This window comes from Hevea brasiliensis, chromosome 14 (genome assembly GCF_030052815.1).
Source record: "Hevea brasiliensis isolate MT/VB/25A 57/8 chromosome 14, ASM3005281v1, whole genome shotgun sequence".
Classification (NCBI taxonomy): Eukaryota; Viridiplantae; Streptophyta; class Magnoliopsida; order Malpighiales; family Euphorbiaceae; genus Hevea; species Hevea brasiliensis.
The window spans coordinates 23,607,458-23,678,981 of NC_079506.1; the positions used below are offsets into that span (position 1 = coordinate 23,607,458).

General features: G+C 32.2%; 7 protein-coding genes across 9 annotated transcripts; 6 read left to right on the forward strand and 1 right to left on the reverse strand.

Annotated features, from left to right (window-relative positions):
- Positions 1-6,880: 6,880 nt before the first annotated feature.
- On the forward strand, positions 6,881-12,534 carry LOC110648690 (DNA polymerase kappa). The gene is made up of 14 exons (XM_021803016.2): positions 6,881-7,040; positions 7,222-7,394; positions 7,623-7,796; positions 7,953-8,076; positions 8,159-8,259; positions 8,343-8,429; positions 9,058-9,153; positions 9,295-9,415; positions 9,693-9,821; positions 10,055-10,146; positions 10,949-11,060; positions 11,203-11,534; positions 11,626-11,960; positions 12,260-12,534. The coding sequence occupies exons 1-14, from the start codon at positions 6,956-6,958 to the stop codon at positions 12,378-12,380; spliced, it is 2,082 nt and encodes a 693-aa protein (XP_021658708.2). The 5' UTR covers positions 6,881-6,955; the 3' UTR covers positions 12,381-12,534.
- Positions 12,535-16,818: 4,284 nt separating this feature from the next.
- Positions 16,819-18,617, forward strand: LOC110648694 (uncharacterized). The gene is made up of 2 exons (XM_021803021.2): positions 16,819-17,526; positions 18,047-18,617. The coding sequence occupies exons 1-2, from the start codon at positions 17,035-17,037 to the stop codon at positions 18,215-18,217; spliced, it is 663 nt and encodes a 220-aa protein (XP_021658713.2). The 5' UTR covers positions 16,819-17,034; the 3' UTR covers positions 18,218-18,617.
- Positions 18,618-27,411: 8,794 nt separating this feature from the next.
- LOC110648692 (uncharacterized) lies at positions 27,412-31,823 on the forward strand. The gene is made up of 4 exons (XM_021803019.2): positions 27,412-27,743; positions 28,885-29,152; positions 30,220-30,280; positions 31,018-31,823. Exons 1-4 carry the CDS (start codon positions 27,670-27,672, stop codon positions 31,596-31,598), a joined length of 984 nt encoding a protein of 327 aa, XP_021658711.2. The 5' UTR covers positions 27,412-27,669; the 3' UTR covers positions 31,599-31,823.
- Positions 31,824-32,212: 389 nt separating this feature from the next.
- Positions 32,213-36,099, reverse strand: LOC110648691 (uncharacterized). Of its 2 annotated transcripts, XM_021803017.2 has the most exons (8): positions 35,878-36,099; positions 35,562-35,724; positions 34,964-35,074; positions 34,697-34,831; positions 34,071-34,175; positions 33,194-33,363; positions 33,005-33,104; positions 32,213-32,640 (listed from the first exon to the last, which is right to left on the reverse strand). In XM_021803017.2, exons 1-8 carry the CDS (start codon positions 35,979-35,981, stop codon positions 32,407-32,409), a joined length of 1,122 nt encoding a protein of 373 aa, XP_021658709.2. In that variant the 5' UTR covers positions 35,982-36,099; the 3' UTR covers positions 32,213-32,406. The 2 variants fall into 2 exon arrangements, with proteins under 2 accessions (XP_021658709.2, XP_021658710.2); XM_021803018.2 differs by lacking the exon at positions 34,071-34,175.
- A 1,863-nt stretch (positions 36,100-37,962) lies between these two features.
- Positions 37,963-40,768, forward strand: LOC110648693 (DNA-directed RNA polymerases II, IV and V subunit 12). Its single transcript, XM_021803020.2, has 3 exons — positions 37,963-38,123; positions 38,239-38,331; positions 40,481-40,768. Exons 1-3 carry the CDS (start codon positions 38,084-38,086, stop codon positions 40,501-40,503), a joined length of 156 nt encoding a protein of 51 aa, XP_021658712.1. The 5' UTR covers positions 37,963-38,083; the 3' UTR covers positions 40,504-40,768.
- A 1,683-nt stretch (positions 40,769-42,451) lies between these two features.
- On the forward strand, positions 42,452-46,013 carry LOC110648688 (uncharacterized). Its single transcript, XM_058134460.1, has 4 exons — positions 42,452-44,411; positions 44,523-44,774; positions 44,855-44,962; positions 45,048-46,013. Exons 1-4 carry the CDS (start codon positions 43,266-43,268, stop codon positions 45,741-45,743), a joined length of 2,202 nt encoding a protein of 733 aa, XP_057990443.1. The 5' UTR covers positions 42,452-43,265; the 3' UTR covers positions 45,744-46,013.
- An 8,713-nt stretch (positions 46,014-54,726) lies between these two features.
- Positions 54,727-58,446, forward strand: LOC131173292 (zinc finger CCCH domain-containing protein 48-like). Of its 2 annotated transcripts, XM_058135401.1 has the most exons (8): positions 54,727-54,874; positions 55,422-56,010; positions 56,181-56,366; positions 56,454-56,555; positions 56,848-56,997; positions 57,540-57,719; positions 57,948-58,045; positions 58,141-58,446. In XM_058135401.1, the coding sequence occupies exons 2-8, from the start codon at positions 55,423-55,425 to the stop codon at positions 58,289-58,291; spliced, it is 1,455 nt and encodes a 484-aa protein (XP_057991384.1). In that variant the 5' UTR covers positions 54,727-54,874; position 55,422; the 3' UTR covers positions 58,292-58,446. The 2 variants fall into 2 exon arrangements, with proteins under 2 accessions (XP_057991384.1, XP_057991383.1); XM_058135400.1 differs by having other exon boundaries at positions 54,737-56,010.
- The last annotated feature ends 13,078 nt before the right edge of the window (positions 58,447-71,524 follow it).

Consider the following 71,524-nt stretch of genomic DNA (forward strand, 5'->3'; position numbering starts at 1 on the left):
TCATTAGTTTAATTATTTACAATTATATTATTTTTTATTATCTAATTAATTTTAAAATTTATATAAATTTAAAATTTTTAATCCTATTTTTATTTAAATTCTACTTAATTAAGTTTTTTAATACTTTAAAACATTTATTTATAGTTATAAAATTAAACATTGTATATGATGTATAAAAGTGGAAAGGTTGGAATTTCAAAGAATGTCTGTTATTATTTTCATTATTTATAAAAATATAAAAAAATGTATTTATAGTGACACAGAAATAATTTGTCACCAATAACATATATTAGCGACATAGAATTTGTCCCTAATACCTTTAGCGACACAAATTCCGTCGCTAATACCTTTTCAACGAGTTTATCCATACAACATTGTTTTTTAATGGCACAAAGTTTGTCGTTAATACTTTTATGAATGAGGGCATGCAGTATTGTCGTTAATAATGTTTAGTGATGAAATATCCATCGGTAAATCCATATAAATTTCAATTTCAATTTTTTTTACATCTTTATTTTTTTTTCTTTAAATACTATTTTTAAAAAATTGTAATGGTTGTATTACGCTAATTTATTTAGTAATATTTCTTAAACATTTTTTTATATAAATTTTTTTTATTATAAACATTACTACTTTAGAACAACAACTCAACTTAACTAAACATTTATCTTAAGAATTTGGTGTCAGCTATATAGATTCTCTTTCTCCATTCTAAACGATTTTGGGTTAAATCTTCAGAAATGTGTAATGCTTTTAGGTTATGTTGTACTACTCTCATTCAAGTCTGTTTAGGTCTACCTCTTCTTTTCTTTTTATCTTCTAACCTAATGTGTTTTACTTGTCTAACTGGAGCCTCCATATGTCTACATTTCACATGATCAAACCACCTCAATCTCCCTTCTCTCAACTTATCCTCAATTGGGACCACTCCTACCTTTTCTCTAATACTCTTATTACGGATTTTATCTAGTCTAGTATGACCACTCATCCACCTTAACATTCTCATCTCCACAACTCTTATCTTAGACACATACGATTCCTTCAGTGCTCAACACTCACTATCATATAACATGGCCGATCGTATAGCTATATGATAAAATTTTTCTTTCAACTTATTGGGAATCTTGCGATCGCATAAAACTCCCGTGGCACTTCTCTACTTCAACCATCTGGTTTTAATCCTATAACTAACATCCTCCTCACATCTCCCATCTACTTGAAAGATTGAGCCGAGATATTTAAAGTTATTACTTTGAGGCAGTACCACTTTATTCAAACTAATTCATTCCTTATTACCAGTTCGGCCTTCACCGAACTTGCAATATATGTATTCTGTCTTCATTATATATTAGAATAATAAATAATTTTAATTGGCATATTACTTTTTCATTATATATAATATTATTATTATCATCAAAATATGTATTTTTAAAATTGCAAAATATGTATTGTTAATATTATTTTAAAATACTATAAAATAATGTCTATAGACCTTTTTTTATAATATTTATTTAGAGTTAGCAGTATATTAAATGTCTAAATAAAAATTTTCAAACATTATAATATAATATAAATGAACTTTATTATATAAAAAAGAAAATTTATAATTTTTTTATTTTTTATATTTTTAAATAAAAAAACTTAAAAAGCATATTGAAAATCAATATATTATAGTAATATTATATTATGTATAAAAATTAACAAAAAATTACATATAAAAAAAGTTAAACTATGAATATGTATAAAAAGTATAAACAACGTGCTTAAAAATTAATCTTTTAAAAATATCAAATCATTTTAAATTGTGAGTTAAAAAAATTAATTTTTTTAAAATACCAAATCATTTTATTAAAAAATAATTTCAAATTAATTAACGAGTTTGAAATTATTTCAGTTAAATTGAACTTTTATTGTTATTATTTTTTAAATTCTACGTGATTGATTAATTCAAATGTATTAAATTATAGTCGAGTTATTTAAGTTGTTGGATTGAATCCATCAATTTACAATTTATTCAAATTCAAATTCAAATAATTTAAAATTATATACGAATTGAAACAAATTATATATAAATCATTTTAAGTTGTACACGTTTGAATTGAATTATCGAGTCAAATTAAAAATTTTCACATCTATAATAAATATTTGTTCCCTTTATTCTCTAAATAACTATTTTTTTATTTAAGGTATCCTTTGTGTTTATTTTATAGTTTACAGAAGACATATTACTTTAGAGTTCATGACTGTCCCTTTTAACAATATCTTTTTCAACAATGAAATCTGAATTTATTGAGTTTTTCTAATGAGTACCATTAGTATATTGATTATGAGAGATGATACATATACATCAGATGCAACTAATTATTTCTCCGAGCTTTGTTGGGAGAAGGGAGGCCCACCAGCTCTACCCTTCTTTGTTATACTCAAATGATTTTGCTTTTAAATTTTTATATTTTTAAGAATAAAATTTTTTTATTTATAAATAAATATAATTAAAAGTATTATTAATTAATTAAAAAGGATAATTAATTAATTAAAAAAGGATAAATAATTACTTTTAATTCATATAATTTAAGAAAATTATTATATTATTATAATTTTGAACTTGTATTATAATATTTTTTTTTCATTAGTTTTATCAATAAATTATATCTATAACACAAAAAAATTAAAATTGACTTTTATTCATTATTTTCATATGATTTACAATTTTTAATTAATTGATAATTACATTATTTTTAATTTTAATAATTTAATCTAATATGAAATATGGCTTAACTATTCAGTCAAGCCAAGTTAGAAGAAAGAAAGGAATCTTAAACAATGTTTGTTGGTTGGTGTGAATGGTAGAATGAGAAGAAGAAACTTGAGAGGTTTTTTTGACTCAATGGTTGATTTTGATTAGGAGAAATCTGTGGGATTTGTGATTTGGTCCATTTAGATGATAGAATGAATGAATTTTGACATAATGCTTTGGGTCAAAACAGGACTTGCTCCAATAAAAATGCCTAGCCGCAAAATATTTACCGAATTCTTCACATTTTGTAGTGTACGGCTGAATGCTGCAGGCTTATATATATATATACGACTCTGTTCAGGATTTATTTAGAAAATAAAATCAAATCAAAATTTTAATATAATTTTAGTTTTATTTTTTATTGTTTTAGTTCTAATTTGATATGATTTTTGATTTTTCGATTCCAATTCAATTCTCAGTTTTTAAAATAATTTTATATAATTATTTTTTTAAAAAAATCATATTTAATTAGTATTTAAGTTTTTGAATTGAGTTATTAATATATAACATATCATATAATATATCTTTTATTTATTTTTAAATATATAATCCTTAACTATAAAGTGCATATTTAGTTTATGATTAAATATATTATATAATATAATAATATAAGTATATTATATAATATATATTTTAATTATTTATTAATTATACAATATTTAATTATAAAATGCTAATATAATTACGAATTAACATATATATAGAGTATAATAGTACATTTATAATTAATAATTATAAAATAATTTAATGTATTTATAACTAAAATTATTAAGAAAATATAAAAAAAATGAAATAAAATATTAGATTGTGTTTAGTTCATAATTAAATATACATATAAAACTATATTCAATTATATTAAAAGTATATAATACATCTAAAAAAAAAAAAAACAAATGTTTAAATCCGGTTTGGTATAGTTCTGATTCGATTTTGGTTCGATTCTAATTTGGTTCTTAGTGAAAAATTAAAACTGAATCAAAGTATCAAAACAATTTTGATTCGATACGATTCCTGTCGGTTCGGTATGATACTCCCAAGAGCTATGTATAGCCATAACGCACACACATGAGTTTAGAAAAGAAATACAACTCTTTAGTAAAATTATGATAATTTCATCAAAATGCATTAATTCTAATAAGCTCGCGCGTACATATACATTCATAATCAATGTGAGATTTTAAAGGATAACTTATTCAAGATAAAAGAATTTATATAAATATTTTGATGGAAAAGTGGTAACGTGGTAGTTTATATACATATTTGACCAATTCTTGGAAGGAAAAGAAAAAAAAATCATTTTGTTCTAATTTTTCATAACCATTTAACCTACATTGCTTAAGAATTAAGCCTCTAGAGTATTTGTGAAAATTATTTTACGTGAATATGAGCTTAATGAATATATGAAATTTTCTCAAATTTAATTAGCATTTATTTTAAATTATTGTATTTATTTCAAATTTAATTATTATGATTTAAAAGCTATTAGAACTTGTTTAGTTTTATATACCTTAATTAATAAATTTATAAAAAAATACTAATAATTTATATTTTAGAATTTTAATAATTTTATAAAAATATTAAAATTATCTTTTAAAAGTATATTACTCTAAAATTTTATAAATATTATTATAAAAATAATTTTTATGTAAATTATTTAAATTTAAATAATAAATAATTAAATATAAAATTCAAATCCGAATACTAATATTAATATATAAAATCAATTATTATTTAAACTCATTTTATTAAAATTAAATAATATTATGTAATATATATACTGAAAATTATTCCATCTCAATATTATATCTTTGTTGAGCATATTTTAGAGAGTTGGCCGGCTGCGGTCAATTCTGAATTTCCGACTTCCCATATTTCAAAGTTGAAACCCTCTATCATGTTAAAAGAATAATGCTTCTTTATCATCGTTTTGAATTTAATTATTATGGTCAATTAATATTTTGGTGATGTTTATTGAATATATAAAGTATAAACTAAGCGTTGAGCTTTTCAGGTTTGCCCTTCAATTCAATTCATGAAAGGATGCACATAAGACTAACTCAAACATTAATATATAATTTATAAAAGACTTAGTTTTTGTGAACATGTAATATAGTTTTATGTAATTTATAATAATACATTATTTATATAACTTATAAATATCATATATTAATTCCAATCCTTGGCATAGTTTTAAATGTTTATAAATATATCAATTAGTGATAAACTTGGTTAGCCTTTTTTCATCTTTAATTAAGTGCAGGAAATGGAAAATATCTCGAGTTTGAGTCTTTTTATTTATTTATTAAGATTATTTAATTTTAATAGTGAGAAAGGAAGATGACTATATTCTATTAGGGATAGTAACGGATAGAGTACCTGCAAAAATCATTTTACACAAGTCTGAATCCAATTAATATTCTTAAAATTTGAATCTATCGTAAACCCGATTAAAATTTATTCTCAATTACCCAAACTCATTCCAAACCTAATTATTATTATCCGGTAAATATTTAAACTTGTTTAATTTTATATGTTTTAATTAATAATGTATATAAAAATAATTTTTATTAATAATTTATATTTTAAAAAATTTATAATTCCATAAAATATTTCATTTTTATTTTATATAAAATAAAAAATATAAAAATTTATAAATATTATTATAAAAAAGATATATTTCATGTTTAATTAAATATTTATATAAAAAGATTCGGATAACGGATACCCAACATGTAAAACCTAAATCCAACCCGAATCTGACATAAGTATTAAATTTCAAATCCAAACCTGTCTCAAACCCGATTATATAGTACCCAAAATCATCCTATTAGGATTCGGTTGGATCGGATACCATCCCTATCTTCTACTGTGTAGTCCATTAATTATACTTAGCTCATAGTGCTTTTATTGAATAAAAAAATATTTATAAATATTCGAGTAATTATATAAACATATTAAGATTAAGATGAATGAATATTTAAATTCATTATAGCAAATCTATAATTTATTATCATGTCTTATATATTATTCAAAATTTGAAATATATTATTAATATGAATGATCAGAAAGAATTTTATGATGTGTATAAACCTGTAACTTAAAGTTTTTAATAACACTTATTTATTAATTTACAATACTATTATGTATAATATTGTATATATTATTTTTTATTTTATGTTACATTGATATTATTTATTATTTTGATATATATAAAAAATGACATTAAAAATATATTATTAAAATATGTTATTTTGATATTATTTATTATTTTGATAAGTACAAAATGATGTTAAGAAAATATTATTAAAGTCTAAATTTATCGTAGAAATTTGACATTATATTCACGTTTATAATATTTTAAATTACATATTCAAATTAATTTTATTTTGAATGATAAGCCTCAATGATTTTCAAAAATAATTTTTTTTATATTTTAAAAAGTTTTGTAAATTAAATAGTAATATGTTGTTAACTCCTATACAATTGTAATAATTAATTAGAATTAAACTCTTAATTTTTAAAAACCTTACCATAATTCACAGCTAAATCTCATTAATGATAACTTATCTAATCTACATTAAAAAAAATTAAAATAATTATATAATAACTTATAGAAATACTTAATATTATATCATACAATAAATTTTAGATAAAATAATGCGATATAGTGTTACTTTATATATATAATGTTAATATTAGAATATAATTATTAAAAATTAATATTAGAATATGATTAATATCATATAATAAATAAATATGTTAGTTTGGATCTGTTCAATTATTTTTTATAATTTAATTTAATTTAATATTTTAAAAATATATTATAATTTTTTAAAAATTTTTCTATTTGATTCGATTCAAAATTGCAGGCTCCTTGAAAGCATTTTCCCCAACTTTTTGAGCGATTTTTTACATGTAGTTGGACCTTAACAATTAACACACTATAGATCAACCCAAAAGAATATAATCTTCAAGTCCAACAGATTCCCCCAAACTTTGGCGGCCTTTTCCCTTCTTTCTTCCCACTTCCCTCATTTCATATATATATATATATATATATATATATATATATATATATATATATATATTCACCATTTGCACCTTCTCTCCTCCTTGTGGAGCAAGTACTTGAATCAGAGCCAGCAGCTAGAGTCAGAGATGGAGAACAGTGAAATTACGTCTTCAGGAGAAAATCCCAGGCCATGGCAATCTTATCACACTGTTTACACTAACGCTAAAGCAGGTAATCCACTATTTAGCATTGCGAGAGTCCCAAATTTTGCAGGTTTTCAACAGTGACTGAAGATTTTCGATTGGTGGGAACCCAAATTGACTTTGCAATTTCTTAATTTGCCATGAAAATTTTTAGGATTTCTGATAAATTGAGGATTTTTTTCTGGGTACTCTGTTGTGATCGTTTTTAGGTATGGAGGGAGTGGACAAAGAGAAAGTTCAGAGAATTGTGTATGAGATGAGCAAAGGATCAAAGTATTTTGAGAATGAGGAAAGGAAGGAGGCCTATATGAGGCAGAAAATTGAGACCATGCGTGCCCAGTGTGCTAAGCTCAAAGCAGCTGATGTATCTCATTACCAGATGGTAAAGCTGAAGAGGGCTATGCCACTTGTGTCATATATTCACCATTAGTTTTCAACTTTTTTGGGTTATGAACTATAATGATGTGTTTAAGGTTGCAATTTGTATTGGAAATGCACTAGGGAATTTATGCTCACTTGGGTCTAATGCCAAAAGTGCAACAGGGGTTTTCTCTGGTTTATCATACTTCTTGAGTTTTTAATAAATCCACTTTCTTGCAATTTATCACAGGTGGCTGATAAAAGAATTTTAGAACTAGAATCCACACGTGATCTTTCAAGGATTTGGCTACATGTGGATATGGATGCTTTCTATGCAGCTGTTGAAACATTAAGCGACCCTTCGTTAACTGGCAAGCCAATGGCTGTTGGAAGTATGTCCATGATCTCCACTGCCAATTATGAGGTGTGAAATGCTTTCTTTAATTTCAAATGAGGACTATCATTGAACTTCGGAATGATCATACTGTGGTGTTACAGCATAACTATGTTTAATGTCTAACTGCATACATGTTTGATTCATTATTCAAATTTTACTCAAATGCTTTTAAATATGCTCTAGGCAAGGAAATTTGGGGTTCGTGCTGCAATGCCTGGATTCATTGCACGTAAATTATGTCCAGATTTAATTTTTGTTCCCACAGACTTCAACAAATACACTCATTACAGTGATTTAACTAGAAAAGGTTGGTTTTTGTGTTTCTAATACATAATTTCATGATGTAAATTGTTGTATGCAAATCTTTGACAGCATATACTTCTTTGTAGTTTTCCAGAGATATGATCCGCATTTCATGGCTGCTAGTTTGGATGAGGCGTATCTTGATATAACTAGTGTGTGCAAAGAAAGGGGCGTTACTGGTGGAGAAGTATGCTGATGCATATTCTTCTCTGTTTTTATATTGAATCCCGTATTACGATGTTGACTTTTCATTCTGTTTTTTGTGATAAGGTTGCTGAAGAACTCAGAACCAGAGTCTATGAGGAGACTGGTCTAACATGTAGTGCTGGAGTGGCTCCAAATCGTTTACTTGCAAAGGTTCTGCCCATGTTTCTATTTGATATGGTTGCAATTTTATCTTGCATGTAATCAACATTTGGTGTGTTTGCATTTATTTAATTTGTGAGAAGGAAAGCAATGAAATAAGTTATAGTAGTGACATCTACAATAGAATGAACACTTCTGTTAGATTGAGACTTAAAGAGATACCTCTTGATGGTAGATTTCATTTATTGGATGGCAAGTTGGTAGAAATAGGGCTATGGTGGTCAAATATAAAGGGATTTTTTTTTTATGACAAATAAGCTGCAAGGAATTTTATGGAGGATATCATTGGCTAATTAGGACAAATGTAAGTTGAGCTGACTTTAGAAATTTCAGCAACAGCCCTAGTTAGTTACATTTACACAAGGGGTTTTCATTTTATTTTAGTCTTGGATCTTGAATAAATTTACAGAAGTGACTTTATTTTGCAAAGCTAAAGGCTTTTATTTGTGTGATAGACATGAACTTGCCTTTGTCATGTCATGTCATGTGGTGAGAATAGTCAAAATTTAGTTAAGGAACTATAGAATTTTTCAAAGCCTTGTCCTTATTTTGTATTTACTACATGTAGGGCAGAATTTTTCTTAAGACTATATGCACTTGTCTATATGTGTATCCACAGGTTTGCTCAGATATAAATAAGCCCAATGGACAGTTTGTTTTACCGAATGATCGGATGGCTGTCATGACATTTATATCATCACTTCCTATAAGGAAGGTATATTTTACTGGTTTATTTAAGTGATGTACATTACCTTCTTTTGAGGACAATTAAAAATGACTGCTTTTTAAATAGGATCACAAGATCTTAATTTGATTTTTACTTTGATTGAAACATTGATCATTAAATTCTATACAGATTGGAGGCATTGGTAAGGTCACTGAACATATTTTGAGGGATGTTTTAGGAATTAATACATGTGAGGAGATACTGCAGAAGGGTGGATTCCTCTGCGCACTATTTTCTCACTCTACAGCAGGTTAGTGCATTTTTTTTGGGCACACTGAAATCCTATGAAATATTTCATGTGAAGGTAGTAAGATAACAATGAGAATAGCCTTGAGATAATAGCAACAATAAATACAGAAAAGTAAAAAGGATCTGAGGTGTTTAGAAACAGATGGCTACTGTTCGGGCTGCATGTGCAGTGTGGTGAATGCAATTTCTGCATTTGAAATGACAATGTTATACAAATGGCATAAGGAATTGGGAGACATTTTTCACCAGTTCATGCTTTTTTTGGTAATTTATTGCAGATTTTTTTCTTTCTGCGGGACTGGGGCTTGGGAGGACAGATACCCCTCAAGTCAAGTTTCGTAAAAGTATTAGTAGTGAGAGAACATTTTCTGCCACAAATGATGAAGCACTTCTCTATCAGAAACTAGGTAAGCGATTGCAGATTATTTATTTTAATCATTTGGTGAGTTTATAGTTGTCTAATGCTTTGACAGTGGTTACTTCTCTTCAGCTTTGCTACACATCAGATTTTTGTTAAGTATTGCTTTGTGATATGTAGTAATAATATATTTTTGGCATCAATGCTAATAAATTCTTCCACATAGGTTTTGTCTAACATTCAAAGGTATAGAAAAGTAACCAAAATTCCTTCAAGTTGCAGCTGATATAGCAGATATGCTATGTACGGACATGCAAAAAGAAGGTCTTCGTGGTCGGACACTGACTCTCAAATTGAAAACTGCATCTTTTGAGGTAGTTCTGATACTTTATTGCTGGTGTTTTCTAAAAAATACTCGAGGACAAATTGGAAGGTTTAAATCAATGATTTTGGTAGGAGTGAGCATTTTGTTAACCGAATCAGATTTGATAACAAACTTAACTTAACCAAACCTAATATAAAATATGAAGATTATATATTATTAGTAAAAAGTCCTTATAAATATTTTATAATTTTTAACATTGTTATCTATATATTGATAAATTAAAAACAGTTATTTCGATGCCCTTTTTGAAATAAAGCATAATAGCAAACCAATATTTAAGAAATTACTGACTAATCTGAATCTAAAACCTTGTACTGAAATTATTGAGTTTTGTTGGTTTGGTCCAGTTTTAAACAAATAATGCATATCCCTAATTCTGATGCGATTCTCTGCTATTCTGTGACCCTTCTCCTCTTATCATCTGCCTGGGGAAGGATATGGTTTAGGAGTTGGGACTTGAGCTGGGACGGAAGTAAGGAGGGTGCTCCTACTTCTATATGTACAAAAAAGAGGCATTGCCTACTGTTGAACCTGGAAAAACAGGGTTGACTGCCCTGGAGGTGGCCTTGACACTCAGCATTTTAAAATAAATGGCTGTCCCGAAAACTTAAACCCATTTCTTCTTTGATCAGGAATGGAATGAGACCTTTTCCTTTGCAACAGACTGTGGTTATCTGCAGTACATTTCTTCATGTAGTTTCTTATTCCAACTCCATCCTAGTCTTCTCTTTGCAGTTATCATTAATTTGCCATTCATGTTCTGAAGTTTGTTCACATTTCTTATTCTTTAGGTTCGAAGCAGAGCTGTTACCTTGCAAAAATATATTTGTTCAAGTGAAGAAATATTGAAATATGCTTCAAAGCTGCTAAAGGCTGAACTTCCTATTTCTTTAAGACTAATAGGTAAAATTTATTTCTTGTTTATACTATGCTCTTACATGAGAAGTGATAATATATAAACTTAAACTAGGAACCTTGTAGAAACATAATCTTACAACTTGATGGAGCTTATAGAATGACAAAGCATTTATGTTGCTATTGTTAGGATTGCGGGTTTCTCATTTCAATGAAGACAAGGCAGGTGCTCCATCTGATCCAACACAAAGAACTCTTACCAACTTTGTTCTATCAGGAGATGCATCTCGGAAAACTATGGGTGGTCGAAGCTCCTTGGGTTCATATTGTGGCGATGAACCCTTCATGGATGACTTGGAAACTTCTTTCTCTACCGATAGCCATGACATTAATCATTATGAAACTAGAGATCCATGGGACAGCACTAATAAACAGGATCTGGCAGATCACCATTGCACATTCAGTAATAACATTGAAGCAGAGGAAGCTCATGAATCTTTAAGCAATGACATTGCAGAGAATGTATGTGTCACTGTGAATCATAAAGTTTTGTCCATAATCATAACTTTCACTTTGCAGTTTAGCTTTATGATGCTTTTTGGCATTTGCCTAGGTTAATAATGCAGATACAGTAGAGTGTAACTTCAACTCTTGTCACACTGTAGTGTTCGAATCGAAGGATGCTGAAACTTCTTTGCCTCAGAAGCTTTATGTGAGCAACACAAACTTAGTAAAGAAAGAGGTCATCACGGGCAATGAGGCAGTCTTCTCACCTGATTGGCAATATCATTGTTTTAAGGAAGATGACTGCAAATGTTCATTATGTGGGATTGAAATGCCACCAGATTTTGTCGAGGAAAGACGAGAACACTCTGATTTTCATCTTGCTGAGAGGCTTCAGGAAAATGAATCTAGCGTCAACTCAAGAACTTCTATTCAGAGGCAAAGGTATCTGTCCATGATATACATGTGCGTCTGTGTTTGTGTGCTGTTTCTGATTACTGGACTACATAATGTGAGGCAGCCCACTTCCTCTAAACACCATCCCAACTTATGGGCCTGGCTTGATTATCAGATGATAAATTCATTCTATGCTTTCGAAAGGGGCAGCTGCTATTGGACAAAGTGGTTGGGTGTTAAGAGTGGAATAACTTGTCATGTTTTGTACATAAAATCTCATTACTGAATATTCTCTATGTATTTACTCAAGAAAAATGCATTTGATCTAACAAGTCTGAGCTTTTCAGGTTTGCCCAGAAGGCTTGTACGTCCGGCCGAAGCACACGTAAAAAGCACAAGCCATCTCCGAAGGAAGGCAGTTATCCATCCATTGATATGTTCTTTGTCAAGAGCAATCAGAATTTCTAGCTTTTTTTTTTTTTTGTTTGGTGAGTTCTGTATATCTATCTGTTGTATGTAGCATAGCGATATCATATTTGTTCATTAACTGCAGTGCCATGTAATTATAAATTTATAGTTCATCAAATTCATAATAATATATTATAAAAATCATTTTTAATTATTTATATTAGTTTAAATGATTTAATCTGGCTGTCAAATTGAAATGAAATTACCAAAATTTCCAAGATTTAATATCAAATAAAATTACCAAAATCGATACAACCCTAGCTATATAAATAGTGTGTAGTAGAAGAGTGATTTTGAATAATGCTAAAGATCGGAAAGATGATAATCTCTCAACTGTCTGCAATTAGTTGTCTATTAAATATTATTAATGGTATTATCGAGTTAATTATTATTATTATTATTATTATTATTATTATTATTTTGTTATCATTTGGCTATTGAGATTTGAATTTACAAATTTAAAAATAATTTTATTATTCAACTCAACTAAGTTTTTATTTCAAAAAGTTGGAGTTGGCTATATGGATTCGCTTTCTCCATTCTAAATGATTTTGGATTAAATCCTCAGAAATTTGTAATTCTTCTAGGTCATGTTGTACTATTTTTCTCCAAGTCAATTTAAGTTTATCTCTTTTTTTTTTCTTTCTATCTTCTAACCTAATGTGCTCAACTTGTCTAACTGGAGTCTCCGTATGTCTATGCTTCACATGATCAAACCACCTTAATCTCCCTTATCTCAACTTATCATCAATTGGCACCACCCCTACATTTTCTCTAACACTCTCATTATGGACTTTAGCTAGTTTAGTATGGCCACTCATCCACCTTAATGCAACTCTTATCTTAGATGCATACGACTCTTTCAGTGCCCAACACTCACTACCATAAAACATAGTCGGTCGTATGACTGTACAGTAAAATTTTCCTTTCAACTTATTGAGAATCTTGCGATCACATAAAACTCTCTTGGCACGTCTCCACTTCAACCATCCGGCTTTAGTTCTATGACTATCCTCCTCACATTCCCCATCTACTTGAAGGACTAAGCCGAGATATTTAAAGTGACTACTTTGGGATAGTACCATTCCATCCAAACTAAACTCATTCACTATCACCAGTTTGGCCTTCACTGAACTTGCAATGCATGTATTCTGTCTTCGTTTTACTTAACTTAAAGCCCTTTAACTCTAGAGTACTTCTCCAAAGCTCTAGCTTTCTATTGACTCCTTTTCGCGTCTCATCTATCAGAAAAATATCATCCGCAAATATCATACACCAAGGAATACTCTTGTAAATGTTTTGTCAATTCATCTAAAATTAATGTAAAAAGCTAAAGGCTTATAGCTGATCCTTGGTGTAATCCAATTGAGATAGGAAAATCTCTTGTGTCCCCTCCAACTGTGCGCACAATAGTAGTTGCTCATTTATACATATCTTTCAACACTTGTATGTACCTAATAGATATCCTCTTTTGTTTGAACACACTCCATAAGATATCTCTTGGAACACTATCATAAGCCTTATCCAAATCAATAAAAACCATGTGTAGATCTTTTTTCACATCTCTATATTTCTCCATCAAGCTTCTAATGAGAAAGATCACTTCCATAGTTGAAGGACCGGGCATGAAGCCAAATTGATTGAGAGAGATAGAAGTATTATAACGTAGTCGATGCTCGACAACTCTCTCCCACAACTTTATAGTATGGATTATGAGTTTAATTCTCCTATAGTTCGAGCAACTCTGTATGTCTCCCTTATTTTTAAAAATAGGTACTAAAATACTCCTCCTCCATTCATCAGACATTTTCTTTAAGTTTAGAATCTTTTTAAATAATTTAGTTAACCATGCCACTCTCATATCTCCCAAACACTTCCACACTTCAATTGGTATTTTATCGGGTCCATAGGCTTTACCCACTTTTATTCTCTTAAGTGCTTCATTTACTTCTAAAGATCTAATCCTTCTAGTATAATTTACATTCTTTTCTATTATTCTATAATCTATATTCACGCTATTACCATTTTGACTATTATTAAAGAGATCATTAAAATAATTTCTCCATCTTTCTTTAATGTCCTCATCTTTCACCAATACTTTTCCTTCTTTATCCTTAATGCACCTAACTTGATTGAGATCTTGACATTTTCTTTCTCTCCTCCTTGCTAATCTATAAATATCTTTCTCCCATTCTTTAGTTTCAAATTTTTCATATAACTTTTCAAAGGCCTGTACTCTTGCTTGACTAACTGCCTTTTTTGCCTCTTTCTTTGCTATCTTGTACTGTTCATATGCCTAATTATTATCACATTTAGATAATTTCTTATACCATTCTCTTTTTCTCTTCACTGCCGTTTGTACTTCCTCATTCCACCACCATCTCTCTTTTGAGGGTGGTCCATATCCTTTAGACTCTCCAAGTACTTTTCTAGCTACTTCTTTAATCTTTGATGCCATCTGTATCCACATATCATTGGCCTCCATATCCAGCTTCCATGCTTCGAACTCGAGAAGCTCATTTTTGAACTTCACTTACTTTACTCCTTTAAATTCCCACCACTTTGCTTTTTACCTTACTTGAATTGTTCCTAAACTTGACATCCAAAACTACTAACCGATGTTGACTTGTTAAAGATTTTCCTGGATTGACCTTGCAATCCTTGCATAGAGCTCTATTTGTCTTCCTGGTTAAGAGGAAGTCGATTTGGCTTCTATGTTGCCCACTTTTGAAAATCACTAAATGTAACTCTCTTTTTATAAAGTTAATATTTGCTAGTATTAGGTCGTATGTCATAGCAAAATCCAGGATGCTTTTTCCCTCATCATTTCGACTGCCAAAACCAAAACCTCCATGACCATTCTCATAACATTGTCTATCACTTCCTACATGTCCATTTAAATCTCCACCAATGAAAACATTCTCTTAATTCGGTATACTTTGCATTAAATCATCCATATCTTTCTAAAACTTTTGTTTACTCTCACTATCTAGTCCTATTTATGGGGCATAAGCATTAACTACATTTATTGTTTTTCCTTCTAGTACTAGCTTTACTAGTATAATTCTATCTCTTACTCTTTTCATAGCTATTACAACGTCTTTCAATGTTCTGTCTATGATTATGCCAACTCCGTTCTTATTTCTCTCCTTTCCGGAAAACCACAGTTCGTACCTTGAATTACCCACTTCCTTGCTTTTCTCTCCTACCCATTTAATTTTCTGAATGCAAGCAATATTCACCCTTCTCCTTTCCAAGGTATCCACAAGCTCTATTAATTTTCCTGTAAGTGATCCAACATTCCAAGTACCAACCCTGATCCTCCTCTTATCCTGTTCCTTTCTAATTGGTCTTCTTCTATGATATCTTCTATTGTTTTCTATATCTATCTTGTGTTATGTTCCACTGTCTATCCTATGGACTAACTTCTTTACCCACACCCGTCTATGATGTGGGAACCCTTGCTCATTTAACACCACACCTGGGCGCCGGCATGGCACGCCGCTTTTGGTGAACGCCCTACACCCTTGCATATTTCTCATTACACACCGGGCTCCGATGTAGAGCGTTGTAAGTAGAGTACGTCCCAACATTTATATCATTTGAATCCATATTATAAGGTGTGGCGAAATTTTTACGCTGGTTATCACCTACCGCAACTCTCCTTTTTTATCCGGACTTGGGACCGACTAAATGCAAACTACCTAGCGGAGTTTAAAATATTACAAAATCAGAATGAGAGGATATTTGATTTTGCTATTAGATACAATTAATGATTGATAATATTTAAATAATTGAATTAATATAATTGGTATCTATTAGCTGCAATAATTAACTTGTATAAATAATTCATTACTCTACTATAATTCTCTTAACAAAAAGATTAAAAAATGACTTCATATGCTCTGATTTATGAATTCCTATTTAAGAGCATTATCAAAATGTTTCAAAGTCAAGTTTTCCGGACGTAGGATTGTTTTTGACTTAAATTAACCTAAATTAAATGGAATTCTTTAACTATTAGATATTAAAATTAATAAAATGAATCACACTTTTATTATAAAATTATATCCGCTATGATGTGGTTATTGTATGTAAATTAACCTTTTATCAAGTAAGACAATGAGCATTTGTAATATATCAATATATTATATTATATTTTTTATTTTTATTTTTATTATATTATTTTTATTATTTATTGATTTATACTTCTATTTATTGTTAATTAAATTTATTTCTATTTATTATTAATTTAATTATTATTTTATTTAATTATTATTTTATATTAAATTAATTATTTTATTATCAACACTTAAATGACTTTATTTATTTATTTATATTTTATTATTTTTTTAAAGTTATTTTTATTAATATTTTACATATAGAACAATCAACTGATCAGCTATATTAAATGGCTAAACCAAGCAGACCAAAGACTGCCGATGTATGAGCTGCTGGACAAATGGTGATCATGTGTTTGCCACGTATCACCTGATTACCTCATTTCTGATCATCCGAAACAGGGGATCTCCCAGCAAGCAATAGTGGGGGTAATCTCTCCGAGTTCCAATCTCTGATAACTGATATCAAAAACTGTCATCCAATCCTGTTCTAAATGTGCTCCATATCCAACCCCACATCTAAACAAACATAAATGGAACCCATATCCATAACTCCATGCTCCAAAATCTATTTGCCTAATCCAAGAATATCAGCAAAAGCCCACTTCAACTGTTCACTCATCACACCAGTAACCCACTTGAATTCCCTGAAAAACAGCACCATTCAACTTGAGAATGCTAAAGATATAACTTTACCAACCATGGCTGACATTTTAGCCTCATCCAAGACCCAGAACCTCGATCTCCAGCTCAAAACACTAGGACCTTTCTTTAGAATCACAGCAAGGAGTCTTGATACCCTTAATGAGCTTGGAAGAGCTGAAGGGCTCATAAGGGTTTGGTTGGGAGGCAAGATTCTTCATTTGGATTCGATAAGATTGAGAAGAGAGACGATGGGCATGGAGAGGTCAATTTTCGGCATTGGTTTGTTTATTGGAGCTGTTGCTATTCGGTATGGATATGATTGTGGGTGTAGAACTGCTGAGTTGCTTGCTATTAATGACACTGATCTTTACCATTCTAAGGTTCTTGCCTTTCCCATTGCTTCTCTTTTTTAATTTATCAAAATCAAACCAGCTCTGTTAGTGGTGGATACTGTTCCGAATTTTGCCATTCCTTTTCTTAGAACAACACTAAATGGTACATATTGCAATTTCATATTGCTAAATTCCTCAACCCTTTTGTGTTTTACTTTTTCTGGGTATAAATTTATCTGGTTTGGTTTTCTGTGGCTGTGAGTTGTGATGGGAAAAAATGAGTAAGCAATTTGTTGTAGCCTCTAATTATTGAGGAATAAGCAATTTTAATTTTTAACAGTCAGAAGTTACCAAGGAATGACATTAGCACTGACACTATCATTATACCTTGTTGCTTGAAAACTATTAGGCTTGCTGGAGAACACCTTCATAGCTATGGTAACTCTTCAATCAGCTAAGGTGGTTGCCTTTTTAAAATATATATTATAGGATGTTGTAGCAGTCAGGGTCTTCACCTAGGTGGCTGAATCAATTGTAAATTATCTCACCTTGTTTCTTAATTTATTAGCTTGTTAGGTTCTATACAAGAATTGGGTTCAAGACTGTCCATGAAGTAACTGGTTCAACAATTGGAGATCTTGCTCATATGTTGGTCTGGGGAGGCATAGGAACTCGAATGGATGCTGATATTGAAGAGCTTCTAATAAAATGGTGCTCCAGGTTCAAACATCGAGATTGATTTCATACCATTTCTTAAAAAGTTTGTCCTGTGATGCAAAGGCTGAAAACCTGAACTGAATGAATCTTGTATGTTTAAAGCACTGCTCTAATCTCTTTTGGGCCTATCTGAATAGAAAGTTTTTCCCAGCAATTTACTTGAGCTAACTAGACACTCAATTTAGGCAGTTGACATGTGCCAAAAGGAGGGGAAAGGTACTTCTCTTGAACTTCTGTTTGATTGAAGTAATTAAATTGTAAAACAATGTGCAGAATAGACTGTAGAAAGAATGACCATTGCTTGGATGTAGATATTGTAGTCATATACAATCTTGCTTGTGTTTCCTAAGTTTCCCTTCAAATCTGTACTTTTTACTACTTTTTAATGATTATTATTTAGTGGAAATAATAATTTTCTAGAATCCACTGTCCCGATTGTCCCAATATTTGCATTTTGTTTTAACTACTTTATGCTCAAGCAAATTGGATTTAGTTGCCATTATAGCTAATTTTTCAGTAGTTATTTGGGTGATGTTGCGGTGAAAATGATAATGCTTATCAAGCTGCTGTGTTACTTCCACCAAGACTCTTCTACCATCCTGAATGGTCTTTATCAGTTTTATTTTTCCTTTCTTCTTCTTGTCTGAATATATGCCTCCATATACGCACATATAACAGAAGACAGAAGACGGTTACCAGCCTCTTTATGGATCTTTTTACCACTGAAATTTCTGTAGTTTGTGAACATCAAATATATAGCCGACCCCAATTAGTTTGGGACTAGGGTTTAGTTGTTGTTGTTGAACATCTAACATATTATTTTTGTAGTTGAATTAGATAATTTTTGCTCTCAGAACCTCAAAGAAGTTACTTCTGTTTCAGTTAATGGACTAATTCAACTAACTGCAGCATTACAGATTGCTAATCAAATAACTGAAGTGGTAACTTGAAACCCAGATCGTAAAAACCTAGGGCCTGTGTCTTACAAATGAAAAATCTAAGAGAATAGGCACATAATAGCTAGGAAAAGCACACCTTTTAAGGTTGAGATTAACTGTGAAAGAGAATCTGGATTTCAGCAGTTGAATTTCCAAGAATAAGTAATGAAAAGGCTAGTAATGAATAAGTAATGGGTCTTTATTCACTTTCTTGCAGGACACCAACAGAAAGCACCAACCGATCAATGTTCATCCTGTTGAATTTGGTTAACATCCCCAGTCATCAATACTGCAAAAAATCTTGAAGCCTCTAATATGCTAAATGAAAATTGAGAGGAAACTGCAATAGGACAACAAAAAAGAGATAAAGCAGAAGTAAAATAAGAAGAACCCATTTACTTTATGCTTGTCATTAAAGTAAAAAAAGGAAAAATAAAATAAAATTTTACAGAGTAATCTCTGAAATTTGAGTTCTATTAGCCATAGAATCATTAAAAACTTCAGTTTGACTTTCACTTGCAGCAAAATGAATAACAGATCAACTTTCATTTTCAATAGATGGTGAATTTGCAAAGCAGAAAGGAATTTGAATTCAATATTTCATAGTTATTAAAGTTGATTGATATTAATATTTTTTTTTTATGAAATATCTTTGTAAATAAAATAGTTTTGATATTAGATAAGTATCAATTATAGAAGATTTGGCATTTATTATTATTATTATTTTTTTTTTAGTAGAAAATTAAGAGATGCCTGGAGAAATTGTGATTTGTATTTTATTTTTATTATATACTTTTAGGTAGATGATATTTCGCTAAAACATCAAAATGGACAAAAATAATTAGTAACTTTTAAAATATGAACCAATCAATTTGATGAATTGCAACCAAATTGATCAATTACCACCCTATTGATCAATCATCATGCAAAGTAACTTTCAATTTGATTAATCATCAAAGATAAGGACAAAGACAAAACAAATTTATTTGGAAAAAAAAAAAAAAACAACTACTAAAACAGCTTTAGTGATCAAACCTTTACCTATAACCTTGATAAATTTATCTGGCAGTCATTCAAATTTATTAATTTTTTCAATTCTGTTATTATATTTTAGTTTGTTTTACTAAAATTACTCATTTTTATTAACGGTTACTTAGACTAAAATTCAATAAAATCTTCGATAAAACTCTTATATAGTGTGTCCTAGGTAGCTTTAACTTAATTCAACTCAATTTAACTAATCTTTTATCCTAAAAATTTGAGATCGGTTATATGGATTCTCTTTCTCCATTCTAAATGATTTTGAGTTAAATCCTTAGAAATGTGTAATACTTCTAGGTCATGTTGTACTACTATACTCTAAGTAAGTTTAGGTCTACCCCTTCTTTTCTTTCTATCCTCTACCCTAATATGCTCTACTTGTCTAACTGGAGCTTTCGTATGTCTACGCTTCACATGATCAAACCACCTCAATCTCTCTTCTCTCAACTTATCCTCAATTGGTACCATTTCTACCTTTTCTCTAATACTCTCATTATGGACTTTATCTAGTCTAGTATGACCACTCATCCACCTTAACATTCTCATCTCCGCAACTTTTATCTTAGACACATACGACTCTTTCAGTGCCCAATACTCATTACCATAAAATATGGCCGGTTGTATAGCTGTACGGTAAAATTTTTCTTTCAACTTATTGGGAATGTTGCGATCACATAAAACTCTCGTGGCACGTCTAAGTAGTTTGCGCTTAGCCGGTCCCAAGCTCGGATAAAGGAGGAGGGTTGCGGTAGGTGACAACTAGCGTAAAAATTTCGTCACATCTTATGATATGGATCTTTGGTAGGGGTGGCCACGGTCCGGTTTCAAACCTAAACCGAACCGGAACCAGTTCGGTCAAAATTGGACCGAAACCAGTCAAAATCGAAACCAGCTTCGAACCGAACCGAAACAATCATTCTACGGTTTGGTTCAGGTTTATAATTTTTAGAAACCGTGAACCAGCGGTTCCAAACTGGATTGAACCGATGATTTCGAACTGGACTAAACCGGCTATTTAAATACAAAAAAATTCAATAAATACTTCACTTCACTCCTAATTCATTTTTAATGATATATATATATATATATATATATATATATATATATATATATATATATATATATATATATATATATAATTAATTCTCTACAAAATTATTCTCTACACTCTCTTTAATTCTTAATACTCTTTCAATTTCTCTCAAATTTTTTAAATAATTATTTTCTACACTCCTTTTAATTCTCAGTACTTTCACAATTCCCCTACTTTATTATTTTATATGCTCACTGAAATTTTTAATACTATCTCAATTACTCTGTTATTATTTTATATCTTCAATAAAATTTTCAATACCCTCTATTTTGATTTTTTTTCTTTTATATTTTTTTAATTATCAATTATCATATAATTTTTTAAAAAAGGGCAAGTAATACTCAATTTAACTAAGTTTTTATCCCAAAATTTTATTGGGGTCGGCTATATGGATACTCTTTCTCCACTCTAAACGATTTTGGATTAAATCCTCGGAAATGTGTAATGCTTCTAGGTCATGTTGTACTATTCTTCTTCAAGTCAATTTAGGTCTACCTATTATTTTCTTTCTATCCTCTAACCTAATGTGCTTTACTTGTCTAACTTGAGCTTTCTTATGTCTATGTTTCACATGACCAAACCACTTTAATCTCCATTCTCTCAATTTATAATTGAAAATTTTGATTCCTCTAAATCCTAAAGGGATACATGGGCAAAATTAAGTTCATGCACATTTTTCTAATTTTTTTTAAAAAAAATTAATTTTATCTCTAGTTTTTAAATAAGTTCAAGTTTTTGCTTATTAAATTTTTCTTAAAAATAAGTTATTTTTATTCTTATTTTTCTTATTTTATTTTGATTGAAAGATTTCTAAGAAAAATTAAAATGTTTTTACAAATATAACTTAAATTTTAAATCAATAAAATTTTCCTCTAATTTTTTCTTTTAAGTCGCTCTTAAACTGCCCCTAAACCGCTTCCAAACCATCTTGAATTGTCATTTTTTGAATCGTCTTTTAAACCGTTTTAAACCGGGGCTCGAACTGAAACCCGCGGTTCAAGAACCGTCTTCCAAACCGTTCTATAACGGTTTGGTTCAGGTTCATGATTTCATTGAACCTGAACCGGCAGTTCAAAAATCGTATGTCACCCCTTACCTCTCTGTAAGGCATAATATGATCCCGTAGTATACCTAATGAATTACCGAATTTCACCTACTGATAACCCATTAGGTACACTACAAGGGATTTTAAAACAATTTTTTTACTTTTTGAAAGTAGTTAGCATTTCTAGCAGGTATTAAAAACATTTAATTGAAGTTTAAAATCTATGTAAAGTTTTTGACAAATTCTATTTTTCCATAAATTTTGTAAAAATTTCGGCAGAGTTCCGGCTGTATTTGAGAAAACAAAAAATTTTCACCTTTAGAAAACACTTCCAATTTATGCACTTTACTAAAATCAACCACCATCATAGCTCAATTCATCACAAATTTTCCCAACTCCACAATTCAAATCAATTTTCAACTCAAATATCTTCAAAAATAATGCTAAATAATTTCATTCACACTCCATTAAAGAAAAATTAATTTATATTCATCAGTATAAATTTATAGCAGAAAATCCAAAAGTAATATTATTACAATTTCTGTACAAACTACTTCAGACCAATTTATAATGTACATACAGTCATTTACATCAAAATAAAGATATACAATAAGGGTATAATGTAATACTCGACAAAAGATCCAAATGTAGTACTATGATCCTCAGCAGCTCACTCGGCTGCTTTACTAGTCTCTCTACCCGTGACAACAATAAAAAGCCATCGCTGAGTACATGACTCAGTAGTGCACAACATACTAAAAATACTCCTTTATGCATAATTAAATCACAAATATCCAATTATAATGATGAAGTCAGTAAAGAGATGCAAAACACAAATTTAAATTTTAATCAAGCATTTTCGTTTCAGAAGTCACAAAACAAACTTTATAAAAATACACAGTCGTATCATGCCATTAATACAATGTTCATCTAAATAGCCAGAGGCTTATGAGGCATACTAAGGCTAGCTAGCTCAAATCAATGGGTACCCATTCAAATTTCTTCCTCTACTGGTATACACCTCAACACTTCAGCCAGAGAGAGAATTCAAAACTATTTCCTCCCATTAGTCATGCTAGTGAGGCATTCAAATAAATGGTCATGACACTGTGGTTTCAAATTTATCTTAACAATTTTCTAAATTTTTATTTGCAATTCATCACATACTACTAAATTTTCTAACAATTTAGGTCAAAAGCATATTGTTCCATTAAATCATAATTTCTAATATAAATAAGTCACAATTTATTCATTCAAACAATTTGCCAAAGAAAATTTACAGAAAAATTCTATGTTGTGCACAAATCTCGTGCGAGTCGCCTCGAGGCTTTGACTCGATGTTTCCTTTCCTTTCTCCATATTCTTCTCAACTGAAACACACAATTTGCAGTGTTTCAGTATCACAACTTATAATAAATCCAATAAATAAATTCATGTCTACTTAATTCTAATCTTAATATGCTTAAAATTATGTTCTTAAAAATTTACATTTTGGGGTTACTATTCATGGCACTATTCAAGTCAAAATGTTGACTTTCTCATGCTTAATAGGTATGTGAATTCTAATTAGACCCACATACCATATTTTGAGTGTCAAACTTGTTAGTTTAGGTTGTCATTTCAATTTCTAACTCTTCTAAGAGAAATTGCCATTTTTCAGTTTTGATTCCCTGTTTTGCACTGTTGCATTAGTCTGGTTACTGTGGAAATTTGGCTAAGTGTCCTTCATCAAAGTTGTCCCTTATTGTCTTATCTTTAATTCCCCTTTTGAATCACTCCATTTGGAGTTTTGTAGGCCAAGATATGGCCATTTGAATAAGGCTGGCCGGATTGGTGTTACCAAAAATTTTTGAGCACCTAATTGGTTCTGGCAGTTTTGGACCACTAACTTTGGGTGACAATTTCACTTGGTTATGGGCAGAATTTGGGTTGGTGTTCTTCATAAAAGTTGTAGTGCTATGTCATACCTTTCCAATGCCACAAAAATCAGGTCATTTGGACCTGTCTAGCCCAAGTTATGGCCACTGTTCATTTGGTCCTTTTGGTACAGTGGCAGTGCACAATACCTGGATTTGATCTAATTGTTCACTATGTTAATGTTATTTTCTGGGAATGGTTTCTAAATGAAAAATGTGTCATTATCTGTCTATTTTCATTCCTAATTGGCATCACACCAATTGGGTTGGTAAAATTTTAGTTTTGATCCCTCAAAGGGACCTAGGTCAATCTGCCAGATTGGGACTCCTAACCAATCTGAATTGCATTTTGTTTCCACTCATTCAGACACATCACAATTGGTCCCAATTGACCATTTTTAATCTTAATTAGGGTCAATTGCATTAATTGACCATTTCCTACAAATTTTCCCCTAATTTCAACACTCAAGACCCTAATTTCTAAATTTCATTCAACTAATGAAATTAAAGTGTATTTCCAACATCTACACACCTAATTCATCTCAATTAACCCTTTAATTTCATCAAAGTCATGCAACTCTACCCCCCCCTCTATTGCTGGCCGAAATTTTCGATTTGTCCCCATGATAGTTTTGTTTGCATTTTCACTTTAATTTTAAGTGCATGGAACCATAAACACATAAATCAAACTAAAAATTTCAATTTAAATCACTAACATCTTCTTTGGAATTCAATTCTCAATTTCCTTCACTTTTCTCCTTTCTTTCCTTCTTCAAATTCCTTCTCAAGTTGAGATAGCAAGGTTTTATAGAGAATTTTGGGGGAAATTAGGGTTAAGTGCATAAGAATCAAGCTTGAGATCAAGCTTTAATGGAAGATGGAAATAGAGGTTTTAAAGTGAGAGGGAGGAGAGGGATGAGGGACGGCACAAATGATGAAGGTGACCATAATTTTTTTTTCTTTTGTTTTATGTAATTATTTGGCTATTTGACTAGTCAAAATTTTGGGTAAATTAAATTTTATTTTGATATCATATGTGATGTCATCAAAGTGATGTAATAATTCCATTTTTCAATCTTTTTCTTTTTTCTTTATTTTTCCTTATTTCTTTAATTTAATTCTATATTCCGAAATTTTCATTTTTCCAAATTTATTGGACAGTTAGGTCAGGAGTCACCTCTAGGGGTGAATTGACCAAATTGCCCCTCGCCGTTTTGATCCGGTTTGTTAGTAATTCAATATTTCTTTCAGATCTCTGACCTATTTATTTGACCTACTTATCAGCTCTTTCCTGTGAGTTTCTCTTTTCTACTAGGTTCGCAATAGTCCTTAGGACCGCGGCGTCATAATTTCTGGTCCAAAATTAGGGTTAAGACTGACCTCGTAATCACTTCCTGGTAAGGTCACCCATCGCTGTGACCCTCGGCTCATTTAACTTTTTATACTTTATTTTTCTTACTTATACTTAACTATCTGACGATCACTATTTATTTTCATTTAGAGCTTATTTAGGTGTCTTAAATGTGGTTCTAATTTCCTTAATTGTTCGGACTGACATTGGTCACCGAAATAATAAAATATATCAAGCTATACATATAGGGATGTTACACTGTAACCGGTGATTCCTGAACCATGGCTACCCCTAATCCTAGGTAGCTTTAAATCATAAAAAAAAAATTTCCTTTTCAAGTCAAATTAAAAAAAATAAAAGAATATATATATGTGTGTGTGTGTGAGTGTGTGATTTAAAGCCACGTAAAATTGCCACATGGTAGTTTTTTTTATCAAAGATTTTCCTGAATTCTAATCTAAGTGACTGTTAGTAAAAAATAAAAAAAAAATAAAAAATCTAAGATTATTAAAATGAAACAATTAGCGAATTGAGTGACTGTGATTAAAATTTATCTCCAATAACATACATTTTATTGAATGACAAAGAGATTTAAAAATGTTTAGGACAAAAAAATCTAAGCTACATTTATGTTCTCCTATGCACATTGATCTGTTTGGTTAGTTGATATTTAAAGGTTAATGCTCATTATTTTTTATTTAAATTTTTTGGTAAAATGTTTACATCACCTACTACTGCTACTAATAATAATAATATTTCATCAATTGGTATAAGCACCAAGCACCAAATTTGGCACATAATAAACATACATAAAATTTATTTTTGATATATAAAAAATTTAATTGAATTTTTAAATAATTTTATTTAATTTTTATTTTTTTAAATTATAAAGAGAAAATTTTTTATTTTAAATATAAAAATTAAATTAAATTAAATTCTTATAAAATTTTAGATTCGAGATAAAGTTTGAAATTTTGAGTTTCTTTCTTGCCACATAAAAAACAATTAGAAAAATAATTTAAACTTGGTATATTTTCAAAAATAAAATATCCTCTCAAAAAAATTCTTATATCATGTTATTTATTTATTTTTATTGAGTCTTATAGAAATAAACAAAATATTAATTATTAAAATCCTAGATATTATTGATTAGTTAGATATTCAAACTAAATGCATTTTCATTTACTAAAATGAATAGTACAATTATTCTCAAATATTGGGCATGAAATTACATAATATTTTACTATTATTAAATTATAATATTTGAGACTTAGTCAAAAAGTTAGGATAAATTAAGTCAAAAAGTTAGGATAAATTATAATTTAATCTCAATATATTAATTTATATATTTTTAAAATTTTAATTTTTGATATTTTAATAAACATGTAAATTAATTTATCTGTCTAATTTTTTATTTAATTTACCGTTAATTATAAATAAATATTAAAATAATATTATAAATTTATAATAAAAAATTTTATTATAAAATAGTCTATATTTTATAATATTTATTATTTTAATTACAATATTACTATTTCATTTTATCAATAATCTACAAATATATTATATATTTAAAATAAAATAATTTAATTAAAAACTTTTTATTTTATTATTTTATAATTTTAAAAAAATCTAGACTCTTTCGCTTTCATATAGCAAAGACTAATATATAATTTTATTAAAATATCAATCCTTAAATAAGTGAATCTTAAAAATATAAGACTAATATGTAAATTTTGTTAAATTTTAAAGAGTAAATTATAATTTTCCCTGGCAGCGTGTAAGTAATTTTCTATTTTTCCTAATGGCGCATAGTTTGGGTCACTTCTTGTCATAAAGTTAACGTTAAGACTCTACTTGAAAAATACACAAAACTATAGGGTAGTATTTTGTAATTTCCCAAAAAATAATATATTTCATACTCAGAAAATTTTAATTATTTTTTAATATATAAAAAATAAATCTCACATAAGGCCCACAGTATATCCGCCTCAAGGCCCTCAATTGGATTTTGCGATTCACAGCGAAGGGAAGAAGCGGAAGAAGTAAAAGCCCTAATCTACTTTCTCATATTTTCTTCCTCTTTAAACATGTCACGACGAGAACGAGATGCTCGCGATTCCGATTCTAGACGACACCGTTCAGGCTTCGACAGAGAACCCAGGTACCATCTCTTTCTCTCTACACCTAGATAATGTTTAGGGTTTTTATGGGTCTTGATTTTTTTTTCTGGGTTTTAAATTTTGATGGGGAAGTTTTATTGAATTATCTATTGCGGACTTCTTTTGGACATTTTATATACATTCAGTTGATCATTTGAAATTGAAGTTGTGGAATGCAAAAGCTGTAGCTTTTTTTTTTTTTACTGCATTTAATGGCCTAAGGAAGTATGAGATGGGAGAGATTTCAGCGCTTATTCTTCAAGGCATTGAAGGGTCTAACTTCGTATGCTGAACCCATTTTGCTGGTTTCTTGCTTTTTGGCATTGAGGAATAAAATAATATCTGTAGATAAATGATTTATATGCAGCGCTTGTACCCACTAATTGTTGAGTTCTGAGATCGGATATTTATGTATTGCAATCTGTGTTTGCGATTACAGCAATCTTGAAATGTCGAAAGTATTACCACCTGTTTGGAAATAAGAATTTAATAAGAATTCAATTCATTGATTTCTTTTTGGTCAATTCTTAAGAATTCAATTCTTTTTAACTTTAAAAAAAATTATTTTAAAAGAAATGGAAATCAAGAATGATTGTGTGAGAATTCAACTGTATTCTTTTATTGCAAATGATTTATTCCAAAAGGAGGCTAAAATTTTACAAGAATTCAATTCAATTGATTTTTTTTATTAATTCGAATGAAAGAATTCAGTTCTTTTTAACTTGAAAAAATTCATTTTAAAAGAGATAAAAATCAAGCATGATTGTGTGAAAATTCAATTGAATTCTTTTCTTGGAAATGATTTATTCCAGAGGAAGTCTTAAATGAGGTTAATTTGGCATCTTTTTTTTTTTCTTTTTCTTTAAGTGCAAAAAAAAAAGACAAACTATTCTCCACTTTCTTTTCCTTTTCTCTCACCTTTCATGTGCCTAGATTCATCTATTATTGGTACCTACACTCGGAATTGACCTTGGCAGTTCAAACTAAGCCAACTCCAATTGGTGATTGGTTTACCATTTCAAAATTGGGTGTAGACACTAGACATGCTTTCAGATAGAATGTCTATGCCATGAGTTCTGTTACCGTGAAATAATTTATTGTGATTTTGAATCATAACATGGCTTATGTTTTCCACTGCTTCAGTCCCAAGAGGTCTAGGAGGGATGGAAAACCAGTGACAGAGAGAGTTCCTAGCAACACCAACTTGGATGTTGAAGATCATGCAGATCGGGATCAAAAGCATCGCAGGCGGCTGCAAGATGCATTACCTCTTGAGGCTCCTTCAGCACCTGATTCCAAGGTAGAGTCTGGTGCTGTCAGCAAGGAATCTGACAAGAAACCCAATGGACATCATGAAGGAAGCAAGCATTCTGATCCAACTGAAGTACCTCGGTCTCGATCTTATTTTCAGGTGTTCATCACTTATGAGTACGCGTTACTTTCAGTTATTCTAGTTTGATTTTCTTAAAATTTATCTCATTATCTTGCTATTTATTGATGGACTAATCTCTGGCTTGTCATTTTTTGGATACAATATCTTACAATTTGAAGTTGTCTGATCTTTGTCTTGGACATAACATCTTACAAACTATTGATACTGAAAATTCCAATGCTCTGATAATGATTTTCTAAAGAACATTTTTATTTCTTGTTATCTTATCTCTCCATATGATTTTTTTAGCAACACCCAAAACTCATCTCTGTGTGTGTTAATCCTCTTGGTTTTAAGGCAAGGAGGTTTATTTGCTGACTTTAAGTGCATCCCTATCTTAGTGGCATGGTCTGGACTTGATATTGTCCATACCTTTCGGCTATGGTTTAATTGTTTTGTGTTTCCGTGGTGAGTGGACAACAAACTCTTTTGGCTTTTTGAAAAATTGCCTTTGATATCTAACCAAACATTGGTTTTTTGCCTTTTGCTTCTGAATAACAAAATGCAAGAAAACAGAACTTCAGTAAGGTGACGAATGGGGCCTTTATTTGAAACGAAATAGGGCAATTTAATTGTCAAGTGACATCAAATAGTTCCCTTTCTGGAAACACTTAAATGAGCCGATTTTCCAATACCAGATTATGGTATTTAATAAATAACTCATGTAGTATATTATCTAAAGAATGTAGAAGCTAACATGTGTCATGAATTCTTCCAAATGAGTGGAAGTAAATGACTCGGGTGTATGCTGAAACGCATTGGGGTGGACCTTTAATATCGTGATGATATATGTGCATCTTTTTGCATGTGGGGCCAAAAGAATAGGATGAATATTTTCCACGCCCACGCTCCATATTGATCATATGTATTAATAAATGAGGAGAGTTTCTCTAGATCTTAATCACTTGGTTTTCATTCAGTGTATGCAATTGCAAACCTTTTTTTCTGGGCTGATGTAGTGGGATTGTTGTCCAGTCCAGCCCATGCCTTCGAAAGCCTCCATGTATATAACAATCTTAGGCTTGCCTGTGCATGTCTTTTAACAGCACGATGAGCGTGGTAATGCCGCGCAAGTTGGTCGAAACTTTGGTCGGAGAGCAGCTACTGGTGAGTTCTATTTCACTTCCTGGACTTCTGTTGTTATTTTTAATTTTTTACTACTTTTTCCTAAATATATTTTTAATATTGGCTTTCTGTTATGTTCTTTTTTTAGAACTGGTATATAATGCTGTAAGGATATTACTGTGTATGCTAACCCTTTGCAACAAATGCACATTATTATTTCTACCTTTTTGGGTGATGGTGAACATAACACGTTGGGGTTTTTTGTGTGGTTTCTCTCCTTTTTTATTCCTACTGGAATTTATTTTATTCCTTTTATTGTTTTGTTTTTTGTTTGTACATAGGTTGATCCTATTACTTGTTTCGTTTTTTTTAAGTTCAATATTAAATTCTGTAGTCGGCTAATGGGATTTGCTTGTTAAATGTTCTCAAGTTGTCTTCTCCTTAAGTCATATGCCAGCACTACCGTTTCCACGTGTTGAGCCTCATGTTTTTGGCATTTGGAGGCTTCTAGTAATGATCCTAAAATTACTTGTAATTTTCACCTATGTAACAAAGTTGCATAGAGGACATGGAATACAAGAGTTCAATTGTCCATGTCCGTGGCTCTTATTTAAATATTGAGTCATGACTCTTACTTTATTGTTTGCTTTGTGAAAATATTGTTAATTTGTTATTCACACGCCAGATTATGGTATTTATAACATAGTATCATGCATATTTATTTTTGACTGGAAGCTTCAATTTTGAAGATGATCACTGACTGTTCCATTCTTTTGAAGAGCGTCAATGGAGGGATTCAAAGGATGTCGGAAATGAAAGAGCAATGGACAAGTCATCAAGTTATGATTCACGGCAAAGGGATGAGAAAGCACAAGCTAAAGGGGGTGACAATGTCTGGCGCCATGATGGTTTCTTCAAAATGGAGGCTGAACCAGCACCACCTGTGAGGAAAAGACCTGCATTTAGGGAGACAAAAATTCCAGTGGACTCTGAAAATGCTGAGAAAGCAGCTAGTGAGCCCTTGAGACTGGGTCATCCTGATCGTCACACATTGGTGAGTGAAAGGAGGGAGGAAAGAGATCGTAACCCCCGCCATTCTGACAGATATGAGAGGCCAGTGTTAGGAGACAAGAAAGAACCACAGAGGGGTAGCCTCCTTTCAAGGGAAAGATACACTAGTGGTGGTGGCGGCGGCAATTACAGGGGAAGAGAGAGATCTAGCGGAAGGCAAGTTTATCGCCCAAGTGGTGCTCGAGTAGAAAAATGGAAGCATGATTTGTATGATGAGGCTAATAGGAGTCCAACCACAAAGAATGAGGAGGATCAGATTGCAAAAATTGAGGAACTCTTGGCTTCATAGCTACAAGGATGGAGTTCTTGATCTGCATAATGTGGTCTGTCTGGTTCATTTAGAACTGAGGGAAAGTTTTATATTTACCATTTGATATTTTGGCTTTTCTAAGACATTTTGAGCACGGGGTTGGAATTGGAATCCCTTGTGTTTGTGACTTCAATTTCCATCATTGAATTGGCGTATCTGCATAGTAACATTAAATTTACTATTTGCTTTGAGGTATTTCACATATGATGCTAATTGCCAAATTTCAGGTAATTGTTAGCTTTGGCTATTGATTGCGATTAAGGCTTAGTTGATGTGGTGTTGTAGTAATTTAAGTAATTAAAGTTAATTTTTTCTTAAAATAAATGCAACTTGATTTTTGTAATGATGAAACCATGAAGCCAAATTTCAAATTAGATGTATGATGCCACAATTATATTAGATTTTTTAGGTATATTGTGTTTTACTTTTCAATGAATCATATGGCCTTAATTTCTAAAATTCGTATGTTTATTTAATTTGAATTTTAATACCATTTTCTTTAAAGAATATTACAATTCATGAATTTTCATTTAAAAAAATAATGTTTGTTTTAGCAAAATTGAGAGACTGATTTCACTTCCTCAAGAAACAAATTATATATGAATTTGGAATTTACATTCCAATTTGAGTCCAAGTGCATAGTGTCCTCATAAACAATATCCAGAAAATTACTTAAAAGACCTCAAAATTGCAAACCAGAAAATTTACAGCTATATCACCACCTTCTTGAAGTGTACAAAATATTTAAAAAATAAGGCAAAAAAATGTTCAACAAATTCTACACCTATCAAAGATGAAGATCTTCAATGTCAGTGATACCATTAATGGACTTTTTATCAGGTAAGTTGACCACCAGCTGACCACAGGCACCACTTATGTCCTGACCCATTTGCTTCCGAACTGTTGTCCGAATGTTATAGTCCCCTCTAAGAATTATCTGGAATCTTGATACTTTCTCCTCGCTACTGGTTCTGAATTGACTCAAACTACCAATTGGGTTGAAAGGTATCAAGTTCACAACCTGATTAGAAAGTTAGAGAGTCAAATGCAAAGGGCATTATGCAATCGATTAGGTAACAGCTGAGTTAATGAAGTTACAACTAAACATACAAGCAAGAAAGTCATATGAATAATGCCATTTACAGTTCAACTATCAAACAAGTCAGCACAAATGCACAATGGCAATGCCAAAGAATTCATGGTGCCAAAAAAGGATAATTATGTTTTTTAAGTGAAACGGTTATTATCAAAAGGAAAAAGAAATGTGTAATTGAATCAAATTATCGAAGTTCATAGGGTATGAATTATGATAGAATGTAAAATGTTGCACGACACCAATGCATCATGCACTTCGTACATGCTCAAATTTAAATTTAATAGCTCACCACTTGAAATGTCTCTAGCAATTTACCAAGCTGATGGGCATGTTGCTCTTCATCATTTACTCCATCAAGCATTATGTACTCGATAAAAATTTTCTGCTGACTGAATTGAAACCAAATATGAGAGCATACATTGCAAAGAAATGTAAGTGCAGATAGTTATGTACAGGAAAATGAATAGCCATGTTTTACCTATTTTTTTGATACAATTGCAGAGCATCCATAAGCTTTTCTAAAGGAAAAGCCCGAGCTGCTGGCATTATATGACAGCGGATATCTTGAACTGGTGCATGCAATGAAACTGCCAAGTTCAAACCGGGAAGATCTTTCTGAAGCTTGTTAATAGCATGGATGACACCAACCTACAGAATATTAGTCAGTCAGTCCAAGTCAAGTAATTCCTGCATTCATGAATCCATTTTCAATTTTTAAATTACTAGTTAGAGCTTCAAGAAAAAAAAACATAGATAGTCAAGTCAAATAATCGAAGAAAAGCAAAAAAAGAACACTTCTACAGAACATTTCATCTGTTTGCTAAAATATCTGGTTGTGGGTACATCCATACATGTATATCATAAAGCTTACTCTCCCAATAATCTTCAATCGCACATCATGAGAACATCAAGAGAAGAAAATGATAAAGAGTAATGGCCCATGCTGATGATATATCTAACAGTAGAATGGTAGAAATATTGGAATTTACCATATCTCAGTTACCAGGATAAAAAATGTAAATTCTAAAGCCATTTGATAACTTACAAGATAGTTGGGTGTGCAGAATTTTAATAATACTATTATCCTTTACCTTTTCTTTTAAAAAAATAAAAAAGGTAAAAGTTAACCAATATCCTAGAATGCAGAGGCAGTAAAGGGCCAATCTTCCACAAACCACTGCAAGTAAATTTAACAAGAAATCCAATAGATTAGAAGACAGGAATATGAAACCTAGTCACCTAAGTAAGAAAATTTAACAGTTGACCTATTAGGAGACCTAAAATAAAACCAAAATTCAATACATACATGATGAAAATCATTAAAGAAAAAGTATACACAATGCAATTACACATACTGTTGACACAGTAATTCTCTTTGGTGACAACTGAAATGGAGGTCCCAGCATCACGCGAATTGCTTCCACCAAAGCAGTATAATTATTCAATGGTTCTCCCATTCCCTGACCACAATTAGAAAACCAACGCATGGAATAATTTTCAGCCACATTTTGGACCAAAAAAATGTTAGAAAAATATTGTTTCAGCTTAGGGAGGTGGGGATGGTTTAGGAGGGGTAGAAATTTTGTGGGAAAAAGGCACTATTCGACAATAATAAATAAGATTTAAAAAAAAAAATCAAAAGCAAGAGGCTGAACCAATGGATGTGTTGCATTTACTGCTGCATAAACTTGGGCAGCAACACAATTTTGGCACTCTCTTTTTATATCTCGCTTTTATACTACCAGAAAACAGAATAGTGACATTTAATGGTAAACTTCAAAATGTACATTCCAAAATGCCAAGAAAAAGGATAACATTTTTCTCAAGTGAGCAACAAAACTATTGCTTTTGAAAGCAAGACTTTCACCTTTTCTCAATGATGGAGGCAGGGAGGTTGCCAATCAAGAAATTCTTGATTTAAAGTTTGAATCAAGATAACACCCAATGCAACAAAAGGTTGTAGAAAGCAAAACATACTAACCATGAAAACAACATTCCGTATTTGGGATAAATATGATGCATGGACTAACTGTTCAACAATTTCTCCTGATGATAGATTGTTTTTGAATCCCATGCTTCCAGTAGCACAAAACTTGCAACCCATTTTACAACCAACCTGTAACAGAAAGAGAACAGGTTGAAACTAGCATCCATCTGCATTCAATATTCAAGTTCATGAAAAAAAAATGTCATTTCCATTTATGAACACATGAAATGGCTGTTAATAACATAGAAGCAAAGGTCGTACCTGAGATGATATGCACAAAGTTGACCTTAGGCCACCAGGACGGGGTTTTCCACCATATTTTCCCAACCGAGTGTCATACCTCATAATAACAGCCTCCACAAAAGCTCCATTCTAAATAAGAGTGATAAAGTGAACCAAAATTAGGAAAACCCAAAAAGAACACACAGATGCAAGCACTTATTTTTACCACAAAAAGCTATGTTGATTTATATTTTCAGAAAATGTCCTTGAGCATCAATTAGAAATTAACATGCCTGCAAAAAAAATGAAATTAAAATCCTCAGCAGTAAGCTAAAACGAATTGTTATTTGGAAATTGAGAGCAAATAAAAATACACAAAATGCATAACCTGGCATATATAAAAGCAAAATCTAACATCATTTTAGAGAGATTGATATGCATAATTGTGGCCCTTGATATGCATCCAAACTTGATTACCGTTCTGGGTATAATAATGACCATAAAATGCAAAACAATTCAACTATTTGAATTAAACAAAAAAAAAAAAGGAACTGTCTTTAATCTCTTTTAAGTAATTCTTTTACCTTAAACCTACGATAAAAGGAAAGTAAAAAGAGAAGAAATATAAAATGAACACCTGAAGTTTAATAAGAAGCTTGGTGGTGACCCCATCATTTGATTCAACAATAGAATCAAGAGTGGAAGAGAGAGTTCTGAACTTGGAACGCAGGAGTGAGTAGGCAGCTGAGGGCAAATTGGGTATATCATCCCACTCGCAGTTAGGGTTCTTGATCACATACCTTCCTCATTCATTGAAACAAAAATCTAATTTAGCTCTAACAAAAAAAACCATTATCTAAAACACAAATATATACACATATATGACAGTGTAAATACAGAAAAAATGGAAAATGAAAAATAGCTATTAATTGGGCAGGTAAAGCGTATCATACTTCCAAATGAAAGGGATGAAGTGGAGGCTGATACCCACTTTCTCAAACTCTCTCCTGAGATCCGGGGCGTCGAAAATTGATCCAGAGTTCATCTTTGTGGCCATACAGATACAGTGAAATAATGGCGGTGAAGGATGTTTTGGTGTCTGGATTGTGCTAAGAAATCAGGACACAGCTTCTGGGTAAACGGCGGAGGCGGCCTGCGTTTTCTTATTGGAATAAGGTTAAATTATTTTAACTTTCTTAATTTTTAATGTTTGTTATTATAACAGTTTACGCCTAAAATTGGAAATCAACTAACTATCCCAGGCCTGCTCAAATCCGATTTGACCCGATTAAACGTAATATTGGGTTAGTGTAAATTACTACGAGGTTGTTGGATTTTACTAAAATTTACTTAGTTATTTTCGAAAATTCTTGAAGGCAATTAAATTGTCTTTTATTAATTCAAAATATAAGTATTCTTAATTTTGATTTGAAGGTTGACGCGGTGAAGAGAGTAGATAAATAATTTCGTGATTTAATAAAAATTAATTAAATATAATTTTTATTAATATAAATAAATATAATTAATTGAATTTTCATTATTTAAAATAAAATTTTAATATTTATTAAGTTGTATTTAATAAATTTCAATAGTTTTTTAAATTTTATAAAAGTATTAAGTATAAAATTTTTTATAAATATATAATTTTTTTAAATATTTATGAAATATTAAGTACATGTTAAAAAATAAATATATTAAAATTAAAAAAATAATATAACTATTTAATTAATTAGATTGCATTAATTCTTCAATTGTAGAGTAAAGTCGGGTTCAAATTGATTTGAAGGTGGATTTATTAGTTCACTGGTTTAATTGATCGATTAAATATGAATTTAATAACTATAACCACTTAGTTTTTTTTTTGTTACTATTCCATGAGAGCCCGATGGAAACTGCCTACAATGCCCTTGAGTGTTATAAGAAAATGTCCAAAATACCACATCTATAAGTTAAAATACCCATATTACTCTTTAGTCCTCTCTTAAAATCCCTCTCATTTTCCACTAAAAATCATCAAGCTTTGGCCTTGTTTTAGGATTGCAATGTTGCTGGTGTGGTGATATTTCACTCAAATGTGTTTTGAATTAAATTGCATTATAGCAAAAGTTTTTCAAAATTTGCACCATTAAATCTCTCACGTTTAGAAAATATTACTATTTAATCTTTTATATTTTTTAAAATATAATAATTTAATTCTCCATATTTAATTAATATATATTATTTTCTTCTTATCATTATCAGTTAATCCGAAAAAACAGACTATATATTTCCAACTTTAACAAACTTATATAAATAGAGCATCCAAATATATTATCACTTACAATCTATTTTCACCAATTTATTTCTTGCTTTTCATTGCAATAAAAATAAAAAACACTATTAAATAAACAACATAGTTGTCTTTAAGAATTTAAGGATCAAATAAACCTGTTCAAGCTTTTTCCCATCAACATGTGATCTTCTTTGAGCTTCACAACCTCATTCTTGGGCTCATTTTTCAACTTTATAACCCCATCTTTGAGCATATCTTCCAACTTCATAGCCTCTTCCCTTGACTAATTCATTTGTCGACGTTCAACAATCTGCCTTATTAAAGAGTTTTGGCTGTCTTCAGTTGAAGTGGCAGTCAAAGATGGAAGCTTAATGCACCATCCCTGAAATGTTCCACATTTATTATATGTGCAATAATAATATGATTGGTTAGGGTTTTTCTATAGACTGAGAAATTCTCACCCCATGCCTATTTCCATCCACCTACAGTGCCACTTGAAAGAACATTGTGATGAAACAAATGAACAAAGGAAAATGGGGGAATAAGGAGTGGTAGACATTGCAAAGATGAGAGACAAATGACCCAAGGCAGGAATAAATGCCAGAAAGAAAAGGGAAGAGGGGTTTTAAAAGCTACTAGGGATATTTTTGCCATTTCACGTTTTCCTCTTCTAACTTATTTTGAATTAACGAGGGACATCAAATAAATTTTAGCAAAATTGAGGGACCTCATAGTAATTTACTCTATTAGGTATTACTTATTGGCTTTGCCTGATGCTTGTGGCCGTTTGACTTCACAAGTTCTAAACCTAAGCCAGCCAGGCTCTGAAAAGGAGTCTTCATTATATTTCTCTCATTCTCTCTCGAATTAAACCTAGAGTTGAACTCATGGATCCTCAACCTGAGCCAGTCAGCTACATCTGTGGAGGTACGCCAATTCATGGTTTTTTCTATTCTATGATTTTTCTGTTCTATGATTAAGCCGATTATTAGGCGCTGAGTTTATTTTTTGGGGATTTTTTTTTGTGGTTTTTCTTGCTAAGATTGTGGCATGGAGAACACCTTGAAGCCAGGAGATGTCATTCAGTGCAGAGAGTGCGGTTACCGTATTCTCTACAAGAAACGCACTCGCCGAAGTATGCTTTTTTTTTTTCTTTGGTTGTTTATAGGTTTTGCTTTTGATTTCTGCTATTAATTTCGTTCTTTTTTTAATTTATTGAAGAAACTATAAAATTCGAGCATTTTTGTTGGTCAATTTTATTGCTTTTAGAAATTTATGAGGCTAGTTTTGTTGGGAATCACGATTAATCACTTACCCATCTGCTAGATGGTGATTAAATCTTTGCCCTTATTTATAGTGTTTTCGAGATTTGCGTCCTTAGAAGGCGCATTTAGATTGGTACTGCTAGTCTCACTGAGAATTCTCAAGCTAGTTAATGTGATGTGGCGTGGTTCACTGGTTAACTCATTAGCTTGTTTCATTTTTTCTCCATGGACTCCAAAAACCTTGCCCCAGTAAGTTTAAAATGTGGAAGGCATTTCTGCTTTACCTTACCAACAATTGCTAATGAGTAAACAAACCATTGGAGCAAGCCACCTTAAGTTAGCTAGCTTGCTAGCATAGCATTCAAGCCATTCTCCCAGCAACAAGAGAGAGAGAGAGAGAGAGAGAGAGAGAGAGAGAGAGAGAGAAAACAAAACACACACATGCACACAAAGTTCTTGCTCCCTGCTAATCAGTTTTATAATTCTATTTCTCCAAGTCTAGGAAAAAACTAGGCTATACAAATATTTACAAAGACTTAATATTCTTTCCTTGCCATTTAGAATTAGAATTAGTGATCCAAACTAGGAGAATTAGTTATTAATACTAAGGGAATAAATTCCTCAAAGAAAGCAAATACTAAGTAGTAAGAATTGCAGAGTTTGTAGATAATGATAACGCTCGACCTAATTATAAAATCCAGGGAGAATTACAAGAAAATCTAAATCAACAAAATTGAAATTACATACATAATTTTCAGTTTCCTTTATACTTGGCTGCATCATTTAATGAAGTAGTCATATGTGATAATAAACAATATAAACTCAAAAGACCTTATTTAGAGAATTATTACTGCCGCTAAGCATGAATAGAATCTAAGATGAGTACAGATTGGAGGAAACACTAATTAAACAAGGCTGACAGGCATACTGTGATTTGTCTATCTTGGAGCCAAATTAATTGGCCAAACTGTTAGCCTTCTACCTTGTGCATTCATTTTACTATCTAATAGTCTTAGACCAGTCAATCTCCACAAATAATTCTTTTATCCTTCTATTTTAATTCTGTTGCTTTTACAGGTGGTTCTGCTAGTTTTCACAATTTGCCTTGACTCTCTTTTAGCCAGAGTTGAATCCTTTACATTTCCATATTTCTACCCTATGAGCTATATTCTTATATGTTCCTGGCCGTGATCATTAATTTAACCATTCAAAACTTCTATACAAAGTCCTTATTTTATTTCTTTCCAGATTTCCATCAGCCAGTTTGTATTCCAATCCTTCTTTCATGCTCTAATGTCAATTAAATCAAAACACTGTTATTAATTGATCTTACTTCAAACTTCCACGTAGGTCCGAAACCCAAAAAATCTATCAATTAATCAAAATTTTCGTACCATGTAGGCTAAGATAAACTGTTTACTGAGATTTCCTGTATCATCAAGTTTTATTGTTCTAGTTAGGTTCTCTGCTTAGAATGTTTAATTCATCATACTTGCATGCTTAGCTTCTGAAACATGTTGAATGTGATGATAAAACAAGACTGTAGTTGACACTTGACATGAAAAAAGATGGAAAGATGGCTCTGTCATGAAGCATTTGCTACGTTGAATAAGTTGCTGTGGAGTCATCTAGGTCCCTCTCATGGTCAGATGTTCACACATATGCATGCATTGGTTGAAACACTGTGAAACCAAGGTAGAGCTATAACCTGTTCCCAAAATACGTGTGATTCATGTCTTTTTTTTTTTTTTTTCACAGTTCAAATGTATTTAACTGGTTTAAACTTTAGAACTTGCCTCATATGTGGCCTTTATTTATATATACCTTTTATCGGATAATTGTATCAAATATATTTGTACTTGTGCTCTTCAGAAGATTGAGATGCTCTTTCATTAGTAATTTTAAAAAAATGCAGATTATGATATTTACTTTTATGGTCTGCTAATGTTGTCATCTCATTTATTTGCAGCTATCTGTGCTTAAAGATTTGGTATAATGTGATAACTTTGCTTCTTGCAGTTATTCAGTATGAGGCACGCTAAAAGCAGGACAAGATGCAGAGTTTGCATACGGGGCTTTGTAACAAGATGCAGACTTTGTATACAGAGCTTTGTATTGAAGCATGCTTTGTCTGAGTGCAGCTAGCAGTTATATCTGGGTTTCTGTAATTTTTAAGAGATTTATGTTGAAACTATCAATATGACTGGTTGGTATAATTCTCTATTCTATAACTAAAAGAGCCAGTGTTGGATAATGCAATTTTGTGTGTGTGGCATCTCTGAACAATTAATGGATTAAAATTTACAAGTTTTGTGCGTGACATCTCTGAAAAATTAATGGATTTAAATATAAATGTTTGTGCTTGTGTAGTGCTTAATATTGCATTGCATATAACAATGAGCTTTAGCTGGGCTGTCAGGTTTTGAGTTCAAGTCTCAATAGGAACCAATTGTACTAATATGTATATGCATATTCCATTGCGGATAATTGATTGCTGTTGCAGGATGTTAGTACGATTTGATATCTTAGTATGAGTTGATATCTTCTTCTTCTCCTCCTTTTCTTCAATTTTGTGTGATTGAAGGTGAGAAACATCAAACGTAAACAATCCGCTGTCAAATCATGTGACGATTTGGTTTCTAAATACTATCATCTAATTTGATGTAGAAAGGCTTAGGGGACATAATTATTTGTGCTGCTATTGAATTTCATTTTTATGATATTACATTATTTGTCCTTGTTACATAAAATTATAAATTTGTATTAAACTTTTTCCCTTCAAAGTCTGCTTAATGGCATTAACCCCATGCTATCTACAAGTATGATTACGACAACATGCTTTGCCAAGTCAAAATTTTAGATTTTTTTGGTACTGTTTTTTAATAGAGAACGCGCCTAAATGTATATTTGATGGGGAATGAGGTTATTCAAGTCAAATGTTCTTAATATTTTACGTTGTAGGGCAGGTGTTTGATCAATGGATTATTAGTTTAATGATAAATTATAAATAAATATTATATATGAATGATTTAATACATAAATATTGAGAGATTTTTAAGGTATGTTCAGAGAACAAGAATTTATAATTTTTTTTTATTTACATACATATGAATTTAACTCGGGATATATCTAATGATTTTTCTAATAATAATAATAATAATAACAATGATAATAATAATAATAATAATGTCAATAGACAAGAATTTATTATTAATAGTGACGTTTGGTTTGTTTCATAAAGAATAACTTGTATATGAAAAATATTTTTTTGTGAAAAAATATTCTCTTATTTGGTTATAATGTTAAATTAATGGTATGTGTTTATTTCATATATATATATATATATAAGTATTTTTATATTTTAATAAAATTATTAAAATTTAAAAAATAAAAATAACTTTCTCTTTTAAAAAAATTCATTTTCTTTAAAAATGATATAGTTTTTCCCTAACTAGAAAAATATTTTTCGTTAATTAATTTTTCTGAGTGCGCTGAATGTTAGAAAACATGAAAAATATTTTTTAGAAAAATATATTATGTGAAATAAATAGAGCCTAAGAGAATGAATTCCTTAAAAAAAAAATTTGAGTAGTAAGGATTACACAGTTTGTAGATAATGATAATAGTCAACCTAATATAATTATAATCTCAAATTACCTTACATAGAGGATTATTACTGCCGCTAAGCATGAATAGAATCTAAGAAGAGTATAGATTGAAGGAAACACTAATTAGACAAGGCTGACAGGCATACTGTGATTTTTCTATTATGGAGCCAAGTTAATTGACCAAAACTGTTAGCCTTCTGCCTTATGCATTCATTTTACTATCTAATAGTCTAAGACTAGTCAATTGCAGCCTATGTTGTCATCTTCTTTAACTGAGGCTGCTCAAACCGGCACAGATTAACTAAACAGCATTTCCATCGCAATTGGGGTTTTGAATTTTCAGTATGGGAGTCGTATGGGATCCATCATAGGTAAGAAAATCACTCTTTAATTGAGTATGCTACCAATAAATTTTTACCTCTTATTTTAGTATGTGCTTCGGAGGAGCACGCATGCAAGAAGACTAGTCAATTGCAGCTTATGTTGTCATCTTCTTTAATTGCAGATATTTGTGCTTAAAAATTTGGTATAATATGGAAAACTTTACTTCTTGCACTTGTTCAGTATGCCGCAGACTTTGTATGCGCAGCTTTGTATTGAAGCATGCTTTGTCTGAGTGGCTGCATGTTATTACCCTGGAGGATAATTTTATTATTTCTCCTCTCATTTTCAATGGATTTGATTTCCTTCTTGTGTTTGTACACTGCAAGACTCTTCATTTCATCATGATTCCACAAGGAGAAAGAAAAAAGATAGATTAAGAGTTACAGTTGATTTGTAATTAAAGTATTAGAATAGGCTTTATCTGGAGTTACCTCTAAAATTTATAAGGTGTGAAATTCGAATTTCAATGAAATTAATTAAAAAAAAGAAGAAAAAAAATAGAGTTGCAGTTGAATCAAGAGCCTATTGCACATATGGCCCAACTCAACACAACCCACTATCACATAGTCCAATTTGTCACGTTTCATAGACAATAACCCCCGCATATAGTAGTCTGTTAGCCGACCAATATTAACGGTTATAACTACTTTCTTACATCTCAGATTGGCGGATTTTTAGACCTTAATAATCTCAAGACCTTAGCAATTGAGCCTTTGACAAATTCCAACCTTGACTTAACTGAAATCATTGTCCTTTTTTCTTTTCATTAATTGAAGATCAATCTTGGATTGGTTTCTTTTGACAAACCATTTATGAAGAAAATGGCAGAATTGACTTCCGGGGCTCTTGTAAAGTTTCTTCAAGAGATGAATGTTGGTGAGAACTCATTGGGAGATGATAAACCTGTGTTGTTACAGATTAGAAGCATAATTCCTGTATTAAGAGAAGGTGATCTTTGGCCTAATCAAGGATTCTTTTTAAGAGTTTCGGATTTATCTCATGCAATATATGTTTCTTTGCCTCAAGAACAAGATGAGATGGTCTTTTGTGACAAATTGCATATTGGGCAATTACTAAATGTTGAGAAATTGGAGGCTGCATATCCAGTTCCATTGCTTAAAGGCATTAGGCCACTTCCAGGTAGGTGTCCATGCCTTGGGAATCCTAAAGATCTTATTCCCATGCATAATTTGGAAAAGTTTCTTGGTGTGTCTAAATTGGATTCTTTAAAAGATGAAATAAAGAATCCAATAGAAAAACCTCAATCTTTAAGCAATTCAAAAGCGATATTGAATGAAGGGACAGGTAGAATGGGAAGCATGAGTGTTGTATTTGAAGAGACTAGTAATATGTTCAGAGAGAAACAAAGAGAAAAATCTCTTTATTTAAGTTCTTCAGGTGTAAGCTCAAATGAGACAAGCTCTGATGAGAGAATAGTTAGATCAGGAAGCCTGAGCATGATAAAAGAAGAAAACAATGATATGATCAAGGAGAAGCAAATTGAAAAATCTCAATCTTCAATTTCTTCGAAACGAAGCGCGAGTGAAGGTACAGCGGACAATAGTTGCAAAACTGAAGAAAGTAAAAGTAATGATCAGATGAAAAAGAAGCAAAGCGAAAAGTCTTATTCATTCAGTTCTTCGAGACGAAGTTTGAATGAGAGGCTAGGTAGAAGAGCCTCAGTTTACAGGCCTCGAAAGAGTGATGTCGAAAGTACCTTGAGTTACAGCAGGCCTAAAAGGGGTGAAGCTGAAAGTTATCACAAGGAGATTCGAAAACATAAGCCGAGATATCCCAAGGATAGTGATATGGAAAGTACAATTTCATCTACCTCCACATCATTGATGTTCAAGAGAAGAAGCTGGAGTGGGAAGGATGATAAAAGAATGGAAGGAATTTCAGATGCCGCAGTTGTAAAGCACGAAGTGAAACCAGATGGCAGCAATCCTAATGTTTCTGTGAGTCTAAGCCTTATTTTCTTCCTTGTAATGTAAACTATAGAAAATTCTGTGAGTCTAGCATTGCCTTATGATTTAACGTACATCTCCTCACTTTTTCTATATCTACAGATTTCTCCAGTTAGTTCGTATAGGTGCGATGGCTCTGATGACAATCCATGTTCTATAACAAAAAATACTGTCACTAGTATAACTACAAAACCGTCTAAAATTACAAGCAACAGTAACGTTCCTATGTTAGGGAAAGTAAGTGAAGATTCCACCAGTGAAAGGGTGACGTTGAGCTCAACAAACGACATAATGCCGACAGATAATAGTATATCATGGGATTTCCTTCCTCCAAACTTGGTGAAATTAGGCCAGGTACTAAGCTAGAATCACTTCTACACTATTTTCTGTAACTCTTATATGTTAAAGGATTTTGTCCATTATATGCTTTGCAGAAGGTGTCAAGGCAGAGAGAAATTGTTTTGCTTGCCGCTGTGGAGGCTTTACTAGAGGCTTCTGCTGCTGAGAAATCGCTCAACTGCCTAAGGTGTGCAACTTATGAAGTGTGATAAAAATTGCCATCAGAGGCTTTACAAATGTGTTTAGGTAATTAATGACAGGTATGAGAAAAGTTGACTGTTTTGTTAGGTAATATTTTCTTGTCATTTTTCCAGCATTTACTCTGAGATTCTCTCAGTCAAGGAGGACGAGCAGCATCCATCAGTAGACAAGTTTTTCAGTCTTCATGATGACTTGGTTCAGGCCAAATTAATTTCTCAATCATTAACCAGAATTATTACTCAGGGAACAGCTAATACTGATTCAATTGCCCCTCATTCTGTTAGGGAAGAAACAAAACTTGCATTTGACAGAAAGCTAAATGCAATTACATGGATCAAAGCAGCTTTGGAATCTGATCTTAACCCAGTTTCTGATCATATCAAAGCCACTAGTATTTCCATAGAAAGTATCAGTACTCCGAAAAGTGAATTGCTTGATATGGACAATCAACAGGATTGGATGAAGGGAAGTGCTTTGGCTGTATCATCAGAACTTGCAAATTCCCTGAATAAAGAAAGTAGAACATGGTTTTTGAGTTATGTTGAGGATTACTTAGATTGGGTTAGTAGCAAAACTAGTTCCAAACAATCTGATAGCCAGCAGGTGGCTGAAATGATGTATCAGGTAAAGAAAGTTAGTGACTGGTTAGATATGAGATGCAAGGACAAGTCCAATATGGAGGATTCTGAAGTAGAAGCTTGTGGGAGAGTGAGGAACAAGATATATGGGATCCTCTTGAAGCATGTAGAGAGAACAGCCATAAATGCCATAACTGAATCCTGAAAAATTGACAACTCTTCTATACATTATATGTAAATTTGACAAGTAAATTATCCGAAAGAACATGAGCGAATGTTCTTGCAGAAAACCAGAAAGGATCTTGTCTTCCAGTTTCATTTTATAACTAAATGGATGTAATCACTGTTTATTTTCCCTTTAGCTAGTTTCCCAGCTTGTGTTAGTAAATTTTCTTTTCAAGTGGAAAAATATTATTCTGTCTTGTATATTTAAATGTAAACATATATATTAGCAATCTATCACATACATTGTACATGAAATCTAATGATTTCTCCTCTAATGTGAATGAAATTTGTCTACTTAATTGATATTTGTTTTGTGGATTTTAAGATATACAAAAACAATAACTTTAACACAGTTGTAAGCTCTTTTTCCCACTTTTCTCTAATACTCTATAAACTATTTTAACATTTTAATAATATTTTTTTGGATAATTTATATAGACAGTACCTCAATTTAGGGGTACGTAACAATAAGGTATTTAAATTTTAATTTGTAATATAAAACTCTTTGTGATTTTTAGCCGCTAATATTTAGGTTACTTATTTTGAGTGTCATTTATCAAATTAAAAAAAATAGTATTTTCATGGATTGGTAATTTTGTATAAATAGATTTTAGGTAACTAAAGTATTGACTTATGCAATTTAAATCATTGAAATTATGAGTAGAGAGAAAAATTTAAAATTTTTCCTAATAAGTGTCAACTAACCAAGGAGAATATATATATATATATATATATATATATATAACAAGTGTCATATCAGTAAAAATAATTTAAAAACTAGTTAAGTTTTCTATTATAAAACAAATCGAAGTTTAAGTACCTTATTTTTATACACCCTTAAATTGATGTATAGTCTATATAATTTCTCTCTCTCTCTCTCTCTCTCTCTCTCTCTCTCTCTCTCTATATATATATATATATATATATATATATATATACTTTTTTTCCATCGATAGTGTCCTATACATCTGGGGTGTGTTAGTTTGGATGTAATTAAAATTTGTTAATTTAAATGATGCAGGCCAATTATTGTTAAATTTAAATACATAAAATGAAAAAATAGCATAAAATCAAAATTAAGAAAATACTATTTTAACTAAATAATGTAAAAATATTTTCATTAAATGAATAACAATTGAGTGTCTATCTCGTAATATAGAATTTCAGGTCAGGATTGAAGGCTTAACAAAAAATAATAATAAAAGGAAATTGAGTTAATATCCATAAATTTTCAAATAAATGATTATATAACGATTAACTATAATTTTCCCTGAAATAATTCAAAAGTACTCATAAAAGAAATTGAGAAAGGTCTCTTAGGATTTGGCCCATGCCCCTTCTATATAAGGGAGAGCAGTTTTTTGTTAAAACTGAAAAATCGAACCGAATCGAGTCAATTCAGTTCAATCAGTTCGGTTTTAAAATTAATCGGTTCGATTCAGTTTATAATTTTTGATAATTTCGGTTAATCGATTCGGTTCGGTTATTTTCATAAAAAATAAAAAAAAAACCGAATCGAACCGAAATTATTAATATATATATATCAAGGAAATCAAAGAAAATCGAACCAAACCCTAAGATTTAGGTTTGATCGATTTAAAATTGAACTAAACCCAGTTGGAAATCAAATGCTCAATTTATAAATTTTGATTTGATCGGTTTAAAATCGAACCGAACCGATATTTATCGATTTAGTTCGGTTCGATTTTCTCTTATTAATCGATTTGGTTCGATTTTTAAAATTTTTAATTTTTAATTTTTAGTTTTATTGGTTCGGTTCAATTCAGAACCGAACTGACCGTTTGCACACTCCTACTTCTATATATAATGAAGATCATAATTCCTTTGTGGAATCTCTTAGACCCTATAAAAGAGTTGTTTCTTTCTCTCTATTTGGTAGAGAGAGAGTTTCTTTCTTATTCCTATTTCATCATCTCTCCTCGTTACCAGTCGGAGTTTCCCTAACCCGACATCGTTTTCCTCCCTTTCCTGGTGTTAGGTTGTAAATATTTAATCTTGGATTTTTTTTAGAAGCAAGGTCGATTTTGTTGGAAGGTTCTTTTTGAGTTGTCTTATTTCCTCGCTAATTTATGTTATTAGCAACGGGTATAAACATATGTCGCTATAAATACGTTTTTATTTGTATATTTATTTTACTATAAATAATATAAATTAAGAATGATATTTTTTAGAATGTCAACGTTTTCACTGTTGTACGTTATTTATATATGTTACACAAATTTGTAATTTATTATTTTATATGTAATTTCTGTTAAATTTTACATATAATATTATATTATTGTAACATATTAATTCTCAATAGGTAATTAAATTTAATTATTATTATTATTATAATATAAATTATTATAACTGTATTGTAAAATTGATTTATATTTTTTTAATTTATATACTTTTAATTTATTAGTTCCAAATAAAATTAGACTTTTTTTTTATTATTGTTTTAGTTCTATAGTTTAAAATTTCTTTGATTCTATTCGGGATACATATTGCAATGTTTTTATAATTTTATAATATGACTAAAGTTAAAACTTTAATGTCAATTAGGTACATCATTTTTAATATATTGATTTGGTGCAAAAGCAATAATAAGAAATATTATGAATCAAGTTACTTAGTATAATAATAATAATAATAATAATAATAATAATAATAATAATAATAATAAAATTAGCATAATATTTTGATTATAATTGAGTGATTAACTAATTACAAGTATTTTTTAATCAACAATTATAATAAATATAATTTAATTATAATTTAGTCAAATGTAAATTAGGTAATATAAATTAAAAAAAAAGATAATATTAATTAAAATTTAAATAATATTCAATAATAAATTTCAAAATAATTTTCAAAATAAATTTTATGCTATAACGTAAATTATATTTTTTATGATAAAATTTTATAATTTCACAGTTAAATCTTGCTATTATCCTTATTTAACTAATGTTAAGATGATTTATTTTATGATAAAATGAATTTTATTTTATAAATCAATATTACATTAAGGAAATATAAGTCTTTGACATTAATATAGGAAAAATATGATGATAATAAATTATTAATTTATTTTAATAATATTTATTACGCATTTTTAATTTTTTCTTTAAAATAGCCAGATTTTATTTGGCATTATTATTCTTTTTTTTATTATTATTATTTTCATCGAGAAAATATTAAAAAAATATATTTATAAATTTTTTTATAGCATCTATTTTGAATTATTAGTCTATTAAATTATGTAAATTTGATTTATAAATAATAAAAACTTAAATTTACTTTATCTAATTTAATCGCAATACACTTAACTTATTTTTTAATAATTAAAAATCTTTAAAAACAATGTAAATATACTTTACTTTTAAATTCTAGATCAATTACCATAAAAATAATGCCATACTTTTTTAGATGGATTAATCAATTCACTTTTTTAACAAGTGTTATTATTATCTTCTTTTATTACTGTACTTTATAGTTAAATTTTTTTATTATCAAATTATACTTTGTTCAATTTATTATAATAAGTAAATAATAAATAATATATTTGTAACACCCCGTTTGCATAGCCTGGTAAATTTCACTGTTCCGGTGACCGGTGTCGGACCAGACAATTAATGGAATTTAGGGCCACACTTAAGACAATTTGAGAAGCCATAAACACAAATAATTAGTAATGTTTAATTAGTTAACTATAAATAAGAAAAACAGAACATAAGAGGTTAAATGAGCCGAGAGTCACAGCGATGAGTGACCTCCTCGAACGCATCACAAGTCGTTTTAAACTCAAATTTCGAACCGTAAAAAGTGACGCTGCAGTCCTTAAGACCCTTATGGACACAGTGGAAAAGAGAAAATCACGAAAAAGAACTGTTAAGCCAGTCAAATAATTAGGTGAGGGAGCCGGAAGAAACATTGGATTATTTACAAACCGGAATGAACCGGCGAGGGGCAATTTGGTCAATTGACCCCGAGAGCTGATTCCTTACCTAACTGTCAAATAAAATCGGAGAAAAGAAAATTTCAGAATCGAGAATTAAATTAAAGAATTGATAGTAAAATAGAAAAAAAAAAAGAAAGGAAAATCAAAAAGTAAAAAGGTGATGACATCATGCATGACCTCATGCATGATGTCATAAAAGAATTAATTAAATATTTATTAAATTAGATTTTTATAGTCCTCCAAAGCAAAATAAATAAAAGGAAATAAAAGAAAAAAAAATTAGAAAAATCCTTCATCTTCTCCCTCCATTGTGCCACCCCACTTTCCTCCATAAGTCCTCCATGAGAGCTTTTTCTTTAAGCTTACACTATTAATTTTTCCTTATCCAACCTTAATAACTCCCTTAAATACCTCACTAGAACTTGTGATCTCAACTTGAGAAGAGGATTTCAAGAAGAAAGAGGAGTTAAAGATAGTGATTTGAAGCTTTAAGTGAGGTTAGTATATCAAACTCCTTATTTTTCCATTTACATGCATAACTAGTGGTTGAAATGAGCTTAGAACTTGATTTAAATGAAATAAAAATGGGGGAAGAACCAAACTGAATTTTTGGGCAGCTTGAGAGGAGTATGATTTGCATGAATATGATACATTTGAATGAGTTTAGAAACCTTCCTTAGTTGAATGATTAGTATTAAAACCATTAAGTGTGATTAATTGCAACAAAGTAGTGAAATTGATGAGTTAGGGTTTTGAATGCTAGGGTTTGTGAACCAAATTTTAGAGAAATGCACATATGATGACTTTGGTCTATTGTGAGATGAAAAATGGTCAACTTTGAAGGACCAAAACTCAAATTTTACAAGTCCAATTGATATGCCACCAATTGGGGATGAAAATAGACATAAAATAGCACAATTTTCATTAAGGAACCATGGCCAAAAACTGAACAAAATTTAGTGAAACAATTGACCAAAGTGAAATGAGAGCAGGCTGCCACTGCACCAAACTGACCAAATGAACAGTAACTGTTCATTTAGTCATAACTCGAGTTAGACAGGTCAAATTGACCTGAAATTTGGCCAGGGGTTAGAGGAGATATAGATCTAAAACTTTCATGAAGAACATCACCCCAAATTATGTCATTAACCCATTCAAATTATTGAGCAAAGTTGAGTTACCAAACCTGCAACTCTGCAGATTTTTCAGTTGAGCAGTAATGTTTGGATGGCTATAACTCTTTTTAGGAAACTCGGATTTAGGCGATTCTTGAACCGATGGAAACCTAAGACATAGTAGAACATTTCATCTGAAGAAAGTTAGACCAAATTATGAACTTAACTTGATCAAATTACTGACCAAAGTTAGATCAAAATCTGCCAAAACCCAAAATACCAGTATGAACAGTGCACGTGAACAGTAAACTTATTTTCGCCATAACTTGAGCTACAAAACTCTGATTGAGGTTATCCAAAAATGAGAATACACTTAAGACAATAAGGAACATTTTCTATGAAGGAAGTTTTGTCAAATTCCAACAGTAGATCGACCAATGGAACAGTGCAACTTCGGAGCACAAAACTGAAAATTGGCAATTTTGCCAAAATGACCTAAACTTTGAGAAAATGACCAAAACCAATAAGTTTAATGACTAAAATGTGGTATGTGAGTGAAATTGGAGTTCCCATACCTATTATGCCTTAAAAAGTCAACAATTTGACTTGAATAGTGTAGTGAATAGTAACCCAAAACACAAAATTTCAAGAACGTCAAATTTAACACGTTAGAGCTAGGTAAATGTGAAGCTAAGTTTATTTTGGATTTATTTTAAGTTCTAGTACTGAAACATTGTAAAATTGTGTGTTTCAGTTGAAAAGAATATCGGGAAGGAACCCGAAGAACCGAGTCGAGGCTAAGGGACGACTCGTTTGAAGTTTGTGCACAATAAACTCTATTTAAGCATTTTATCCTTGAAAAAAATTGATTTAGCATGCAGTATGAATTTATGAACTTTTGTGTTGCCACCTTGTGATCAAATTGTAACTTTGGAAATTAATTTGATTTTTGTATGCAATATTTGAATGAAATGTTTGAAATGGATTTTATGTTCACACTTAGCATGACAGTATCACATTTCCTCCTCCATTTATGGGGTTGAGATCGTTTATTTTCCTCCATCTCTGGCTTGCCAGTTGAGGTTGTAGATCGGATGAGTACTCATTAGCTAGCTAGCCACCTCCCTCATTGATTTCGATTAATAGGGTTGTAGATTGCTTTGTCGTGATGTACAACGCGGCATTGATCGGAAATTTTGTGTCATGGTTTAAGTTGTGTATGATTTTGGCAACACTGTGTTTATGAAATTATTTGACTAAACTGTGTTTAATATATTATTTGACAAAATGAGTTGTTATGAGCTTTGATATTTGTGAAATGTGATTGTGAAGTATTCAAATTATGTTTCATCAATAAATGATTTATGTATCACATTTTAAATTTTTATTGTGCATCACTGAGTATGTTTATACTCAGTGATAGTTTAATTTACTGTCGCAGATAAGAGCAAGGAGAAAGCAGCAGAGTGAGCTGCGGGATTGACAAGACTTCTTGATCCCTTTTGTACGGGTATTGTTTTATACCCTTATGGTTATTTTGATGTAAATACTGTAATGTCATAAGTATCAATGTAAATTGAGCAGTTGTAAATAAATTGTAATAATATTATTTTGGATTTGCTTCTGTAAATTTAATATTTGTAAATATGAATTTTCTGCTTTATGCCTTGTTAATGAAGTATTAAAAATTTTGTGATGACCAAATTTGATTAAATTGTGGAAATTATTTGAAGTGCCTTGTATTGAGTTGATTTGAGAAGTATTGGTGGTTGGGAGTTGTGAAATATTTTTGGAAGTGCTTTTTACAGGTCTTTGAAGAACTGGTTTCTCAAAATACAGAGGGAACTCTGTCAAAATTTTTATAAAATTTGCGGCAAAATTAAAATGGATAAAATTTTTTACTAATATTTAAACTTTGAATAAATGGTTTTTAATTCTCACTAAAATGCTCACCACTTCCAAAATGTAAGAAAATCGTTTTAAAATCCCTTGTAGGGTACTTAATGAGTTATCGGTAGGTGAAGTTCGGTAGTTCATTAAGTATTCTACGGGATCATGTTATGCCTTACGGAGGGGTAAGGTGTGACAATATTATTAATATTAATTGATCTTAAATTAGAATATGTATACATAAATAATACATAATATATGTAATGATTAAATTTTAATTTTATTTAAATTTATATTAAATATTATTAACTATTAATAAATAATAATTTTATTTACAAAATATAAATATAATATTTTATATTATTATAAAACAGAATTTAATATATTTTTAGTATAAATATTTTATTTATTAACTATATTAATATAATAAAATAAAAAATGTCCACAGCAGCAGTGTGCGGAGGGTTTTAATGCTTCTATTATACTAAAAGTGGGCACGCTTTTACTGTTTCTAAGTACAGTGAAAGTTCCCTTTTGCCCTTTTAAGTGAATCAATCCGTACATCGGCAAGGGTCCAAGGTGTCATGGGGCCACTTCTTAGCTCGGACAGTAGTCCCGTGCGGCGCCTAGACTTCTACCCAATCTAGGCCAGCCTACTCGTATTCAAGGGTCTTTCCCCCTAAAAGAGGATTTCCAATATCCTTATCGAGGGTCTCCCACGTATCTAGCCCTATCATTGGGCATTGATATTCCTTGTAGCACGATGTCACTCTTCATCGTGTACATGCATAAGAATCATCCGCAGACAAGGCACAAGCATCAACCGAAGGCAAGGCAATAAGCAACATCCGACTGTATGACTGAACCCAAAGCCAACCCATAATATTTGTTCCCCTATACCGAGTAGCATCAGTGGCCCGTATACCGAGCAGCATTGTCGGCCTTATATAGAAACCTCGGGCCTAGGAGAGAGGCGCACTACAAGCCCCTCGGCCTTGTAGTGTCCATGAAGCTCCTTCTTCATGGAGACACCGAGCTCCTATCTCTTGAGAGCACGATGCCCGCCGCCTAGTACAATGAGTACGTAGGGAGCTCACTTAGAGTCACGCCCTTGCGCCAGTGACCCCGGGGATGGTGGAGAGCTTGACACCAAATTCGGCAACTAGCTAGGCCCGACTGTGCTCACCAGTGCCTAACTAGTCACACCCCCCTAAAGAGCATTAGGAGCATAGTGACCTCTGGCAGGAGGAGACATCAGTATGTCTCACCCATCACACCCCCTGGACTTTTTCATATTTATAAAAGTGTCCGCCAAACTTCTCATTCTCATCAATCGTGCCCTTACACTATCTCATAGGCCTACGGCTTGACTGGGTTGGCCAATCCTTGAGGGATGACGGGCTGTCCTCCTTACAAGGGAGGGGAAAAAAATCCCAAATGAAAGTGCAGTAGATGGCGTTAAAATAAAACTCACAGGACAATGTATTTAGTCAACGTGTATTATGTGGATGGAAGCCACGTTATCCATAGTTTGGGTAATTTCTTTTTAATTTTTTAACTTTTTTTTATTTTATTTTTATTTTTTAAATTTAACTCATCCAATATTTATATAAATATTTTCTTAAAATTCAAAAAAAATTATCATTAAGGAAAATAATATAATTACAATATTACATAATTAAAATATGAAAATTGAGAAAGATTTTTTATAAAAAAATTATTGCTAATTGTTCATTTGATTTATTAATTTATGAAATTATAGTGTTATAATTTTTTTAAATCATATATAATATTTTTATGTGTGTAGAAAATGTAAGTAATTAAATAAATTTTGTAATAATTATAAATAATAATTTTATTTAAAAAATATATAATTTATTTATTAATATTATTATAAAAATTTTAATGAAGAAATTACAACCGCAGCGTCGTGCGGGTATGATATAGCTTGTTAGTTCTATTCCCTAAGGATAATTGTTAATAAGAATATAATCCAGGCGGTGAGTTCATTGTAAAAAATTCTCCAAACGCAGTATATACACATCTTTCATTTTCGCGTCGTGGTTTCTCTTTCGTGATCTCCGATCTATCAACAGGAATACTTCGGAATCTTGATCGATCTTCTGTGTTCTTATACATAATAAGGTTTGCAATCTGTTCATCCCAATCATTTTAGGTTTCTTTATTATCATCATCCTTTTATGGATCACCAAGAAGCTATGATCGCCAAGGAATCTGTTGCGATGATGAGCAAATCCAGTTTATTTGCGTGTCCTTGGTGGATATTTAGGGTTTTATTCTTAGATTTTCTTTTATTTTCGTTTGCTTTTGCTGGAGGATCGGCGATTGGATTTCAAGATTCTACATTATAACTAGTTACAGACCACAATTGGTGGATTTTGACGGTGTAGATATGAGGATTTGGTTGCCTTATCAGTGTGTGGATATTATATGGTTTATCTGGCTGGATCTTTCTTTACCATTTTTATTAAGGTTTATTGTGGGGAATCAGTTTATTTCTGAACTGTAAGGATTTGCAAATAAGAGATAAACAGCTTTATATTGGGATCTTTTGCTATGCTTTCTCTGACTGCGATTAGGGTTTTAGTTTTGATCATGTCAGAGAAAACTGAATCGCCAAAGATTGTATGTTTCAACTTGTTCATTCTGCTATCGTGTTTTGTCCTTTTAGCATGGAAGCTGAGACCGTTCACAGACGACTTGGAGGAGGTGCTGCGCATAGCAACGTTGTTTGTCGCTTCTGGATGCGGGGAAAGTGTAATAGAAACCCGTGTAGGTTCATGCACAGAGAATCAGAGTCTCCTAATGTTTACCGTAGAACCTCTAAGGAATCCAATGTTTTACTGGAGGGACAGTCGATGAGGAGGTCTAGCTACTGCCTAGGCAATTCAATGGCAGGATCTGAAGCTAAAACTGTTCAGAAGAGTTCCAATCATGATATTAAGCATCTGCCTAGGAAACGCCCCAATCCTATTAATTCTTTGGCTTCAGCTACTGGAGGTGGTGTGTCTGAGTATAAAAGTATTGAGGAGAGCTCCAGTTCCAGCACCAGCACAGATTCGGGGAATATAGAGGAGATAGGAGCGTGCAGCAAGTGCTCTGATGCTTCTGAAGATAAAACTGTTAACAAGAGCTCAAATAAGGCATGTGATTACTGGATGTCAGGCAGTTGTATTAACGGTGATGGGTGCCAGTTCTTGCATTCATGGTGTCGTGGGGATTGGTTTTCACTGCTGGCAAACCTCAAGGGACACACTGAGGTAATAATTTTGTTGAACTTCTTCTTCTTCTTCTTCTTCCTTCTCTGTTTTTGATGCAGGATCTATTGTGTGTTTACTTTTACATGTAGACAAAATTACGTGCATAATGGCTTAACGTGTAAACCTATGTATGATTGGATGAATTTCATTCATGAGTTTTCTTATGCTAGGCTGTCTGCGGGGTGGCACATCCTTCAGGATCTGATAAGCTTTATTCAGGCAGCAGTGATGGAACCGTACATGTTTGGGATTGTCATACTGGTCAGTCCACAAGGGTGATAAATCTTGGTGATGAAATTGGGTCTTTAATCAGTGAAGGCCCATGGATATTTGTAGGCTTGCCAAATGTTGTTAAGGTTAGCTCATATCTTGCTTGGAGTGCTTTATTGAGCTGTGTTAGTTTCAGCTTTTGAGCTAGGGTGGTTTTGTATGTGATTTTGCAGGCGTGGAACATCGAGACAGCTGCTGACTATAATCTTAATGGACCAGTTGGGCAAGTTTATGCTATGACTGTTTCTTCTGATACGCTTTTTGCGGGGGCACAGGTAATTGTGGATTGCATCTAAAATTTAAGCTGTTTCACATTTTTACCAATATAAGACGACTGGTAACAAGAAGGTTCTTTCTTTTTCTTCTAATAATTGTTGCATGATGTGGAAGTTTAGAGTTGACGCATTATTTTTTGCCGCAACATTATTGTTTGCCCTTCTTAAATTTAATCATAAGGCACTGATGTAGGGCACCTTTTGTTGGAATGTTCGTGTTTAATTGTTATAACCGCGCTTTTGATCTTAAAAAATGAAGTATTCCAATCCTTTTCTTTTTTTGGATTTGTAGGATGGTTCCATTTTGGCATGGAAAGGGAGTACAGAAAGCCCAAATCCTTTTGAACTTGCCACATCTTTGAAAGGCCATACTGGTGCTGTGATATGCTTAACTATTGGAAGGGATAGGCTTTACTCTGCTTCCATGGACAGTACAATAAGGGTAATTTTTGTAACCTTACTGTTTAGCTTTGATATTAGTATTTTACATAAATTTCTATATTCTTTTTTTTTTTTGGTTGAGCAGAAGAAAGAGAAGAGGGGGGGGGGGGGGGAGAACATTTGGTGCAGTGGTTTAGTCCTACACCTTGCTAAACATGGAATTAAACACTCTCTAGCACTTGTATTAAGGTAGTGATGGTAAATTGTATTTATTTGAACTTTTGAAGCCCACATGCGTATCTTGTTTGTGTTCAACTCATAGAAGTTCTGAGGCACCATAAATTTTTTTTTTTTTTTCGTTTTTAATTGAATTTGTATATTAGTAGCGCATCCTAGTGATGTTTGGAAGCAATTTTATTTCTTATAATGGTTATTCTTCATGTTCTCTTCCTATATCTGATATCTAAATAGTATATAGGATTTTATTATTATTATTATTTTTTTATTATTTTTTCCCTTTTTACTTCTTCTTTTGCACGAGAAGGATATTTTTGTTTTTATGTTTCCCCTCTCATACTCTTTTTTTTTTTTTTTTTTGCCCAGGTGTGGGAGCTCGATACTTTACGGTGTATTCACATGCTCAAAGGTCATGCCGATGCTGTGATGTCTCTCATATGCTGGGATGAGTATTTGTTGTCTTGTTCATTAGACCGGACAATAAAAGTTTGGGCTGCTACTGAAGAGGGCAATATAGAGGTGATCTATACACATGAGAAGGAGCATGTAAGTTGAATAATCTCCAATTTTCAAGCGCATGTTGTGCATTTTGAAGTATGAACTTTTTGTTTCTCGGAACTTGGGGTTGGATTTCTTTGAACCAAACATATGCTATGCCTTATAGATGGTCTTGTGGAATGCGTTTCATAGTTTTTATTTATTCTTTTATTGGATGAGATTTTTTTTTAACTGTATAACGACCTGATTGATGGATGAAAAAATTGTATGTAATAGGGTGCTATTGCTTTGTGCGGGATGCATGACGCAGAAGACAAACCGGTGTTATTTTGCTCTTGCAACGACAATTCTATTTACCTATATGATCTACCATCGTAAGTACACTAAATAACCAATAGTAATCTACTTGTGGTTAACAAATCTTTTAGTTTCAGCATTAACTTACAAAAATGATCATTTTCTTTTTCAGATTCAACGAGAGGGGCAAGATTTTTTCGAAAGGAGAAGTGAGAACAATTGAGATAGGTCCTAGTGGTCTTTTTTTCACCGGTGATGGAACAGGATTGCTTAATGTTTGGAAGTTGGCTGAATCACATGGAAGAGTTCTACAAGTAGCATAGTATCCATGTAATTTGTACTCAGTTCTTAAATAGAGATTAATTTGAGAACTACTTGGACCTGATCCTCCTCCTTAGGAGGTACGTAGGCAGCCTTCGGGTGCGGTCCAAATTTTATTTTCTTAATTTCAATGTTTTCTTTTCAGTTCTTTTTTTTTTTTTTCCTTATTGCTGCAAGATAAAATATCATGTTGCTGCCTTTTATGTTGATTTTACTTTCATTCACTTTTTAGTATTTTATTATTTTTATCACAAAATGAGTAATTCAAAAAAGGAGAATTTGTTATTAATACTAAAGAGAATGAATTTTTTAAAGAAAAGAAAAACCTAAGTAGTAAGAATTGCACGGTTTGTAAATAATGATAACACTCAATCTAATTATTATCTCAAATTACCTTATTTAGAGGATTATTACTGCCGCTCAGTATGAATAAAATCAAAGATGAGTACAGATTGAAGGAAACACTGATTAAACAAAGCTGACAGGCATACTGTGATTTGTCTATCTTGGAGCCAAATTAATTGGCCAAAACTGTTAGCCTTCTGTGCCTTATGCATTCATGTTACTATCCAATAGTCTAAGACTAGTCAATTGCAGCTTTGTTGTCATCTCCTTTAATTGCAGATATCTGTGCTTAATAATTTGGTATAATATGAAAACTTTGCTTCTCGCCCTTGTTCAGTATGATGCAGATTTTGTATTTGAATTGTTAGAAAGGTCAGGACTAACATTAGTTTCAAATATATGAGAAGTGGGAGTTGTGGGATTGAAATACATATTTTGCATTCTTCTATGCGTGCATATATGCATAAATTCCACCAGTCACTTATCTGATTCAGTTATGCTTATTGCTTAGATGAGGCTGTTAAAAGTCTCCTGAGTACTTCTGTCAGAATTAATGTCTGTTTTCGGCTGATGCATGGTGGATCTGACAGTGAATGTTGTTCTGTTCCGGTTTCACTTAATATTACTTGTATAGTAAAATATTTCAGTTTTTGCTTGCAGAGAGGTGACAGCTGTCCTTAGCTAACTCGCTTTGTGTTCTTGTTTGACTTTTAGTGGATTTTGGTGATTTTTATTGATTTTTAATTAGAGTAGTTAACTAGTGATTCTAATATATTTATTCTAACTGATGATTATTTGAAGATTTCAGCAGCTTCTGTACTTTCCATACAACAGACAACAGTACATGGATATGGGTTAGTGTTGTTGATATCTCAGCAATCTAACCATGAATGCAGAGAATCTCATTTGCAACTTTAGTTTGTTTCTGCAATCTGCAATATGTGATCTCATACTGTTTTGTTTCTGAAAAATCACCCTTAAATTTCCACTGTTTGAAACTTAGGCTGCTGAACAAGAATTAGTTTCCAATTAAAATATTTTTATTTTACTGCAATATATACATTATATTGTCTCTCTCTCTCTCTCTCTCTTTTTTCTTTTTTCGGGTCTATGCAAGTTATAATTTTTTCAGATAGTTGCATAAGCAAATTCAGTAATGACATGTTTGATTGCTAATACAATTGCTTTATGTTCAAATTTATTATTTTTCCTTTTCTTATCTCCTGGAATATCCCTTATATTTTTAATTTTTGTGAATTAATTTTTCTAACGGATATTAGAGTAACAGCTTGTTACTTTATTATTATTTTTCTTTTTGGATTTTCAAAGTATGATAAAAGAAGAAAACAATGTTATGATCAAGGAGAAGCAAATTGAAAAATCTCAATCTTTAATTTCTTCAACACGAAGCTCAAGTGAAGGGACAGCAGACCATAGTTGCAAAACTGAAGAAAGAAAAATTAATGGTCAAATGAAAAAGAGGTAAAGCAAAAAGTCTCATTCATTCAATTCTTCAAGGGGAAACTTGAATGAGAGGCTAGCTAGAAGAGCCTCAATTTACAGGCCTCAAAAGAGTGATGTGGAAAGTAGCTCGAGTTACAGCATGCCTAAAAGGGGTGAAGCTGAAAGTTATAAATAGGGTATTCGAAAACTTATGCCGAGATATCCCAAGGATAGTGGTATTGAAAGTACCATTTCATCTACCTACATATCATTGACGTTCAAGAGAAGAAGCTAGAGTGGGAAGGATGATAAAAGAATGGAAGGAATTTCAGACACCGCAGTTGTAAAGAACGAAGTGAAACCAGATGGCAGCAATCCTAATGTTTCTGTGAGTGTCTCTAAGCCTTATTTTCTTCCTTGTAATGTAAACTATAGAAAATTCTAGCATGCATTGCCTTATGATTTAGCAAACGTCATCTCACTCTTTATATATCTACAGATTTCTCCAGTTCATTCGAATAGGTGCAGTAGCTCTGATGACAATCCAAGTTCTATAACAAAAAATACTGTCACTAGTATAACTACAAAACCATCCAAAATTCCCAGCAACATCAACGTTCCTATGTCAGGGAAAGTATGTCAATAGATACTAGTATATCATGGGATTTTTTTCCTCCAAACTTGGAGAAATTAGGCCCGGTACCAAGCTAGAATCACTTCTGCAACATTTTCTTTTGACTCTTATATGTTAAAGGATTTTGTATGTTATATGGGAGAAATTATTTTGCTTGCTGCTGTGGAGGCTTTACAAGAGGCTTCTGCTGCCGAGAAATTGCTCAAATGCCTAAGGTTTGCTACTAAGTGTGATAAATATTGCCAGCAGACGCTTTGCTGATGTATTTAGGTAATTAATGACAGGTGTGAGAGAAGTTTAAGACTGTTTTGTCAGGTAATATTTTGTTGTGATTTTTTCCGCATTTATTCTCTCAGTTAAGGAGGACAAGCAGCATCCATCAGTAGACAAATTTTTTAGTCTTCAGGATGACTTGGTTCAGGTCAAATTAATTTCTCGATCATTAACCAGTATTATTACTCAGGGAATAGCTAATACTGATACAATTGCTCCTCACTCTGTTAGGGAAGAAACAAAACTTGCATTTGACAAAAAGCTAAATGCAATTACATGGATGAAAGCAGCTTTGGATTCTGATCTTAACCCAGTTTTTGATCATATCAAAGTCACTAGTATTTCCTTGGAAAGTAGTAGGTACACAGAGAAGTGAATTGATTGATAGAGTACACCGAGAAGTGGTTTGGCTGTATTATCAGAAATTGCAAATGCCTTGAACAGAGTGTAGAACATGATTTTTCAAGGATTACTTAGATTGGGTTAATAGCAATTATTAGTAATTATTTGTAGGTAACGTGTATATGAGTAATAGAGTTTCTGAATTTAAAAAAAGAAAAAGAAAAAAAGAATGAAAGAACATAACATTAGTTATTTGTAGATAAGGTTACAAATTTACTGAAAACACAACGAAGTTCACATTTTTACTGTCATCAAGTCGATATGCACCGATTGACAAGAAAAAATTTAATGAGCATATCATGTTAACATTTCAGTGTTTGAAATTAAAGAAAATTGTATACAATTAATGCTATGTGGATAAAGCCTAGCTTGTAACATTTATTTGCTGAAAATGAAGAACCAGTCATCGTAGGCCATTCCATCCCCTGCATCTCTTCAATGACTCAAGTAACTTTGAAAAGTTTTGATTATAGTGCTTTTGATAATCATCATTTTAGCCAAAAGAAAATATTTTAAATATTCATTACTAGTTTAGCAGATATCGAGAAAATGGAAACTCAAATTTAATTTTATCATGTGAATAATATATTTTTAGTTACTAGATTAAATTAAACCTGATAAATTATTATTATTATTATTATTATTATTATTATTATTATTATAGGGTATAGATACAAATTTAATATTTGCGGCATGAAAATGGTGTATATATATAAAAGAGAATCCAAAGATAGGAGGAAACCATCTACGTTGTTGATATTTGTTGTAGGAGCGTGAATTAATGTTTGGAGGTGACAAATGGGTTAAGTACAGATTATTTTCGTAGGTTGCAGATCGTTGGTCACTTCAAGTCAAAATATATTTTCTTTATCAAAAATTAATTTTTATTATTATACTTTTTAGATCAAAATTCAAGTTCATCGAATTCAAATAAATTGATCAATTTTAGAGTTTTCACTTGATTTATCAAGTTGGTCTTATTTTATAAATCATTTAAATTTAAATCAAGATTTCGTGTGAATTAAAATAGATTATAAATTGCTTTTGTTACTCCTGAATAATATTAGTTGTGGATTTAGAAGGACATAACAAATCACAGTTGATTTAAAGAAATAATAATAATAATAATAATAATAATAATAATAATAATAATAATAATAAGTTCAATTCAACTAATTTCTTTTTAATCAATTTTTATATATAAAATAAAAGAATTCAATATTTTAAAAAATTTTTCATCTAAAAAAGTTTAAAAATCAAACATAATTATATTATACTTATAAAAGAAAGTATAATTATATAAGAATTTAATTGGATTTGATGGATAAAATTTAATATAAAGAATTTATAAATCTTTCGTTTGTAAACAAGTTTCATTCTGTGAAGAAATTCTATGTAGAAATACATCCGTTCCACTTGAAAATTTTTCTTTTAGAAGTGTAAATTTCATTATTGAAATTTGTTGTTTTGAAGGAAAATACCTCAATATTTATTTTAGTAGTTAAGGACATTTTTAGAAATAAAAAGCTGTGTACCGACTGGCTAGAGATTACTTGGTGTGTAGGATATTTTTGTCACGACCCAACCTATGGGCCGGACTGTAACGCCCTCACCATAGGTAGTCCGTACAATTTACTGTTCCGACGACTCATATCTGTTCGAACTGTCAAAATGTTTGGAACTACACCTAAACTATAGTGAGGAGGCATAAATTAATGAAATAAATATTAAAAAAAATATATAGGAAAAATTTTGAGAAATAAAATAAAATTTAAAGAATTTATTAATTGGTATAAAAAAAATAAAAATAATCCGATGAGCATCATGAAAGGCATTTTGGTCATTTCACCCCTAGAGGTGAATTTTGACTTAAATGTCAAATTAAAATTTGGAAATAGAATAATTAATATAAATTAATTTTATGAATTTAAATTTGAAAAATAAGAAGAGAAAGAAGAAGAAAAGAAAAGAAAAGAAAAGGAAAGAAAAGAAAAGGAAAGAAAAGAAAAGAAAGGAAATAGATTTATGAAATTTAAAAACAATAAAGTACACATAAATATATATATATATAACCACAAGAGACAAAACCCCCCACCAACCATCTTCTTCTTCCTCTTCTCTCTCTCTCCTTGCCGTCTCCCTTGCTCTCTCCCTCCCCACCATTGTTATCAAGCTTAAAGCTTGATTTCCCAAGCTTTCACTCACCAAAACCCATAGACCCATTCACAAAAAATTTAGCCCACACCATAAGGAAGCTTTAGATACCCATAAGAAGAATATTAAAGTTTGAAGTGGGTCACAAGAGGTTAGTGCACTAATCCCTCTTCTTCTCTTTATTAAACATGAAAAGCATGTTTAGCTAAGCATAAATACCATTAAAACAAAACGAAAATCTAGAGGAAAGAACCCTTGAATTTTTGGCAGCCATGAAACTTGAAGTTTATTGCTTTTAAGTGATAAAAAATAGTTCCATGAGAATGTGTAATTAGTTGAAATGTTTGGGTGTTTGATTGTGTAGTGTTTGTGTAAATTTGAAACTTTGAAAACTAGGGTTTGTGTAAATGTTGAGGACTTTGTGTAAAATGTTGAAATTGATCTATTGGGATGAGATTGTTGCTTATAGAAGTGTATTACATGCAAATTGAAGTAAGGAAGTTGGAGGAGATTGAGTTTTAGAAGTGTCAATTTTCTGCAGGTTGTGTTTGTTGAGGGCAGTGTACATTTTAGGCCATAAATAAAATTGTGTGACCCCAATTGGTATGAGGCCAATTGGAGGTGAAACTAGATCCAAAATAGCTCATTTTCCATGAAGAAACCATGCCCAAATTCTGTCCAAAACTTGACCTAAATACTGCCCAAATTCGGATTTCCCTGCAACCCAACCCAGAAAATGACCAAATGAACAGTACGTGTTCATTTGGTCATAACTCTCTCTATACTGGTCCAAATGACCTAAAATTTTACCCATGGAAAGTTTAGACATAGGGCTACACTTTTCATGAGGACCACTTAACCCAGTTTTGCCTTTAACAAATTCAAATTGTTAGCACAAGTTGGGTCACTGAAACTGCAAACCCAGAAAATGACCAAATGAACAGTACGTGTTCATTTGGTCATAACTCTCTCTATACTGGTCCAAATAACCTAAAATTTTACCCATGGAAAGTTTAGACATAGGGCTACACTTTTCATGGAGACCCCTTAACCCAGTTTTGCCTTTAACAAATTCAAATTGTTAGCACAAGTTGGGTCACTGAAACTGCCAACCCAGAAAATGACCAAATGAATAGTACGTGTTCATTTGGTTATAACTCTCTCTATACTGGTCCAAATGACCTAAAATTTTAACCATGAAAAGTTTAGACATAGGGCTACACTTTTCATAAAGACCACTTAACCCAGTTTTGCCTTTAACCAATTCAAATTGTCAGCACAAGTTGGGTCACTGAAACTGCCAACCCAGAAAATGTCCCAAAATACTATTCCTTTGGTATTTTGACCATAACTTGAGTTCTATAACCCCAAACTCAGTGATTCAAAAACTGAAATTCAAGTTTAAACATAGAGGAGCTTGTGACTAAATAGACATCCCAACCTAGTCAAATTCCTAGATAAAGATAACACATCAACATGAACCTAAAGAAAGGTTAATGGGAAAAATGCTATATAGGATAATTAAAATACTCATAAGGAAAATTTGATATTAAAAATGATATGACTATGTAAATTAGGACTAATGTCCTATTAATATGAAATTTATGGTACCAATGAACAGTACTAGATAATAGTAATAGTGAATAGTGCTAAATTAATTAAAAATATTTAATTGTCCATAGTATACCTAGACTTATTTATTTAGTTGGATAAATTGGTATACGAATTAGGGACTACAGATAACAGTACTGCCTACCGAGAAAATCATGAACTGACAATATATGTCTGGTATGATTGTTCTACAGGCTATATGCCTACTTTATTTCTGGATTTACAAGCTCGACAATGGCCTCGTGCCCGATACCGCCTCGTGCTCGCAGACGATATCTTGGATAGACATATGGTCGTCTAACCAAGATACACCGTACATCCAGCTTTTATAATTTGTTATAGGTTCCTTGGGCATTGATAATAATTAATTAAGACTTAAAATACAATAAGTAATCATAAAAGATCCCAATAATGTTAATTATTTCCAAAGAGCAATAAAAATGTAAAATACCCAGAAATTATGAGTTGCATATATTGTTTCAAATTATTAAATTATTGTTATTATAAATTATGCACCACTAAGCGTTATGCTTAGCGCGTTGGTTTTCCATCGCGTAGTATCGGAGATCACCGCAGCAGCTGAAGACACGGTGAGTGCAATCGTGAGCTTTGATCGGATTCGCCATTGTCCAGAGTCACCTCATCAGTCTTTTGTATTTTGGTAGGGCCCATGTATAGACTAGTATTTTGGTTCATTATGTTTAGTCATGATGTAATTACTAGTTTATGATGTATTTCATTTTGGACTTGTAATTAAACTTTGAGATTGAAATGAAAACTTGTAATTTATTATCTATGAATTTCTATATGAATGCAATAGATAATACTTCATTTTGAGATCTCATAAATAATTGTAAATGATATGATACATGAGAATATGATATGGAAATGTGTAAAATGAATATGGACATGTTAACAGGTGATTAGTGGAATCATGGATGCTAATAAAATAAGGGAGGCTCATCTGGTCTCCACGGAAATAAGATATATAAAAAAAAATTTCTACACATAGAATACATGTTTTAAATGACATCAAAAGTTTACAATAGATATGATAAAACAAGATAGGTGCTCCAAGACCGAATGTGGCACTTCTTGCTCGGCTATACGGTAGACGGGTAAGGGGCGTCACATTTAGTGGTATCAGAGCAGAGGTTTGGGCGGTCCTAGACCTAGATAGATAGAAAGAAATAGTTGCATCACTTGCATGGGCCTTTAAATAGAGTCGAGGTGATACTAATGCAGATCTGTTCTTTGTCTGTTTTATAGGATCGATGGCATCTGATCCTTCAGAGCACGGACCTTCGAGACCGATAGAGGAGGAAGTAGAGAGTCACGCACCTGCTCCTAGTCGGGGGAGAAGTGGTGGTAGAGCAGAGTCATCTCGAGTGCGTGGAGTAGGGCACAAGAAGCCTTCTATGAACAGATGACACCTATTCCACTGGGTCACGGAGCCATTCCCACCCATAGCCACCTCCACCTCCACACCACACCACACCACACCCACGCCACACACCACCACAGCCACCTCCACCTCCACAGCCATAGCCACAGCCACCACCAACACCACCACCACCTGTACAGCCACCTCCACCCCCACAGCCGCAACCTGTACATAGATCTCCACTAGAGAGACTACGAAAGTATGGGGCAGTTGACTTCAGAGGTAAGAGGGATGATGATCCAGCCGCAGCAGAGTATTGGCTGGAGAGGACAGAGAGGGTATTGCAAAGAGCAGACCGCACCCCAGAGCAGCGCTTGGAGTGTGCTCTATCACCGCTACAGAGGATGCATATAGATGGTGGGTGACATGATCTAGAGTAGTACACCACAGATCACTTGGGATTTCTTTCTGGCTGAATTCAGAAAGAAATACATCAGTCATGTGTACTTGGAGGCCAGAAGAAGAGAATTCCTGGCACTGAGACAGAGGCAGCTGACAGTCTCTGAATATGAGCGAGAATTCATGAGACTTAGCGAATATGCATTGGAGTTGATGCCAATAGAGGTTGATAAATGCAGAAGATTTGAGGACGGACTGAATGACAACATCAGGTTGATAGTGACATCTCACCACTTCACAGATTTCTCTCTGTTGATAGCATCAGCCCTTGATGTGGAGAGAGTCAGAAATGAATAGCAGTCTAGAAAGGATAGGCAACGCAAGAGGGGTTCTGGGTCTGGTCAGTCCGGTTCAGCAGACACGGGTAGTAAGAGACCCAAGGAGTCTCAGGGTCAGAGTCAAGGTCGGGGCAAGAAACAGAAGTCTCTGTTTGCTCCAAGGAGAGGAGGAGGACAATCTGGTGCATCAGTGGGTAGTTCACCAGGTGCAGCTACACGGGGATCAGCCCCACCACCTGCTTGTGTACATTGTGGTAGACCCCACAGAGGAGAGTGCAGATTGTTGACAGGTGGATGTTTTAGATGTGGGTCTACGGATCACTTCTTGAAGGATTGTCCACAGAGGAACACTAGTGCTCCCACTGCTCCACCTCAGATGGAGAGGTCTCGCCCAAAGAAGACAGAGGGTAGGAGACCTGCGAGGCCTGATACAGCTGGCACATCACAGAGGCCTACTGCAGAGACAGTCCAGAGGCAGGAGATTAGGGTAGCACCTCGTGCTTATGCCATGAGAGCTCGAGATGAGCTAGAGCCAGCTGATGTCATTAGAGGTACATTTTCTTTTTATGACCTGCTAGTATGTGCATTGATTGATCTGGGTTCCACACATTCATATGTGTGCATCATACCACCAGTTGATAGAGGGGTATAAGTAGAGGGGCTAGAGGAGGACATACAAGTCACGAACCCTTTAGGCCATAGTGTCATGGTGAAAAAGGTCTACAAGGGTTGTCCTCTGAAAATACAAGGGTATGAGTTTTTAGCTGACTTGATTGAGCTACCATTCCATGAGTTCGATGTGATATTAGGTATGGACTGGTTATCACGTCATCAGGCGATGGTAGATTGTCGGCTGAAGAGGATGTCACTACAGACAGTAGATGGGGATGTGATTACAGTTGTGGGTGAAGGAACAGGATGTCTTTCCACTATCATATCAGCCACAACAGCCAGGAGATTGATAAGAAAGGGCTGTGAGGCTTTCTTAGCACATGTGGTTGATACCAGGAAGACTAGCCCAAGCATGCAAGAGATCCCCACTGTATGTGATTTTCCGGATGTGTTTCCGGAAGAGTTGCCTGGTTTGCCACCCGATAGAGAAGTGGAGTTTGCTATAGAGGTTATGCCTGGTACTGCACCAATGTACATTGCTCCATATAGGATGGCACCTACTGAACTGAGAGAGTTGAAAGTTCAGTTACAAGAGCTATTAGACAAGGGCTTCATACGCCTTAGTGTGTCACCCTGGGGAGCACCAGTGCTATTTGTGAAGAAGAAGGACGGTACCCTTCAGCTATGTATAGACTACCGCAAATTTGAATAAGGTGATCATGAAAAACAAATACCCTTTACCTAGGGTAGATGACCTGTTTGATCGATTGAGGGGAGCCGAGTATTCTCCAAGATAGATCTTAGATCAGCTATCACCGATTGAGAGTGAAGGAGACAGATGTTCCTAAAACGCTTTCAGACCGGTATGGACACTATGAGTTCCTAGTGATGCCATTTGGGCTAACAAATGCACCAAAGAACTTTCATGGACCTAATGAACCGCATCTTTCATCCCTACTTGGATCGGTTTGTTGTGGTCTTTATAGATGATATCTTGGTGTATTCTAAGAACCGGAAGAGCATGATGAACACCGAGAGTAGTACTACATAATCGCGAGAAAAGCAGTTGTATGCCAAGTTATCCAAGTGTGACTTCTGGTTGGATGAGATATCCTTTCTTGGACACATTGTGTCAGTAGATGTAATCAGGGTAGATCCAAGGAAGATTGAAGCAATAGTTGAATGGAAGCCTCCCAAAAATGTAACAGAAGTCAGAAGCTTTTTGGGGTTAGCTGGATACTACAAGAGATTTGTGAAGGGATTTTCCCTTATAGTAGCCCCATCGACTAAGTTCTCGCATAAGAATGCAAAGTTTGACTGGAATGAAAAATGTCAAACCAGTTTTGAGAAGCTGAAGGCTATGCTTACAGAAGCTCCAGTGTTGACACAGCCAGAGTCAGAGAAAGACTATGTGATCTATAGTGATGCCTCTCACAATGGGCTTGGGTGTGTTCTAATGCAGGAAGGGAAAGTAGTTGCCTATGCTTCTAGACAGCTAAGGCCACATGAAAAGAACTACCTAACTCATGATCTGGAATTGGCGGCAATAATATTTACATTGAAAATATGGAGGCATTACCTATATGGTGAGAAGTGTTACATCTACACTGATCACAAGAGTCTAAAGTACTTGCCAACTCAGAAGGAACTCAATCTGAGATAGAGGAGATGGATTGAATTCCTTAAAGACTATGACTGTGTGATCGACTACCATCCTGGGAAAGCAAATATAGTGGCTGATGCCCTAAGCAGGAAGTCCATGATGGCTTTGAGAGCATTGAATGCTCGACTGTCTTTAGCACAGGATGGGGTACTTTTGGCTGAGTTGTGTGTAAAGCCAAATTTGTTACAGCAAATACAAGAGGCACAGTTAAGGGATGAAAAGTTGCTAACTGTTATGGGCAGAACTCAAGAGGGGAAGGAGACTGATTATGAGTTGAAAGGAGATGGGTGCCTGTACTATAAAGGCAGAATATGTGTACCAAGAGATGAGGAATTGAAGAAGAATATTTTGAAAGAGGCGCACAGTAGCTTCCATGCTATGCACCCAGGAAGTACCAAGATGTACCAAGACCTGAAAACACATTATTGGTGGCCTGGAATGAAGAAAGAGATTGGTGATTTTGTGACTAGATGTTTGACATGCCAAAGAGTTAAGGTGAGCATCGAGTTCCATCGTGGTTGTTGCAACCTATATCCATACCAGAATGGAAATGGGACCGCATTACCATGGATTTTGTGACTGGGCTACCATTGACACAGAGGAAGCATGATACTATATGGGTGATTGTGGATAGATTGACCAAGTTAGCTCATTTCCTACCAGTTAGAACTAGCTACTCATTAGAGAGATTTGCAGAAATTTACATAGATGAGATAGTCCGGCTACATGTAGTGCCAACATCGATCATATCTGACCGAGACCCGAGATTTACTTCGAGGTTTTGGAAGAGGCTACAGGAGTCTTTAGGCACTCGACTACACTTCAGTACGACTTTTCATCCACAGACGGATGGACAGTCAGAACGGGTGATTCAGGTAACCCTTAGAACCTAGTAAATTATTATAAATGTTAAAAGACTACTAAAAATGACATGAATCACATAATAGGTATTGGAGGATATGTTGAGAAGCTGCATCATTGATTTTGAAGGAAGTTGGGAGAAGTATCTTCCTTTGGTAGAGTTTGCTTACAACAATAGCTACCAAGCGAGATAAAAATGGCTCCATATGAAGCGTTGTATGGGAGGAGATGTAGAACTCCTTATGCTTTGGATGAAATGGGTGAGGAGAAAATAGTGGGCCCAGATTTAGTGAGACAGACAGAGGAAAAAGTGAAACTCATCAGAGACAATTTGAAGGTCGCCTTGGACAGACAGAAGTCATATGCCGACCTGAGGAGAAAGGATATAGAGTATGAGGTTGGCGAGAAGGTGCTTCTAAAGGTATCACCTTGGAAGAAAGTGCTAAGATTTGGTAAAAAGAGTAAGTTGAGCCCTAGGTTTATTGGTCCATACGATGTCATTGAGCATGTGGGTCCAGTTGCCTATAGGCTAGCTTTACCACCTGAGCTGGACAAGATCCACAGTGTATTCCATGTGTCGATACTCAGGAGATACAGATCAGATCCTTCACATTTCATTTCAGCAGAGGAGATAATTGTGCAACCTGATTTGACATATGAAGAAGAACCAGTTAGAATCTTGGCACGGGAAGTGAAAGAACTCAGAAATAAGAGGATGCCACTAGTGAAAGTCTTATGGAGACACCACAACACGGAAGAAGCGACATGGGAGAGCGAGGAGACGATGAGGCAGCAGTTCCCTCAGCTCTTCACATTAGGTAAATTTCGAGGACGAAATTTCTATTAGAGGGGAAGAATTGTAACGCCCTCACCATAGGTAGTCCGTACAATTTACTGTTCCGACGACTCATATCTGTTCGGACTGTCAAAATATCTGGAACTACATCTAAACTATAGTGAGGAGGCATAAATTAATGAAATAAATATTAAAAAAAAATATAGGAAAAATTTTGAGAAATAAAATAAAATTTAAAGAATTTATTAATTGGTATAAAAAAAATAAAAATAATCCGATGAGCATCATGAAAGGCATTTTGGTCATTTCACCCCTAGAGG

Coding starts and splice junctions, on each gene's coding strand:
- LOC110648690 (XM_021803016.2), top strand. CDS start 6,956: ATGGAGAACAGTGAAATTACGTCTTCAGGAGAAAATCCCAGGCCATGG. Junction 8,077..8,158: donor CAGTGATTTAACTAGAAAAG/GTTGGTTTTTGT, acceptor ACTTCTTTGTAG/TTTTCCAGAGATATGATCCG. Junction 9,416..9,692: donor ATTTTCTCACTCTACAGCAG/GTTAGTGCATTT, acceptor AATTTATTGCAG/ATTTTTTTCTTTCTGCGGGA.
- LOC110648694 (XM_021803021.2), top strand. CDS start 17,035: ATGGAACCCATATCCATAACTCCATGCTCCAAAATCTATTTGCCTAAT. Junction 17,527..18,046: donor CTGATCTTTACCATTCTAAG/GTTCTTGCCTTT, acceptor TTAATTTATTAG/CTTGTTAGGTTCTATACAAG.
- LOC110648692 (XM_021803019.2), top strand. CDS start 27,670: ATGTCACGACGAGAACGAGATGCTCGCGATTCCGATTCTAGACGACAC. Junction 29,153..30,219: donor GGTCTCGATCTTATTTTCAG/GTGTTCATCACT, acceptor GTCTTTTAACAG/CACGATGAGCGTGGTAATGC. Junction 30,281..31,017: donor TGGTCGGAGAGCAGCTACTG/GTGAGTTCTATT, acceptor ATTCTTTTGAAG/AGCGTCAATGGAGGGATTCA.
- LOC110648691 (XM_021803017.2), bottom strand. CDS start 35,981: ATGGCCACAAAGATGAACTCTGGATCAATTTTCGACGCCCCGGATCTC. Junction 35,075..35,561: donor AGCTTCTTATTAAACTTCAG/GTGTTCATTTTA, acceptor ACTCTTATTTAG/AATGGAGCTTTTGTGGAGGC. Junction 34,176..34,696: donor TACGGAATGTTGTTTTCATG/GTTAGTATGTTT, acceptor AATTGTGGTCAG/GGAATGGGAGAACCATTGAA.
- LOC110648693 (XM_021803020.2), top strand. CDS start 38,084: ATGGATCCTCAACCTGAGCCAGTCAGCTACATCTGTGGAG. Junction 38,124..38,238: donor AGTCAGCTACATCTGTGGAG/GTACGCCAATTC, acceptor TTTCTTGCTAAG/ATTGTGGCATGGAGAACACC. Junction 38,332..40,480: donor CAAGAAACGCACTCGCCGAA/GTATGCTTTTTT, acceptor TGCTTCTTGCAG/TTATTCAGTATGAGGCACGC.
- LOC110648688 (XM_058134460.1), top strand. CDS start 43,266: ATGAAGAAAATGGCAGAATTGACTTCCGGGGCTCTTGTAAAGTTTCTT. Junction 44,412..44,522: donor GCAGCAATCCTAATGTTTCT/GTGAGTCTAAGC, acceptor CTATATCTACAG/ATTTCTCCAGTTAGTTCGTA. Junction 44,963..45,047: donor TAAGGTGTGCAACTTATGAA/GTGTGATAAAAA, acceptor CTGTTTTGTTAG/GTAATATTTTCTTGTCATTT.
- LOC131173292 (XM_058135400.1), top strand. CDS start 55,378: ATGTTTCAACTTGTTCATTCTGCTATCGTGTTTTGTCCTTTTAGCATG. Junction 56,556..56,847: donor CGCTTTTTGCGGGGGCACAG/GTAATTGTGGAT, acceptor TTGGATTTGTAG/GATGGTTCCATTTTGGCATG. Junction 58,046..58,140: donor TACCTATATGATCTACCATC/GTAAGTACACTA, acceptor TTTCTTTTTCAG/ATTCAACGAGAGGGGCAAGA.